The 72,089-nt window shown below is 39.7% G+C and overlaps 5 protein-coding genes across 5 annotated transcripts; 1 reads left to right on the forward strand and 4 right to left on the reverse strand.

The window, feature by feature from the left end:
- Window positions 1-4,789: 4,789 nt before the first annotated feature.
- On the forward strand, window positions 4,790-5,715 carry LOC101824139 (putative olfactory receptor 52P1). The gene is given in 2 exon segments (XM_013126146.1): window positions 4,790-5,219; window positions 5,222-5,715. Coding segments are annotated over 2 exon segments (924 nt in total).
- A 5,762-nt stretch (window positions 5,716-11,477) lies between these two features.
- LOC101828082 (olfactory receptor 52D1-like) lies at window positions 11,478-12,495 on the reverse strand. Its single transcript, XM_013126147.2, has one exon. The coding sequence runs from the start codon at window positions 12,450-12,452 to the stop codon at window positions 11,478-11,480; it is 975 nt and encodes a 324-aa protein (XP_012981601.1). The 5' UTR covers window positions 12,453-12,495.
- A 7,677-nt stretch (window positions 12,496-20,172) lies between these two features.
- Window positions 20,173-21,126, reverse strand: LOC101823881 (olfactory receptor 52D1-like). Its single transcript, XM_005087282.2, has one exon. The coding sequence runs from the start codon at window positions 21,124-21,126 to the stop codon at window positions 20,173-20,175; it is 954 nt and encodes a 317-aa protein (XP_005087339.1).
- Window positions 21,127-32,791: 11,665 nt separating this feature from the next.
- LOC101823618 (olfactory receptor 52H1-like) lies at window positions 32,792-33,745 on the reverse strand. Its single transcript, XM_005087281.2, has one exon. The coding sequence runs from the start codon at window positions 33,743-33,745 to the stop codon at window positions 32,792-32,794; it is 954 nt and encodes a 317-aa protein (XP_005087338.1).
- An 11,346-nt stretch (window positions 33,746-45,091) lies between these two features.
- LOC121135126 (olfactory receptor 52H1-like) lies at window positions 45,092-46,033 on the reverse strand. Its single transcript, XM_040733479.1, has one exon. It carries the CDS (start codon window positions 46,031-46,033, stop codon window positions 45,092-45,094), a length of 942 nt encoding a protein of 313 aa, XP_040589413.1.
- Between the last annotated feature and the right edge of the window lie 26,056 nt (window positions 46,034-72,089).

The following is a 72,089-nucleotide window of genomic DNA, read 5'->3' on the forward strand; positions in this document are numbered from 1 at the left end:
ATCTAACATATATCATTAATGACTCAGATGAAAAGAGTCCACCCCACATAGGCATTTACTGGGCAGAAAGCAGATGTATAAAATTGTACATGAGTAACTGTCTTATGACCAGTAAGATTTATTGCTGTAAGTAAAAATATCTAACTTATCATTTAGGCCAAAACTAAAATAAATGCAAAGCCCTTTGAGTTTGTGGTTTTACTATGATACTATTGAATACTGAAGTGTCTGAAACTCAATAGCTCACAGGGGACCAAATCACACCCCCAGTCGGGGGCCCACTCTGTACTTCCAGCCACTAGAACAGTAAGATAAGAAAGTTGTATTGCTTTCTTTTATAGAGAAATACCAACCTGGAACAACTAATAATTTGTTTTAGTCCTAGTACTAGTTAGGTAGACTCTAGACTAGGCTGAGCTGGACAGCTCTGTAGATATGGAACATTGTCAGAAGGTGCTCTCAGGATTTGAAATGGTTTCATATTAGCTCCAAATATGTTCACTCGGGACTGAAGAGGCAATTTGTGGAGCTTACTCTTCTTGGACTAGATGCTTAGCCTCACAAACCAATTAAAGCATGCCTTTTGTCATTTTGGCATAGATTCCAAGGCTCAAAGCAAGTCACTGTCACCCAGATCATAATCCAGGGAACATGTTTGCTTGCTATTAACATGGAATTTCTAAAAACACAAAAAAGAATATGACATAGGAAGAAGATATGTTGAGGGAGCATTTCAGAGATAGAGTATACAGCAGATATGATAAAATACTTTGTAAATATGTATGAAATTTTCAAATAATAAATTATTTTTAAAACCATGGTGTCTCTGTATGAATCCACCTAAAAATCAATTAGTATTACTTCCTTAACTTGAGTAGAAATTTAACAAAAAACAATGGTTAAAAATCTGATAGAATGTAACTTATTTTACTTACATTTTTCACACCATGCACCTTTGTCTATGTTTGGTATCCAGCTTCTTCCCCATAACTGTATTCTTTCCATGCCTGAGCATTGCAAAAAGACATGTTTTTGCTGTATATATTACATGTGTCATTTTGCTTATACATGTTTATATGTGTATTATATGGATTATACATGCAACTCTTCCTTTTAATACATTTTCCAATGCTATATTACTATTAGGATAGTGTGTATTCATGACTACTAAGTGATTGTGTATATAATTCTATAATTTGGAATACAGCAAAGCTATATTTTAGCCAGACATGGAGCAACCATTGTCCAGTAATGAAATACACAGTAATGCAAAAGAGCAAAATTCTCTCAATCTTATTTAGATTTCCAGAAAGGACTCCAACAAACTCCCTACCATCTGAAAATGAAGAACAATATCATTTAGCAAAAATCAAAAGAGGAAGAAAGTTGAATTGAAAAATCCAAATTATTAAATGAACCTTTATTTTCATAGAGTGAACTCATCACTCAAAAGTTGTTCCTAGCTTCAGAAAAGTGAGATGGAAGCTAGCAATGGTCAAGATGGTTCCCTTTCCTCTGGGGATTTATCATGACATGCTGGCCTTCTAATAAAATATGCAGTGGGATTCCTTAATGGGCTCTTCTGTGCCTTCCTCTTTCCTTGGTCTCTGAAGACCCATCACTATGCTCAGAGTTCTCTGAAGAAGAAATCATAAATTGCAACACTTCCCTTAGATAGTGAGAGAGCCTTGGCTCCCAGCAACAAGGAAATGTATATGTCATCTTACAGAAAGAAATACAGAGAGAGTGCTTTTCCTTTCCAGTAGAAAATGAAAATCACATTTATGTTATGACCCTCTAATGGGAATGCTTTGCTTGTCAGGAGCAAGGTGGTTGGTAAGAAGGTAATAGGACATTCCCAGGTAAGTTAATTTAAAAGTTTAAAAAGCCCATACATTTCTTTTGGTTAGTTTGCTTCCTCTAAATGTCTCCCAATAACTCTCATTGATTCTGTTTAACTGGCACTTACTCCCTAGTCACCAGAAAAATAAATGTGAGGAGGAAAGATGGGAGAACAAAGACTGAAAATGTAAGGATCTGATGACTAGTGAGTTCAGTGGGTACTGGGATTGGAAAGGAAAAAGAAGCAAATGTATGGGCAGCATAATGGAGATCTCATACATATGCCACTTTTACAATCTGTAGTCTATGGGCAATGAAATGCATAAAGCATCCTTCATCTGACTATGCATAATCAGTCTATGGCCTGAGCACATTGATTTACCCAGAAGAAATTTAAAGTAAAACAAAATAATATAATCTATAACTTTTCTCTCTTTTTAATGTTACCTCCCATTTCCATTTCTGTATCCATACTATTATTCCCATTCTGTGTTTGTCCTATTAGCTCCATAATCAATAAAAAATAGTCCATGTCATGTTACTTATTTTTACGCTGAATGTGTAGCCCAAACCTACTCCGAATACTCTGACTAGAGATCATTTTTAAAGATTTGAAAATCTGGCGATTTAAATTCTGTGTATTTTTTTTATTTCAACAAAGACACCGATTTTACGTGTGATAAAACAAAAAGCGTGAGAGGCAAGGGGTGATGCTGCCAAACTACTTTAGTTGTAAAAGTCAATTTAAATCAGAAACTATATGGAAAGCAAAGAGATCTTTGATAATTTTATAAAAACAACAACAGTAACTATAAAAGGAAAAATAAAACAATTATGGAGAGACTCCGGTTCTGCAATGTGAATCAAAAGACATTGTATCTATAGACTTTTGAAAGACAAAGACTATGCAGAAAACATTTACAGTAAGCTACTTAAATGTTTGTTTCTACTTCACATGGCATGCTATAAAGATCCTGACACACGTACAGTTTGCTTAAATGACAGTGTCAACACATTCACAGATTCAAAATATCTTGTCAGAAAGTCACAAAACTATCCCGTGTTTCAACAATTGACTTCTAGTATAACAATGGAGCTCAAACAGCATGACCAGATGAATCCTCCATTCTGTCTTGTGTTGTACAGGATCTACAGTTTATCCCCTGCAACCCTCTGGAATGTTCTGGCCTACATCAGAATGAATTGTTTTCAATGTCTGCTTATCAGGCAGTCAAGGACCCTTCTAAGTGCATTCCATGTCATGCTTTATCTAACATAATTGAAATATTGATGATAGTATTATTTGTTCTGCCTAGGATTTTCCTGGTTTTGATCCTCTCTTCCTTCCCTTATTACATACATTTTAGCTTCTTATTAGAAGTCCAAGGGAAGTGCAGATGCATTCTTTATGCAAACGAAATGATGCTAATCCTTGTAGAAATCATCAATCTTCCTCTTGGCTGCATCAGCTCAGAGAATTTCTGAATATCACTTCCCATCCTAATACTAAATTTCCCAACAAATATATGCATGAGCAGAGATTATAGACTCACATTGAATGCCTGCACTTTTGAAAAAAAAGTAGATGGAATGGACAAAGTGGATGATAGAAAATAGTAGGTAATATAGAGATTGTTATTCTCTTTTGTAAGGAAAGTCCACCAAAGTATAAGAAACTTACTTGAATATAATGGATCCATTTCTGTTTTTTTTTTAGTTATTGTACAAAGTAATGGGTTTCATATTTACATTTTCATATACCATGTTTTATGTTTATTCACCCACAAACACCCTTTCTTGTGCTCCCCATTTCTGGTCCTTCCCAAATAGTCCCCATTGTGCTTTCACATCATGTATATTTCATAACCCCCAAAACTGTTATTAATGAAATGCGGTCTTCATTTGATTACTATGTAGATTGTTCAAAGATCTCTGGGAAGACAATACCTGCAGATTTATGATGGGCCCTGAAGAATGAATGAGTATTTGTAGGGGACCCAGTGGGTTAATTTGAAGTAAATATTCATGATTAAATATAAAAGAATCTGCATTCTACATATTAAAGACAGTTATAGTAAAAAAGAAAGAGCGTGATACCTCGAGGAATTACCCAGAAAGTGCATATATGCACAATTAAAGACATGAGGGGAGGCAGGTGCTTCATAGTAGCCCCATATAGATCCTTGTCTTCCATATCTTATCCACCAAACAGAGGTCCCAGGGCAAGAGACGATGTAAGTACCAGAGACATCTCTGAAAGAAGGATAGTATGTAAAATTAAAAGATCTCAAATAACAGTTCAGCCTTCCTGCAACAAGGACTTAAGAAGTGTACCCACACTTCCCCCTTTCATTCTATATATACAAAGCATACAAATGAAATTATGGTGAGATTCTATCAGGTTGTCTCAACCTTCTTTCAAATACAAAAATGTTTCTCCTATTATCATTTACAATTTCAGAAACTTTAAGTTTTATTTAGTGTGTGTGTGTGTGTGTGTGTGTGTGTGTGTGTGTATGTGTGTGTAGATGTCAGGAACAACTTTGTGGAGTCACTTCTCTCTTTCCATCATTATATGGGCTCCTAGAATCTAAAAGAGGTCATCAAGTTTGCACAGCAAGTACTTTACCTGCTAAGTCATCTTACTGTCTTGCGGCTTTTTTTTAAGCATAGGACTGGTGAGCTGCTGAAGGTTAAAATAAAGACCTATACATCCTTTGTATTGAAATCCAAGCTCCATAAAAATTGCTTATGCAAACAATGGAAGGTCTTAGAGATGGGACTGAAGATGGACTGTAGGTTTCATGACTGTAAGAAGGCATTATGACATTTTTCTTAGGCTCTCAAATCAACAAACAATTGGAACCAAAACGGTAAATGCAACCAACATCCACGTCTCATTGGCAGGTATTTCAACTTTCTTAAACAACTACTACGGGTTTCTGTCATGTTAATCTTCAACCATTCCAGTTCCATGACTTTCACTCTGATGGGTGTGCCTGGCTTAGAGTCACAACACTTGTGGCTCTCTGTTCCATTTTCCTCCATGCTCTTGGCCATCCTCATTGGCAATGGTGCTATCCTCTTCCTGGTTGTCACAGAGCCTACACTTCACACACCAATGTACCTGCTTCTGGCCCTGCTGATGGTGGCTGACCTTGCCTCTACTCTAGCTCTTGTGCCCAAGGTCCTGTGTCTCTTTTGGTTTGATGATCGAGACATAGCTGTGCATGCCTGTTTCACACAGATGTTTTTCATCCATGGAGCTTCAGTGGTACGATCAGCCCTACTTGTTGCAATGGCCTTTGACCGCTTTTTGGCTGTGTGTAAGCCACTGCGCTACAACACAATTCTGAGTCATGCTCTAGTTGGACGCCTAGACTGGTGGCGCTTGCCAAGGGTGTGATCCTTATCCTGCCCATGCCTCTTCTACTTCAAAGGCTGACTTTCTGTCACACGATCATTCCTCATACTTACTGTGACCACATGGCTGTGGTAAAGATGGCCTGTAGTAACACCAGACCCAATCGAATTTATGGACTCTTTGTGATCTTGCTTGTAGTGGGATTTGATCTGCTTCTAATTGGCTTCTCATATGCCCTCATCCTGCAGGCTGTGGTACACCTCAACTCTCGGGATGCCACCTTTAAAGCCCTCAACACCTGCTCAGCCCACCTCTTTGTCATCCTCATCACTTATGTACCTGCTCTGTTTTCATCTATTACCCATCGCATTGGCCACAACATTCCACCTTATGCTCACATTATTCTCGCCAATCTCTACCTCCTTGTACCTTCAGTGTTCAACCCAATTATCTATGGTATAAAAATGAAGGAGATAAGAGACAAGGTGACAAAATGCTTGTGCCGATGAGCTTCAGAGGATGTGAATCCTAGTAATAATCCACCAACTAAACGAATGATGAAAACATCTGTCAAGACCTTTGACAACCATCCAAGTAATATCTCCAGATAAACTGTGCAAAGTGTGGAACAAATACACCACAAAGGACTTGTCTCCCTCCATTTTTTTCTATGTGTTCATTCTCAAATTCTTTTTATTTCTAATTTCTATTTTCCTTTTGGTAAAAAGGATCCTGGTGTGACTTTCATTGGATCCCACATTATGATAACTGCTTAGGAGCTATTCAGTTCATTGCGACTTTTTATTGTGATAGTGATGTGGAATTTTCCCAAGACAAATCAGATTATTATGATAAGGTGTATATATATGGCATGTACAGTCCAAATTTGTAGACTATAGAAATATATAATTTGAATTGTTTCATTGCAAAGTACAACAGGCCTAGATCCATAATTCAAAATACTCCTGTGAGAGGGAACTCTACCCTAAGAAAAATGCATGTGAGGTGGAAACTACAGGGTCCTGCGATGGCATTAGCCTCACATGAATTCACATATAATGGCTTAGCTCAAGACAAAGGTCAGCTTACATTATTATGATGAAGTATTGCTCTGCTGTTGTATTCTAAAACATTGTATGAATAAAATTTCTGGGTAAAAAGGCAATTATAAAATGTCATGAGAGATACCTTAATAGATCGAGTCATTATAGGCTTGAGGAGAGAGCTCACACTAGTAAGATCTCCAGAGATCTACAAGGATAACAACAACTGGCAAACTAAACAATACTGGAGAGACTATGCTAATAGCTCCTTCTTGATGATAGGGTTGATGACTACCCTATATGCCATCCTAGAACCTTCATCCAGGGACTGATGGAAGCAGAGACAGATACCCACAGCTAAACACTGAACCTAGTGACAGAGATGGTGATGGAACCCACAAAGACAGCTGATCAGATAAGGGGGAGATCTTGAATCCCAGACTGATGGCTGAGAGGCCAACAGGGGACTGATCCAGACTCCATGAATGTAGTGCCAGGGAGGAGGCCACAGAAATCACTGGGGCCTTGGGTAGTAGATCAGTGTTTACCATGGTTTATGAATGAGCTTTGGGAGCCCATTCCAAATAGAGGGATGCTCTCTCAGCCTAGACAAGTGAGGAAGGGCCTAGGTCCTGCCCTGGATGAAATGACAGACTTTAGAGATCCCCCCAAGGAGGGCCTCACCCTCCCTGGGAAATGATTGGTCGGGGGGCTGAGGGACTGGTGGAGGGACAAGGGAGTAGGGGTGGGAGAGGGAGCTGGGACTGCCATGTGAAACATTCACGTTTCTAATTTAAATAAAAACATATATTGAGAAAAAATAGCATGTTCTAAAACAAGGTGCACAGAATGAAAGTATGAAATGTAAGGACAACTTTTTATCATCATCTTAATATAAAATTAAACAAATGTGCTCATTGAGCTTAAATTTGGGAGAAAATGTATTACATTTTTGAACTCCAATTTTAGCATATGGTGCTTGAAATTTTTAAATGTGCAATTATGAGTGAGACATTTGTAGTCTTTATCTCTAGTTATCATCTTTAGCCTACCTATACTTCCTCTTAGAGAAGGACAGTCTATACATTCTAATAGTAATTTCAACTCTTTTAGGCTAGAGAAAGTCTTTCTTTATGAACAATCTTCCCCTGGATTTCACTTGGTCCTGCCTTGGTCCTTCCTGCCTGACTAGGAAGATGCCTAAAACAAAACATACATGTGTTTTCTACATAAGGTGATAAAGAAACCACTGATCAATCTGTTAAAGCAGAACCCAATTCACTCATAACATAAACATGTTTGGCAGGATGTTGTCATGGGAGGAAACTGTAGCATTATCATGGGTCTATGGTGGCTTCTTCAAGTCTTATTTCCTGTTGAAGTTTCAAGCATGCAAAGAAGATTTGCACCTGATGTTAACTTTCAGCCACCATAATGATCAGCATGGCAGAGTACATGCTAAGAAAATCCATGATTGATTCATGATCCATTATCCTCCAAGCATAATTCATTTATGAGGAATCATAGGATGCAATTATATTATAGGAGCAAAATCTTGAGCAAGTAGATTAATATACTTGATAGTAAGGAACTCTAAGAAAAGTCCAGGGCAACAGCTAAAACTGGAGTATTCCTCCTCATTTTATATGTTTTTACTTTCCACTTATTCCAGTAGAAGAGCCATATGTTAGAGTAGTTCTCTTAGTTACCATAGACATTTTATATATATATATATATATTTCAGTTATAAATTAAGCTGTATAATAATATGCCTTGCATATTAATTTTAAAAGGCTTGGCTTCTTTGTATACCTTTCCCCAGAGTCATAAAGACAATAAACAGTTAATTCTGCACTCAGATAATGACCCATCTGACTGTATCCTCCTATTCAGTTATTCCTGTTTGTAGAGTACTAGGATTGAAAATGAAGCAAGACTAAGTGGACTATGTAATAAGAAAGCCCTCAATGTCAAGAAACATAGCAATAATTATGTGACTATCTCATGTCCAATAACAAAATTTAATTTAAACTCTGCCTTGGTTGAAGTATAAACAGTTACAACGTATTTAGAGAAATAAATGTCTTCCTTTTTCTATTATGCTTATCCTGTATTTTGAAAGCCTTGATACACCTCCGTCCCATTTCTACTTTTCTGAAATTCATTACATGTACTCAGCGGGCCTGCTCAAGTTCAATCACCATGTAGCACAATGAACTCCTGACTTTATAACTTCATAGTTCTGACTGTAAAAACTGGCAAGTCTGGCAAAATACAGATCATTATAGAGAATTCTGAAAGGATGGCTATCTAACATCACTGAAAAAAATTATCTCAACTAGGCAGGGTGGGGCTACATGGGGTAGTTAGTTACTCAAAAGCCAAGGGCTGGGAAAGAGCAAAGGAAATTAGGATCTGAAGTTTCCATAGCTATTTTTTTCAGTGTAGAAAGCAGCAGCAGCAATAAAAACCATACATTTTCTATTGTTTTTGGACACTACTGAATTACTGTTCGCAGTTTACACAAATGGGAATTGTGTTGGGTGTTTGGGTCACACTAGTGCATGGAAGAAACAGGGTCACTCTAGGATGATTTTTAGCTTTTTCAGGGGAGTCAGCTTCTGGTGAACTGACTGACTGACTGACTGCTACTTCTCTGAAGGTTTTTTAATTGATATACAATTTACACCTTAGAAAGTCAGTTTCCGCATACCAAGACCTCTCATCTGAAGTTCCACAAAGAGACAAATGCCAAAGCAATTCCCAGTCATGGGAAATCTCAGTTTTCTGAGTCCTCCCCAATTAAGTTTTGCATAGGCTTTGAACCTTTTAGGAAACACTCAGATAAGATTTATATAATTAAAACAGAAGGTAGTGGACACAAAGGGTAACGGATCAAAGCCAGGTGCTAACGTAACACACTAGAATCAAACCAGCCGCAAAGCTCTGCAGGACCTCCTACTACAGGGAGCATATTAAGTTTGTGTTGTTTGTTTGATTACATCTCTTTGCAACTATTCCATCCCAGCACAGATATATCTAATTAGTTAGTTATCATTAGTTTTTATAGCTTTGAAATAACTAATTAGATAAAAACTAACGATAATTAACCATTAATATTATGTTTGAGGAAGTGGCAAACAATTCATATAAAACTAAATGGAGAGACTTTATACAAATTACAATCTTTTCCACTTATCTCTTGTCTAACCATTGCTTAAGCTTTATCTGATTGAATTCCAGGGTGTTTGAATAAGTCAAGTTGAGATTGTCAGGAAATTACATTGCTGTTGAGACAGACAGCTCTGTTGCATTGTAACTAATATCAATAGTCCCCAATTAATATCAAAATCTTCTATACATTGGGGAAGATTTTATTTTTTGGTTCTAAGAAATGAATAGTGTTTTACTTCTCATTCTTATTCTATGAAGTATATTATTTACTTCATTTAATTTTAAAATATTCAATGTATAGCTTTTAAATGAAGCATCACCTTATAGCTCAGGGAACTCCACCACTGAGGAAGCAGAAGGAATAAGGGAAACAGTGGAAATGGAGACTACCAGGAGAAAAATACTGAGCAAAGCACATATAAACTCACAGAGACCGATACAGTACTCACAGGGCCTAAACAGGTCGGCAGTAGGTCCTCTGTATATATACTACAGTTTACATGGTCCTCTGAATATATACTACAGTTTACATGGTCCTCTGAATATACACTACAGCTTTCAGTTTAGTATTTTTGGGGTACTCCTGAACGTGTAAACGAGTGGGTACCTTCTTGTGGGCCTCTTTTGTTTTTCTGTTAGCTTATATTTTTTGATATGATGGTTTTGTTTTATCTTGTAATATTTGATTTTGTTAAATAAAAACAAAGGGATGGATATGACCCCTCCCTCAAGAACAGAAAAGAAAAATCACATATTGTATTGGCATTTTTAAATTCTTGATCTATCAAATCAGCAAAAATTTCTTTCAATCACAAAAAACATATTTGAAGTCATCTTGACTTGCTCATATATTAAATAAAAAAGTTAGTTTTTCACAGAACTAGTATGTGTGTGTATGTGTACATATAGCTAAAATATGCTTTTATATTAAATATTCTAGCACACTTGACTGTCAAATACACATATTTCCTTGTAACAATGTAATGGGGAACAATAATAATGATGTTTTATTACCCTTTCCATGAAAACTAAAACTCAAAAAGATTAAAGATTGAGAGCTATGCCACCTGTAGCCGATCTTTCTAGAACTGTTTTGTTTATCTTATTTGTTTCCTAAAGAACAGCTTCAAAAGCAGCCTGGATGAACTAGAGCTGTGGGTTGTAAATTTTCTTCTGGAACCATAACACAGAAATAAATGCAAGCAAAACACCAATTCACATGGAATAAAAATAGGTAAATTTTTTTAAAGTTTTTTAAGAAACAAAGAATGAGAGAAAGCCTTCTCACATGCTAGATGTGGTTGTGAGAAACAAAAGCATTTGATTGCAGTAGTTTTTACTAGAATGAAATTAATTAAAACTTATAACAACTTTTTCATTCTAACAAGAGTTTCCCAATATATTCCTTCTCCTCTGAAGTTTCTTTAGAAATCTGAGTTTGTGTCCAATATACAGAACATAGGCTTAAAAAGAAACAATAAGTCCTGTCATCCGAGCATTAGTCCATGTCTGAGATGATAAAACAATAACTCTAAATTCATCTTCAAACATCCTTGACCTTTTCACTCCTCTCAAATACCTTTTCTATCTCCCAACCTCCTCTCCACTGCACAAACGCACACACAAATCCCTGCAGCCAGTTGTGCCTTGGCAAAGTATTATTATATTATATATTTTATTATTTTTATTATATTATTTGGCCACCTGTTGATAATAAGCAACTTACAGTTTACTATATGATTCTCCGTATGAAAATGTTCCACACTATTTCATAAGGATTCAGTGTTGGTGGCATCCAAAGTGCTTTTACATATGTTACCACAAGTAGTTTGCTCAACACTGTTAGATATTAAGAACATATATCATTATGTTATTCCAAAGGGGATAATTGCACTGCCTTTGAGTTACTGAAACCAAGAAATTCTCTCCTGTCTTAGCTTCTATATCTAAGAATAAATATCATGGCTGCTAACTTGACATTTTAATGTATTTCTATCATTAGTCAGTTTCTCCTAGACACTTAACTATAACTTCCTAATACAGTCTCTAGATTATCAAACAACTTTGTGACTGTGAGAAAAAACTATAGCCTCCTTCATGCTGCATAAGTATTTGGTGACTTTGTCTCGAAATTCCTTGGTTTTCACACCATAAATAATAGGATTGAGCATTGGTGGTACAAGGAAATAGAGGTTGCCAAGAATGGTGTGGACATGAGGTGGAATGCCTTTTCCAAAGCGGTGAGTTAGAAAAGAGAAAAGGCAGGGGGTGTAGGAGACTAGCATGACACAGATATGTGTGGTGCAAGTGTTGACTGCTTTGTGGTGGGCCTCCTTGGAAGAGAGATGCATGATAGCTCGTATGATTAGCACATAAGATGAGGCAATAGCTGAGATGTCTATCCCAACCACCAACAAGGCTACAACTAGACCATATATCCGGTTGACTGTGGTGTCCACACATACCATCTTTACCACAGCCATGTGTTCACAGTAGGTGGTGGGAATTATTCGATTGGCATGAAAGGGCATACGCTGGAGGAGTATAGGCATGGGGAGAATAAAGAGGATCGCTCGTACCAAGCTTACTAAGCCAATGAGTCCAATGCGACCATTGGAAAGGATGGTGGAATAATGCAAGGGCTTGCAGATAGCCACATAACGATCAAAGGCCATGGTCATCAGGACAGATGACTGCATGGCTGAGATGGAGTGGATGAAGAACAGCTGGACCAAGCAGCCTTCATAGCTTATCTCAGTCTGTCCAAACCAGAATATGCAGAGAACCTTAGGAATGGTGGTAGTAGACATCCCCAAGTCTGTGAGAGCCAATAGGAAGAGAAGCAGGAACATGGGCTTGTGCAGGGAGCGCTCTGTAGAGATGGTGAGAAGAATAGTGCAGTTCCCCATCACGGTGATGAAGTACATGGAAGAGAAGGGGATGGATATCCATCTGTGCTTGTCTTCCATTCCAGGAATGCCTTGAAGAATGAAGAAAGAAGGGTGACCAGTGCTGTTACAAGGCATCATGGTGGCACCCTGGTCAAGTACCTGAAGAGAGCAACAAAGAAACTACCTGGGCTTAAATTTTCTAAAATTCAGATTTTTAAAAAGGAAATAAATTGGAATATTAGAATACACAAAACAATCTGAAATAATAATAATATGTGTAATGTAACATGGCACTATGCTGTGATGTGCAGTAACATTGTAGTGTTAACATGATCACATCAATATCTGAGAGAATATATGCTGTGAGAAATGTTTTTATAAAGAAAAGCTATTGATGATTTGTTGTTAAAACATTAAATGTAGGTGAATATATGAAATAGATACATTGTTACTAAGAATCATGCTTAAAGCATGTCAGAAAATGAACAAAAATATAGAAACATTTACTTCCAGAAACAATCAGAAAAATGCACCAACAAGAAAAAATAAAATTTAAGAATACTTCAAAATTCTACATCTAAGAATGTCCATTTCTAGCAGGTGTGAGAGATTTTGTGTGTGAGAGAGAGAATTTGGCAGTGGGAATGACGGTGGAAGTAGGCACTAGGTGACTGGGCAGCAGAAGCTCAGTGAGCATGCTGTGTAATGCATTGTGAGTGTAAAGCCTACTCCCCACTACACCCTCTTACCTGAATGTAAGGCTGTGAGAATGTGGGCAGCTGGTCTCAGCCGTCTCCAGCAAATATTTTGAGATGCATATGTACATGTGTATGGAGGTATATTTCAAGAAGCATCCACACTCATCGCCCTGCATCTCTCCACTTTCCTCTTAGGCACTCGGGAGCCATGACATGCCTCTTTAAGCCACCTAACAAAAGGCTCCCAAAGGTCTCCTTGACAACCCCACCCTGCAACACAGAACCACAAAGCACCATAGCTATTATGGGTAAAACTAACCCTGGAGATTCACTGAAATCCCAGAAGAAAAAGCTGGTTGATCTTAGGGATTCTTGAATGCTCAGTCTTGATTAAATTAAAGAGAGAGGGATCAAAGTTAACAATGAGTCAGTGAACAAATAGTGAAAGATACTGTACAGTGGATTTGTGTCTAAACATTGCTAGTCTCAAGGAAGAAAAATTTAACTCCTTCCACAAGAGAGATGGATTTGGTAGAGACTAAACTAAATAAAATAAGACACCTATGGGAAAAATAAAACTATTTTATGATCTTACTTATATGTAGAATCTGGGAAGAAACATACAAAATTCAGACAGAAAATAAAATTATATTTACTGTGAAGCCAGGTGGAGGGAGGGAGCAGAGGAAGTTTACCACGAAGCAGATACATCAGATAGGAACTGCAAAAGCACCAGCTACCAGTGAGAGCTGGAGGTGACACAATACACTGTGTTCAAGACTTTTGCTGAATTATAGCTTTTGACCCTGGGAAGGAAAAATGAGTAAGATAATAGGATGTCTTCATTTGTTCCTTATACTATTTAACAAAATCAAAATCACAAAGTCAGGGAAACTCAACAAAAGCTAGAGTCCATTAAATTCTATTGAAGTCCTGCTTGCATAAAGATGACTATAAGACATGATTATCAGGAATATTGAAGCAAGGGGACTGCAATTGAATGCCTTATGATATCCTTAAATAGAGCAGCACTTATGTCCTTGACTATAAACACATACCCTCATCATATACCATAACAGCTATAGTTTCTCCAGAAGAAAGCCATAGTTTTCATAACATTCAGAAATCCTGATTTCCTCCATGTATCTCCTGTGTGCTACAAGGTGATTCTGATAAGTAACAGTGGCAGGTAGGTGACAATGGCTGGTAACAACCAAATGAATCCTTTCTCCTAGTTCTGTTCCCACATTTACATCCATAGACCCACATTTACATCCATAGACCCACATTTACATCCATAGACCCACCATAACCCAAAGGAGGTTCCTTAAATAAAAAATCATGTGTTATAGGCCAAGAGACTCTAGCCTCTTTAGAAACAAACCAACTTAACATAGTTCTTTGGATAATCACAACAAGGATAAAAACCCAAGCCTAATTTTTCCTCACGTCTTGTATTCCAAACATTTGTGAAATGCTTGGCTCATAATGGGCATATAATATGCATTTGATAAATCAATAATCAGATAAATTTTGAATAAGTAAACTCATTTAGAAATAAACTAAAGTGTATCCTACTTCATGAGTTCTTACTCATTTTAGCTATCTAAGCACTTAAAACACAACTAGTATGGAGGTTATTCCTTCTTTTATAAATATTTATTATTTTATACATCTACAAATATAACATACATGCCAGAAAAGTAGAGCATCAGATCTCATTATAGATGGTTGTGAACCACCATGTGGTTGCTGGGAATTGAACTCAGGACCTCTGGAAGGGTACCCAATGTTCTTAAACAATGAGCCATCTCTCCAGCCCAAGTTATTCCTTCTTAAATGATTTTATAACACTCAGTGTACAGCCAAAAGTGTCAGTGCTTGCCAACTTCCCTGCTACTTTTTTCTCCTCACGATCTGACTGTTCTCATGATTTCTAGGGTTTTAAACCCCAGGAGGAGTTCTTTAGCATAGGACTTGTACATCCTTTCTCTTGCACCCTCTCTGTTGTAAGAACAGCAAGACCACACCTCCATTTCCTCCACCAGTCCCCCAATTTCCCTGTCACATCAGAAACTAGCACAGAAGATAGCATTTGGATGTTTTTCTCATTGTAATTCCTTCCTTACTCAGGCATGTTCCTTTTGAGTAGACAGCTGAACCTCAGTATCATGTCTTAATGATCCACAACAAAAGTTATTAACTACTACAGTCTACCTATGACCTGTCCTACGTGTGCTACTTTCAAGGGCTGCAATAAATAATTGAGTCCATTGGCCATTTTCAACATGTCCTCCTACCTACAAGGACCCCATTCATCAAAGAGACATGCTACCATATATTATGTGAATGAAGGCAGCCACAGTTGCACTCCCCACCCAAGGTTGCTTCACCTTCTGATAGCTCAGCTTAAAACGTCTCGTCATCCCCCACAGGGAACATACAACTGCCATTACAGTGAGGAGAAACATCTTCCCATGCTTCATGGGGGCAGGTTATATATAACCTTAGGACTGTTCCCATGTACTCCTTTTCCCTAAATGGTTGAATCTTTGTTGAATTCTTATTACTCATTTTATAGACCACAAAGGCACTCCTGTTTGACTCAGTTTTTGGTTCTGTCAGACTCATTTTGGGCACCAATGTGTTGCATGGTATTTCCTGGTGTGACAGGTGCAAACACCTATCCATGTCATAGGGCACCAATGGGAGGTCAAAGAAACAATTGTACCCAACACTAATGTAGTAAACCAAATGGTCTGCTGGAATTATTACAGAAGCGCGTGCCTAGTGACCTGAGCTCAATTCTTGGAGCCCATATAAGAGCATAAAGAGAGAACTAACTCCACAGAGTTGTTTTCTGACCTCCCTCACATACACTATAGCATGTGTGCACATATGTCATACATTCAAATACACAAACAAAATAAAAAATTAATATAAAAATTCAGAAGCCTGTGAGGTGGCTCAGGAGGTAAAGGTGCTTGCCACCCTTCATGATCTAATTAGAGCCCTGTAACCCATATTGTAGAAGGAGAAAAACAGTCCTGAAAGTTGTTCTTTAACCTCCACACTCATGCCATGGTCCACTTGGGTCCACGCACATACACATACACGTATACACACATTGAAGAGACAGATGAAAGAAGCACACATATACACACATTAAAGAGACAGATGAAAGAAATATACATATATGCACATTAAAGAGACAGATGAAAGAAAAAGCTAAACTAAAAGTACATATTTAATAAAAAATCTTATGCTTATTGTAAAAGCTGTTATAATTCTTTGGGGTTACAAATTCAATAATAAATTCGGCAATATACACACTGTTTTAGTAATGTATTGCTATAATTGGTCATGTTTTTAAATCTAATGTTGATAGCTCTGAATTTACAGTTTGCTCATTTGTTCATTATATTCTTATACTACTGCTTTTCTAACTATGTATTTTTATTTTTATGTGTGTATATTAAAATAATTTTAGAACTTTAAGTTACTGAAGAAATTAATTTAAGAGTTCAAAAATACGGACCTTTAAATATTCTCTTAGGATTAGCCATAGTGGACAATTGTATCAAAACTCCCTCTCTTTGAAAAAAATAAAATTTTCATAAACAAATTTTTAGGACTTTGTGTTTTAATACATGATTTATAGCTATTTTTGACTTGACGTAACTATTTTACATTCTTATATAGTGTTTTGTTTATTCTTGGTTTCACTAAGACCCTAGTTTCAAAATAATAAAAACCATTAAGATGTCTTTTGCACTTAAACTTTAGGGTCTCTACATGATGACTGCATGTCATAAAAATTTGCTTCTGTGTTTAAAAAGTGTAAGAAAGATGGGTTGAATATGGTCAAAATACATCATACACATCTATGAAATTATCAAAAAATAATTTAAAAATCATATGTTTTTAAAATGATGAAGAAATAATTAGGCATTCTATTGACAAAATTCAACTAATATTTTTGTGAGATTTTCGTTCTTTATATAGTATAGGAGAAACATATTTGATGAGTATTTGCTTTTGAATTTAATGAAACATTCATTTACACTGTTACTACAAATTTAGGTTCAGAAACTATTCATAAAATACACTGTCAAATAAATGAGAGGTCTCAGTGATTTAATAAAAGTTTCAGTGTCTTTAACTAGTTTTGCTATCAGAATAATCACACACTGGTAGTATTTAAAACTGAATTGCATCTTATAAATAAATTGGATGTTCTATTTTGTACTATTTTTATAACGCTGGTTGATATGAAAAACTGATCAATGTTGTTTAAAATTGTCTCCAACAGATAAGGGCCAGCTCCCTTAATCAAATTCCTGCTAACCTTCTACCAAATAATCTTAAAAGGAGTATTGGCTATTTTAGAAAGAAAGAAATCAAAGGATTGCTCTAGACCCTCACTGGAGCTGATTTCTGGGGTGCAGACAATTATCAATCATGCTCTGAGATGTGCATTCCTGCACCCGTGCTTTCAGCTGATAACGTCATTGTCACTCTTCCAGTGTCTGTTATTACTAAATCACCAGCCAGAGGCTCCTCATAAGCAGGGACTCCTGAGAGACACAGCAAACCCACCTTTCTGCATACCAGTGACACAAAGTGCACAGCCTCTAGGTAAGACAACAGAACAATTAAGATTTGTGTCACTGTTTTTCCTTGTTTTATGACAAATATTGTTTATTATCTTAATTCAGTGTATCTTAGTGAGTGCCTGAGGGTTCTTCTATTCACTGAAACACTTTTACTATGATCACAGCTGAATTTCATTAAATATTGCTTTGCTATCTAATGCAAAATACAACTCTTGAGCATGTGTGTTGTATGTGTGTGTGTGTGAGAGAGAGACAGAGAGACAGAGAGAGAGAGAGAGAGAGAGAGAGAGAGAGAGAGAGAGAGAGAGAACTTCTCCACTTAACCCAGTGGATTATTGGATTTGTTGGCCCCATACATTCTCACTTAGCATGTGCATTAACATTTTTAATTGTCTGAGACTTTTATCACATAGGCTCTCAAACTTGTTTTCCTTCCATTGTTAAATTTGACCTTCAGTGTTTTCAAGGCTGAAACTTGACCCATAATCAATGGAACTCCTTATCTGAAATCACCACATTGCTGACTGTATAGAAGATTCCCATGCCTTTTATACTGAATCACCACAAATGGCATGCTTTGCTGAAACCACATCTTCATCTCTTCACCCACCCAGGTGGTGAGTCTCCTTAAAGTCTGGCACTTAAGCCTATTTATTTATAAATTAGACAGCATATCCAGTATACAGTTGCTCCTTGATAAATATTCTTAATGGAAACTCAATTCCAATAAATAAGCCATGCTCTCTTAAAGCTCTCACAACAGATTTATTCTCTGTGAACTTCCTTGGCAGAGTAAACTGAGGAATATATAGTTATTTCTGACTGGTTGTAGAGTTTCTACTTGTAGTGATGAAGTGTTTTACAAATAGAGTTGAAGGTCTCCCAACATTATAAGCGTAAGTCCCTAAACCGTAATGCTTAAAATGGATAAAATGGCAAAATTCATGGTATGAACAGTTTTATGATACCATAATAAAAGTTTATGTTCTGTTGATGTGACTTTTATTCACCAAACACCATACAATAAATTGAACGAACTATGGGTAGCCTGCATGTTACACCACTAAAAGGAAAGATACCAAAGTTACAAAGTAGGATGGATGCCTTAAATGATCAAGAATGTCTGGTAATGGGACTAAAGTGCTGAGTTATTAAGGGCAGTGGTTGCTGTTATAGAGGACCTGGGTTCGATCTCCAGCTCCCATGTGGCAGTTCACAATCACTTTTACTTCAGTTCCCATACTCAAAGGAAATATGCAGAAAGTCTAACTGTTTGAGGATTCTTGTCACCCTGACTTGAAGGAAATTGTCCTTGGAATCCTTGGACACCAAGAAGGCTACATTCTGAGGTAACCAAAGATCATACCAAGTCTACTGTGGCCTTTAAGATGCCTTTCTTAGCAGAGGCAGACACCCACAATTAAACACTGAACTGAACTCCTGGAACCCAGTGACAGAGAGGGAAGACTGATGAGCAAAGGTGTCAAGATTGAGCTGGTGAAACCCACAGAAACAGCTGACCTGAACAAGGGTGAGCTCTTGGACCCCAGACTGATGGCTGAGAGGTCAGGATGGGACTGTTCCAGACCCCCTGAATGTGGGTGTCAGTAAGGAGGCCTAGACAATCTATGGGCCCTTGTGTAGTAAATCAGTATTTATCCCTGGCATATAAATCGACTCTGGATATCCATCCCACAATGAGGGATGCTTTCTCAGCCTGGACACTTGGGGGAGGGCCTAGGCCCTGCCCCGAACAAAATGACAGATTCTGGAGATCCCCCAGGGACGGCCTCACCCTACCTGGGGAACAGAGTGGGGATTGAGTTGGGCTGGGTGGGAGGAGGGGAGGGAGAGGGAGCTGGGATTGACATTTGAAGCAAGCTTGTTTTTAATTTAAATTTAAAAAATTAAAAAGATGCCTTTCTTGCATATTGAACTCATCATGCTTAGAAAGCTGGGAAGCAGAGGTCAACAATCTTGAGGTGAGCATGTCCTTTACAGAGTGGCATCTTTTGAAGTAATTCCTTGAGAAAATTCTGCTCTTCCCTCCATCTGCAATCACATGCTTCCAGACATCTCACATTGACTCATCCAGATGTCATCTTCATTTGGTTCAAACCCAACCTCAAGTCTAAAGGACCTTAGTCTGTTATAACCTTCCATGGCCAAGGCTGAGATTCTCATTGGTGACACTGATTTTTAAGAAAGCACAGTTATCAGCACATGTGCATTCTAAATCCTTGAAGTGACAAATAAATAGGTCTTTAACCCCACTTTCCTTCTACTTCTAACACACAAGCTTTGCATAGAGGCACAGTAAATCTCCATGGCTCTTCCTTCAAGTGCTTTGCATTTCCTCTTCATCTTTTCCTCTCAAGACCTGAATATCCATCTATAGTTTACACCTGACTTTATAGGTATGAAAGAGTTGTTCTGAGATCTTCCTAATCTCAGATATTACATGATACTGACTTATGGAGATCAACAGAAGAGGCAATCTCAAACCTGGAGCTCATTAGTCCCTTGTCCATGTAGAGATTATTATCACGTCCTCTTTACAAAGAAGTCAAATATTCTCAGTCGAATTTGTTTGGTATTGATTCCATAGACTAAGGGGTTGAGAACAGGAGGCACAAGGAGATAAAGATTTGCAAGTATGATGTGTACCTGAGGAGGAACGTGGTGGCCAAAGCGATGGGTGAAAAATGAAAAGAATGCAGGGATATAGAAGACAAGAATTACACAAATGTGGGCTCCACATGTGCTAAATGCTCGGAACTGGGCATCCTTTGAGGGCAGTCGTAGCACTGCCTGCAGGATCAGGATGTAGGAGGTGGCAATGAGGACCACATCCATGCCAGTGACTGATAGTGCTACAGTAAGACCATAGACAGTGTTAGGTTTAATACTGGCACAGGCCAGCTTGGCTATACCCATATGTTCACAGTAGGTATGAGGGATGATGTGATGTCCACAGAAAGGTAAGCGTTCAATGAGAATGACAAAGGGGAAGACAAAGAGAAGGCCACGCATCACACATGCCAGACCAATCTTCCCAATCACCATGGCATTGAGGATAGACGTATAGTGAAGTGGTCGGCAGATAGCCACATAGCGGTCAAAAGCCATGGCTAGCAGAACAGCTGACTCTGTGGCAAAGACTGCATGAACAAAAAACATCTGGGTGAGGCAGCCATGGTAGGAAATAACATGGGATCTGAGCCAGAAGATTGCCAGCATTTTAGGCAATGTTGTTGAACAGAGGACTAGGTCAGTAACAGAAAGCAGGCATAAGAAGAGGTACATTGGCTCGTGGAGAGCCCTGTCAGTTATAATGATGTAGAGGATGGTTCCATTTCCAACAAGAGCAAGGATGTACATGGAGCAGAAGGGAATAGCAATCCACACATGCTGGTCCTGCATCCCAGGGATTCCAAGCAAAACAAACGTGGAAGGGTGGAAGGCAGTGCCATTGGGGACAGAAGCAGAGAGCATCATGATGCAGGGAACAGAATTTCTTCCTAAAAGTGGTTAGAAAATGAAAGGATATCATCCCAAATGTCATCTGTGCCTATGAAATGTCCATTCAGTTTTTTGTCCTTCATTTACACCAATCCTGCTCAAATTCATGCCTCCCTTGCTTGTAGTATACATTACTAAAATTCTTTAAGTAACAGTGTTTATTCATTTTCAGGATCTCTGTCTTCTAATAAGACTTCATCATCAAGTCCCAAACATTCTAACATGAATACAGTCAATGTCAATGCAAACTTCGCCTCTCTTAGTGTGCACATGTTGTGGAGCTATTTTGTATTCAAGTTCTCTAGTTTGCCCTCCACTATCTTGTATTGTGTTCTGGGTCCTGGGTCACTAGAGTAGACTACATGCCTCACTTTCTTACTGGTGAAAGGATTTGACCATCAAAAATAGCCTTCTTCTAGAGAAGACGGAAATGAAGGGTAGGCATTTATTTCTCCTTCTATCTTGAAGAAGTGTTGTTAACAACTTTGGCTCCCTTAACTGAACTGTCATTTTAGCTCTAGCTTACTCTGGTGACAATATCTTCCTTTTATCTTTTCGGTCCAAAGATTGTCATAGTTCCTGCTGTTGCCTACCTATGGAACTCCACAGAATCTGTGATAGCACTACACATACCCACCACTTGGAATATGGTTTCTCAATTAGGTTTTCCTAAATATAATATAAACCATTGTCTAAATAGAATAATTGATATCTTTCATTTGGGGATGCTAACATAAGACATGCAAGGCTCTTCTTATGCTTTCTCTGCCTTCCTACCTAGCATATTTCACCTCACATTTTACCACATACTTCATACCTTTATCATAGCAAGTGCTGTGAGATTTATGAGTGCTGTGAAATATTAAACCACATGCGTTTCATGTGGCATTCTTTCTACACAAAGACTGTTTCCATTTGTTACCTGACACACTTTGTCAATCAAATGGCATCTGCTCATACATAGTGGTATACACACAGAGAGAAAGAGTCGGGGAGGTAAATAAAGTAATAATTTTAATTGATTAAAAATTATGTATATGTTTCTCCACCACCACCACCACTCCACCCACCACCTCATTATACTATGAAGCTTCCAAGTCTTAATTTTTCTTGGTGTCCAGCAAGAGTGCCTTACTGACGTTAGGTCAATAAATAATGTTTAATGAACAATGAGTAAAGGCTTGAACTCAGCAGTTACACTTTCTAATAGATTTTTAAAAGTAACTATTACTGAGAAATAGGAAATTCCTCCTGGGAAGCCTTTTAAAAAACAATATAAGACCTTTCCTCCCTAGATGTGTGGTTTCTACCACATTCTTGTCACTGTAGATATATTCTAGGAAAGTCTCTTAATCATCTCTTCTTTAGTATGCTACATCATGCATAATATTAACTTTTAAGATTAATAATACATAACTTAGTTGAATTTAATCTATATAATACATCCCTGCCTGTTTCTAGATAGGGCATATGCATGGGTTTGCTCACAGACTATCCCTAGACTGTTCCGTTTTAGTGTAAAATATGTCAGAGCCACTCAATCTTGACATCACACAGATGGATGTTCTGGGAGAGCTGTCAAGTAACAAACAGAAACAGACTTGTGGCTAGGCAGAGGTGGTGCTTGCCTTTAATCCCAGCACTAAGGAGGCAGAGGCAGGCATATCTCTATGAGTTCAAAGCCAGACTGGCCTACAAAGCTAGTTATACAACAGCTAGGGCTGTTACACAGAGACATCCTGTCTTCAAAACAAAACAAAATAAAAAAATCCACCAGACTTGTGTGCGAAGCATGCCACGTGAAAGGCATGTCAGTTTGAGAAAGCCTGTCTCGGATATTTCATGGCTTGATACTACATTAGACTTGCACTTGCAATAAGAGAATATTTAAACCAGAAAGAAAGGTAAGTATAAAGATGCATTGGTGTGTACTGTGAAGCAGTGTCACATAAGCCAGTTTCTACTCACAGAAATCTTCCTGGAAGAAATGATAGCTCTTCTCCAAATCCAAATCTTCAAATTCTTCAAACATCTTTCACTCAGTTTGACTCCCAGTATTATCACCCTTTTTGTAGCTCTTGTTCTGTGTTCCAGTCTGAAACATAAGAGCTAGAACCTAGATGTAGGTAGACTGTCTTGGTTGGAAATATGCCTCTACTACAGTTGCTTGCTAATAGTACTGACTTGAGGGCCTGTTTTTTTAAAATTGCCCTCTGTCCTTATATTCTTAGTTAAATATAAATAATAGTGCTGATACATATATTACTAATTCAGAGGGCATGTGAAATCTGTGATGTAGCCTAAATAACTTACTTAATTCACATTAATTAAAATGTTCACTATCATTTCTCATTATTTGTAAATCTGATTCATTGGCTTATGTACTTAGCTCTAAAAGGAGAAAACTTCATTTGAAAAGCTCAAGCTGAAAGTTGTATCATCCTTTTAGGTGTGAGGGTCTATGATTTCACCATTCCTCAAATCAAGGTCTAATTTTGAACATATTCAAGGATGGTCCTCATTTAGCTGACCTAGGTAAATGACCACAATATATGAAATGAAACAACTCCTCAACAATCCCAATCCTATCATGTTGCCAGTGTTGTTGAACTATTCTCAATTTTCTTAGGGGGTCAAATAACTAGTACACATTTTAGGTCCTTGATATATAAGGAGCAAACATGTTTCATGTGCTATGAAGAGCAGAGTAAAGATGCAAGTCTGATTATTACTTAATAAAGAAAATTTTCTATTGGTATGTTTGTAAGTCACCAATTTTCACCAAGAAAATGTTGCAGCAAGGATATATTTCCTTGGTGGAGCTTTAAAATTTATACACATGAAATTTCAGGACTATCTACATGAGGTAAATTAAATTTAAAAGGTACATTCTGTGTTTAGATACTGTATAGACAAACTGGACTTTCTAAGGATACTATATGGGTCCTTAAGAACTCAAGAACAATACTACACATTAGTAAATATAAAAGCTGCTGTTAATACCTAGTTGGTTTGATGTGGGTGAGAGCAAGATATGATTAATATTTTCCAAGTTAGTGAACATTTTACTATCTATAATTCCTCATAACATCATATTTTATACCTTAAATATGTACAATGAATATGTTTAAAGATTAAAAAATACTGGCCTTGTTGTTTTAATGATGACTGCTCCTAGAGATCCATCCAGCCTATCTTGAGACCACAAGGAAAACAGCCAGACATTAAAACCTCAGGCTGCCACATGAAGGATTCATGAACACATGCGCACACACACACACACACACACACACACACACACACAGGTACATCCCACTTGCTTATGAAATGTTGATATGTATTATTGCTTCGTAATTACCCAGATATCTGAGGGGTTCAAGGAACTAGTTTCTGTAAAACAGGGATCAGACTGAGATGACCCATAGAGTGAAAACAAGCAAAAAGCGACAGCATTTCTGCACAACTGTCATCTCTCCTGCCCTCCCCTACCTTTCTTCTGGTCTTCACAGGATTATTCTTGCCTTCATTTGTAGCCCAATGTACTCATCAAACACTCATGCCAGTCTCAGTGGTAAATAGAAAACTCCACACAGCACAAATAACACAGTTCCTGGTGTATGAAGTCTGGTCCTATTTACTCCTAACTTCTTGGTCTAGAGAGGCTGAGGCTGACTCAAAGCACTAATGGTCCCAGATGCTAAAAATAGAGGTACATTTCCAGATATGCTCTCAGGGGATACACACACAGTAACCATGGCAAGATCTGCTTTTACAGTGTGAACTTTTTTTCCTAATGCAAGGGAAGACATTACCATAGACTTACACTAAAAGGATAACAGACTTCCAGACTTTGGACAAATAATGTAACCAAAATGTGGTGAAAGTGATTTAGGTAAAAGGAAAGAATTTCTGAGCAAAGGAAGTATCCAAAGTGATATATAATGTGTTGAATTTACAGCTTTGCTGTGTTGTCTGACCTGGTCCCTCATATTAGCTATTTAAAAGAAGATAAGTAGCTAATCTGAATTCTTCCCAGTTGATGTTGAAGTTGATGTTTCCCTTTAGCATTTTGGTGTATTTTCCCTGGAAGTTCTTTTCCATATGTTTTTTTTACAAAGTCTACAAGGTGATAAACTATTTTGTTACTGTTTATAATGGTTTAGTGCGAGTGTAGAGCAAAAAGGCCAAGGGGAAAACATCTTGCTCCTGGTTTGACCCTCGGCTCCTAGACCCGGAAATTCCTGCACCCACAACTCAGTGTTAATGGCCAAGCAATACTTTTGCTGACTGTGGTGTACTTTCCTACTAGCTCACTGCACATACTCCAAGGATCCTATAAAAGTCCATCCCTCTGCCCAACCCTCTGCTGTCACTCTTTCCAATCAAAGGCAGCTGATGTTCTGTGTTTCTCCCCCAAAAATCTTCGTGTGAGATTTGTTTCATAGTGTGATTTTGTAGTATTCCTTGACTCCCAGCTGCCAAGATGCCCTTGTGACACATTGGGGTCATGATTTGAATATGTTCTCCTAGTGCCTATGCTCCCCCTCAGGGTCTGACGTACACCAGACCCTATCTCTCAACTCCAGTCCACCCACAACAAATTCACCTTCTGACTCACTGATTGCTCAGCATCGAATTTAACAGCAGTAATTTGGTAAGTTTCTCCTTTGGTTGGTGTAAACGCTTCCCTGAGTCTGAGGAAGTTACCACTGAGCCTTTGGCAACCCTCTGGTGCTCCTGGAGGTAGAGGTACCACCACACCACAGTTTTAAGGTCACAACTGGCCCTCTTTGCTGACTCCATTCCTGCCTCCTGGAGCTGCAACCCTGAAACCTTTCCTTGCCCACCATTTCACCTATTTACACCCCCTTGGAGCTGCCTGTAACCCCACAACTCTATGCCCTCATGGCTTTTATGATACTGTGGTACCCTGTTCCATATCCCTTTCCCACAGATGAGACCTCATTCCTGAGCTTGTTTTTTAATTGCCTTCTGATAGGCTTTCAGGCTTCCTTGAAAACCCTAGTACTAGGTGCTGAGTTACCTCAGGTAGTTGGCACTGACCCCCATTGAGGGACTGATGACACAGTTGTGGCCGTATGTTTCTTGACTCAAATCCTGTCTCCAGGTTGTGTCTCTGGCTCTTCTGATGGGTCCCTCTTCCAGTGGTGTAGCCATACCTCTTTGACAGTCTGACGAGAGTCAGGCAAGACTGTCTGGAGTGCCTCTAAAGAGTTAAGAATCTTGGTTAGCGATCCTTACCAGGTGTTCTGAACTTGACTTTGAAATAATGTGGGAGGCCTTCCAAACATAATCTCAAAAGGAGCATAGGGCCCTTAAGAGGGCAAATGGCAGAGAACTTACCTGGTTATCACCTCTCTCCAGAATCAGTTTGATAAGAATGACTTCTAAGGTTTTGTTCATCCTCTCTTTCAGGTCTGACCTTTTGTTGAGGGTGACATATACAATGAAGTTTCCAATCTATCTGTAGACCCTTGGCTATAGCCTGAGTCACATGTGCCATAAAAGCTGACCTGTTGTTTGACTCTAGCTTTAAGGAAATGCCAAACCTGGGAATTCTCTCACTTATGATCTTTGTAGTCAATAGAGTTGATTCCATCCTAGTATGGAATACTTTGATCCAACCAGAGAACATGTCCACCAGAACTAATAACTGCTTAATATACTTTTTAATTCAGTGAGGTCTAATTCCTAACCTTCTCCTGGAGTGACTCCCCTTAGCTTCTTACCTTCTTTGAGTCAGTTAATTAACCTTAGCACAAATGAGACATCTCTTTAAAATGCTCTATGATGTTGTTTAAATTGGGGATATAAAAGTCTATTCTTGCCAACTCAGTAATCTTGGTGGTAACCAAGTGAGTACCATCATGTAGCTGTTGTATCCATTCTCTCCCCAAAGTTTGGGGTCAAAAAATCCAGCCATCTAGCAGGACTCTCCATCCTCCTATATCTTCTCTGGCTTTTAGGTAATTTATTAGCCTCAACTCCTCTGTGGTTGTAAGAGAGTTGAAGAGGAAGTTACTTAGGAGGAAACATTGGAAGGATCTCCATTTGGGGGCTTACCTTCTGGAGAGCTCCCTGTTTGGCTTCTTTGTCAGCCAGATAGCTTCCATTTGTCATCACATGGGTACTCTTTGTTGGCTCTCGCAGTGGATGACAGCTACTCTTAGGCAGCTAAATAGGCTACGGAACCATGAAGAGTTCTTGGTTTTTAATGGGGATCACAGACCCTGGCCGGAAACCCACTCCTCCATCAGCCTGGAAGCAGGCAGACAATGTTTACTGAAAACATGTTTACTGAAAACAATTCAGTGCCATAAGCTTCTGATAAGGGCTTGATAAGGGCTTGCTCACTGAAACACCCTAACTTTGATCTTCCCAATGGCTAGCTACTCCCTGCTGTTCCCGATTATGGTGCCAGAGATTTAACCACCAGCCATGAGAAAATAGGAGAGGTGTGTGAGAGGTCTGTTGGAGATTTGTGCATGTATGGATGGCAGAAGTTTTTCTGGAGGGAAGCGTTTTTCTTGGGAAGTTCTCCTAAGCCAATTTGGGGAGCATAAAGTTTTCTTAACGCAACCGACTGGTCTCTGTGTCATCAACCCCGACACCCTAGCCACATTCTTGGATACAGGCTGTGCAGGAGGCGCGGCAGTTTTTAATCTCCTTTCCAGCAGCAGTCAGAAGCCCTCATTCTTTGTAGATGGGTGGCCCCAGGCACATGTGCTGTGACAAAGGCATATTGACTGCCACTGTAGATACTGACAGCTTTTCATTCGCCCCATTTGAGTGCCTGTTCAAGGCTGTCAGTTCGGGCCTCTGGGCAGATGTTCCGATTGGTAATGGCTGTGACCATGTGACAGTTACATCAGCTGGTGTTTTAGCAGAGCCCTCTGTATGAAACTGCTCCAATATGTGAAGAAAGTGGCGTCCAGATATGGAATGGGCACATTTTTTAAATTATCCCATAAGCCTACTATTGCTTTGACTGTTTCCAGGCAATCAAGTATTGTCTAAGAACCCAGGTCAGGGTCAGGTAATAAAGTGTTAGGGTTTAAAGTCTCAGTCTTAGTAAAAGTGATTCTTAGGGGATCAAGTAGCAGGGCCTGGTACTGGTTGATCCTGGCATTTTCATTTCATCAGCCATTTACTGGATGATTCTCTCAATCTGCTGGATTTCTGCAGCAGGTGAGGCTCTCACTAGTAAATCTTGTCACTAGTAAATCTTGTCTCAGGGGAAGCTTCACCATTTCCTGTATTTATTAGGGTTTCTATTGCTGTGAAGTGACACAATGACCATGGCAGTTCTTATCAAGGAAAACATTTAATTGTGGTGGCTCACTTACAGTTCAGAGGTTCAGTCCATTATTGTCATGGCAGGCAACAAGGCAGTGTGCAAGCAGACACTGTGCTAGAGAAGGAGCTGAGTTCTTACATCTTGACTCACAGGCAACAGGAAGTGGCCTGTCTCACTGGGAAGCACTTGAGCAGATATGAGACCTCAAAGCCCACCTCTACAGTGACATATCCTCTAACAAGAACATGCCTACTCCAACAAGTCCTCACCTCTTAATAGTACCACTCATTTGGGGACCCATTTTCTATCAAACCATAATTTCTGTCACCAGGGTGGCAGTAGCTTCAGTGGCCCACAGGATCCTCAGTTTGTATAACAAATCTCTGCACATCGCAGTCAGGCATAGCTGGGAATGAGTATATAATGGTCCTTAGCCAGGTCTGAGATTCAGGTCTTTGTAACTGGGTACTGTTGGTTCTTTCCTGTGATACCTTGAAACGTCCTTCGTTCTTTTTGTTTTTGAGCCTAATTCTTCTTTCCCTTCCACTTATAGGGTGACCATGTTTCACTGGGATTCAGGGAAGAGTCCAGGCCTTCCTACTCACTGGTTCCTGAAGCTATCACCTATAAAATGAATTTCTACTCTCTCCTGGGGCACTCTTCCTTCCGGTGTCCCTTCTCCTTGCAGTATGCACATTTATCCCTCTCTAGTCTTTCTGTCTGTTTCTTTTTGTCATACATCCTAGGTCCTTATCTGTTGTTTTGCCCCTGGTCTAGGGCATCCAGCAAAACTTTTCCCATCTTCTTTCCCTGAACTGTAGCTGGATCATCTCTACTGTTAAATACTCTGTGCACAACTTCCATGAACTCTGAAATCACCTTACCTTGAAATTCTTCTAAACTCTGCTTTGGAATCAATTGGACTGGACAGATGATAACCTTTAGAGAGCCTTTTAAAAAATGCCACTGGGAATATGGCAGAGCCCAGAATGACTTCCTGTATTTCAGATAAATTTGTTGGCCAACATACAGCAGCAAAGATGCCTTGAATGAGCATTTGGTGAGAACCAAGCAAGTCATTACTGTAATTAGTGTTGGAGTCCCAGGCTGGGCATGTGAGAGGGAAAAATCTCATCCACCTCAGAAACATTGGCATTAGTCAATCCATCCTGCCTCAGAACATTTTTGCAAGCCTCAGCTGGGATCCATCCTGCCTCTTCTGAAGTAAAAAGGACTTGCAAAAGGTCGGGTCAATATTCTGAACCCCAGGTAATGTTGCCTCTGCCTTGCCTGCACTTCTTCTGCATAACTTCAACTGACCCCTCTTCACCATATCTACACCAACCCCTCTGGTAGAAGTCTCCCACCACATCAGAGACCAGGTCAGAATCCTGATTCTCAGATGTCAGACCAGCACCCTGAACTCCACAAACCAAGTCAACTCCTAGAAAACCAGGGAGAAGCCTCCTACTCCACCAGAAGCCAGGCCAGCATCTGAACCCCAGAGGACCCCCAGCCAGATCAGAAGGCACGCACATACATAGCCAAAACTTTAGCCCAAAACTTGGGTAGCAACACCCTGCTTAACCAGAAGCCATCAGATCATCATAAGTCCAGGCCCCGATGTGAGCAGAGACCCTCTAATCAACCACAGGTCATAGGAATCCAGAAGACCTGAGAGGAAACAGAAACTAAGGAAGAAAACACCCATCCAACAAAGACAAATCCAGAAATTAGCACCTATACCCATACTCACTCCAAATCCATATGCCTAAACATAAGTGTAAGAACACAAACAACAGCCAGGACAAAATGTCACCACCAGAGCACAGCAAGCCCTGAATATTTCAAAACAGCAGAAGCACAAGAAAATGAACAAGAAAAGATCTTCACCAACCCCAAATTCAACAGAGGGCTGATTTCCAGAATATATAAAGAAGTCAAGAAGCTACATATCAACAAATCAAATAATCTAATTTTTAAAATGGGGTGTAGATGTAACAGATAATTCTCAAAAGAAGAAACACTTAAGGAGATGTTCAACACCCATCAGGGAAATGCAAATCAAAACGACTATGAGATTCTACTTTACACCTGTCAGAATGTCTAAGATCAACACAAGTAACAGCTCATGCTGGAGAGGATATGGAGCAATGGAATGCTCTTTGCTGGTAGGAGTGCAAAATTGTACAGGCACTTTGGGAATCAATATTTCAGTTTCTCAGAAAACTGGGAATCGATCTACCTCAAGACTCAGTAATCCCACTCTTGAGCGTATACCCAAAGGACACTCCACCATACCACAAGGGCACTTGCTCAACTATATTCATAGCAGCATTATTCATAATAGTCAGAACCTGGAAACAATCTAGATGCCCCTCAACTCAGCAATGGATAAGGAAAATGTGGTACAATGACATCATGAAATTCAAAAGCAAATGGATGGAACCAGAAAAAAATCATCCTGGTTGAGGTAAACCAGACACAGAGAGACAAACATGTTATGTACTTACTTATAAGTGAATATTAGCTGTAAAGTAAACATATGTACTATTTATACATGGACATTAGCTGTAAAGTAAAGTATAACCACTCTATAATCCACAGACCCAGAGAGGCTGGGTAACAAGGAGAACCCAAGGGGGACGCTCAGATTTCTCTGGGAAGGGGAAGTAGATGGATGTAGAGGTAGGTAAGAAAGGGAACATGAGGGATCACATGGGGTGTGGTGGGGAGAGAGAGTACTGAGAGCTATCTGGGAAAAGAGGGCATTTGGGGGTCAGGAAGAAACCTGGTGTAAAGGAAACTTCCAGGAATCTATGAAAATGAACCCAGGAAAGACTCCTAGTAATTGCAGATATTTACCCTGAACTGGCCATATCCTTTGACCAGGCAAGACTTCCAGTAGAGCGATTGGGACACCAATCCAGTCACATAACCTTTGACCTACAGTCTGTACTCCCTATGGGATATACTGGGATAAGGGTAGAACAGATTGTTGGAGTGACGAACCAGTTACTTGTCCAACCTGAGGCCCATGCCAGGAGAATGAGCTCATGCTTGCCAGTGTCTGGAGCACCAGGACACAAAGGCTGGATGAACTAGAGACATAGGATAGAACCAAACACAATTGGAGGAAAAGTATGTCAATGTAATGATGCGTAATGATATTCTGCTATACTCATAGATTGGTGCTAACCTAATAGTCATCAGAGAGGCTTCACTGAGAAACTTATGAAGACAAATGCAGAGACCCACTTTCAAACATTAGGCCAAGTTCAGGCCTGCCAAGGAGAGGAAAGAAGGATTGTAGGAGTCAGAGGAGTCAATAACATCACAAGAAAAACTCACAGAATCCGCTAACCTGGACTCATAGAGGCTCACAGAGACTGAACCAACAAGTGAGCTTTCATGAGACTGACTTAAGCTGTCTGCACATATAATAGAGTTCTGTAGCTTAGTTTTCTTTTGAGAATCCTAACAGTGGGAGCAGGGGCTGTCTCTGGCTATTTTACTGACTTTGGGGACCCTATTCCTCATTCTGGGTTGCTTTGCCCAGCCTTAATAAAAGGCAAGGTGCTTGGTCTTACTGCACCTTGATATATATTTTGTCAATGCCCAGGGGAGGCCTGCACTTTCCTGAATTGAAACAGAGGACATGTGGATGGAAGGGATGCAGAGTGGAGATGGGGGTTTGGGAAAGGCAGAGGAAAGGAAACTGTAGTCAAGATATAAAATAAATAAATAAGTAATCATTACACATTGCAAAGGTTTGCTAGAATAAGAGCGAACCTGAAGTTTAAATTTGATCAAGTCTCAGTATTCACTATAATTCAGAAAACCACCATCTTAGAGTATTCATTTTCATAGACTATTGTTTTAAAGAAGTAATCATTTGCTGTCTCCAGCTTTTATCTATAAAGTACCCTGCTGAGACAGACCATGTTGTGATGTTTTTATTAATCTGTTTTAAGTTGTTTATAATTACAACCTATCTTCATCCTATGTTTTCAACATGCTGCCCCATACATCTTAGAAGCCTTATTTGATACTACCCTTGATCTCAGCCCAACTACCAAGAGGTGATTAGAAATCTTATTTACAAATGAGAGCTAAATCTCCCTCTTCTCTATCTTGTCATGCAAAGATATATTCTTCAATTCTTACTTGGTTTCATCTCCTACACTTTCTAGCATCCAGAGTAGACTTTCTACAACTTTCTATCAGTGTAAGTCACCCTTGTGGGTATTCCAGCTTTAAGAAACAAGAAGTACTCCCAGATCAATACCATTGCCTGTTTTTTCCCAAGCACTCAGCATCATGTCAGTGGTTTGTTTTGAAGAACAAAAGGTTGATTTTGTCCCAAATCTGCTTGGTCTTTACCCCATAGATGATTGGGTTGATGGCAGGAGGGATGGCTACATAGAGGTTGGCAAACAGTATGTGGAAAGAGTGAGGGATATTGTGACCGAAACGGTGGGCAAGTACAGAGAATATGGCTGGGGTGTAGAATATAAGAATGACACAAACATGGGAACCACAAGTGCTAAGGGCTTTCTGGCGGGCATCCTGGGAGGAAAGGTTAAAGACAGCACGAAGAATGACAGTGTAGGAAATACCAATCAGGATCATATCTGACATGATAGTCATTATAGGTACTGCAAAGCCATACCAGATATTGATAGAGATGTCAGCGCAGGCCAGACGAGCAATGCCTATGTGCTCACAGTATGTGTGGGGAACAATGAGCTCTCGACAGAAAGGCAATCGTTTTAACAGGAACACACATGGAAAGATGATACAAAAGCTCCTAATGAGAATTGCTACCACAATCTTAGTAATAATCTGATGAGTGAGGATGGTGGTGTATCTTAGAGGGAAGCAGATAGCAACATAGCGATCAAATGCCATAGCCAGCAAGATAGCAGAATCCATGGCAAAGCTGAAGTGGAGGAAAAACATCTGAGTAAGACATCCAGGAAACGTGATCTGCTGAGGACCCAGACAAAAGATGCTGAAGGTTTTGGGAACACATGTATTACATAGGATGAGATCTGTAGCAGCCAGCATGGAGAGGAAGAAGAACATAGGTTCGTGCAGGCTGCGCTCCACACAAATGAGGTAGAGAAGGATGCTGTTGCCTGCAAAGGCCACAAGGTAGATAATAAAGAAGGGAATCCCAATCCATATGTGAAACTGCTCGAGCCCTGGGATTCCCAGGAGGATGAAAAATTCTGGATTGAAGGTGCTGAGGTTGAATGTGACCATTGTGGACATGGGCTAAATGACTGTCATAAACTGAAAACAAAAACAGCATGAAAGTTACAGTGATCCACAGAATACATTTCCCCAACACATCTCCCTTTCAGAAATGATCACTCTATCGCTTTTCTCTTTTCTTTATTCATAAACCTTTGCCAAACTTTCAGTCATTTCGCATTCATTATTGAAATGTTTTCCCAGAGACTTAAGTCATATGACTGAATCCAATCCTGACTACTGATAGCAAACCAATGAAGTTTCTTTGGAAAATTTGTACACAAAATAATACCACACAAAGAATGCACGAGGTAGGTTGCTCAGTGGTAGAGCACTTGCCTAGCATGTGCAAGGTCCTATGTTCAATCCCCACAAGTGCTAAATAAAATTATAAAAGACAGTTAAATGTTAGTCAGAGATCCATTTAGTTATTCAGTTGCTTGTCACTTCTTCACAAAGACAGGCTCAATGTGTGAAACCTAGGCAGACCATACAGTCCCCTGTTCTTCCCTGCTTCTCCACTCAACTGTACCATACCCTCTGTGCCTGCCCTGGTTCTCATCACTGCTATAGAAAATTCAGCTGTAAAGCAGAGGCACGCTGCTAAGTTTCTTCAATCACACTTCAGGTGTTAGTAGCATATTCTGACCTTCAGGTATTCCTGGCAAGTGATTATCCCAGGTTTGTCTTAGGAGGGGACATAGAGACTACCCCTTACTCACAACAAAAGCAAATCCCAGTAAGAGACTCTCAGGCTCCCGGCAACACTACACAATGGCACTCTTGTCCCTGTCTAACTTTTTTAATGACTCATCCTTGTGTGACTTCATCAAAACAGCAAGTCTATCTTTTAAAACTTACATTTTGTGATCTGATACACAACCCTTTTGTTCCAGTCTCAGTACTACTCATTTTTAATTATTTCTATTTTTGCTCCTGTTAGTATTAGAATTCTACAGTACTCTGTTCTGATCTATTGCTTGTGCAAACTGCACCAACGTGATCTCTACTAATAATGTGACATTAGCCGAGCCCTTATTGTGAAGTTCTGAAATTTCTGATTTTATATACAGCTGTCTCTCATTGGCGTTTAAATTAAATGTTCTCTGCTTGCCTTCTTCATCCAAACTACCTTATTTTTCTTTCTATTGATCCACCCCCATTCCTATTGTGCTGTTTTCTAAGTCAAAGACTGTTCAACATAATAAGTTTTCCATCTCTTCACACTACCTTAATCATATCTCCCTTACACACAAGAACACTCCTCATCTCTAAATGATTATGACATTGCAAGCATTCACTCTGAGAATCTATGTAACCCTACACCAATTGCCCTATCCTACATAATATCCACTTCTGCCAAAACCTCTGTTGCCAAATGTAAGTACATCTGTTTTTCTTTTGCAATTAAAAGTTTGTAAAAGATGCAGAAATTACTTTCAGAAAAGGAAAAACATATTTTAAAAATATATCCCAGAGGGAAAGTGAACTGAGAGTGACGTGTAAAAAGTTAAATAAAAAAATATGTATATCCCAATTTACTCCCTGTAGTTTGCCTGTCATCAAGGCTGACTGTGAAAGTAGGGGCTTACTATTTCTGGAGAAAAGGTGTGATCTAAGGTCTACTTTTCCCAACCATAGAATAAAGAAGGCTGGAAGTCAATCACACCAAGTACGGAAGATACAATGAGGCTGGTGTCAATGTTGGTTGTTACTTATGCTGAACTCTAGCCAACATCTCCATTATCAAAAGACCCAGATGCAGAAACTTTTGATCTACAAAGGTGCATCACAAGGGTTCATATGAAATTACAAGGATTCCTGTTGGATATTCCAAGCTGTGTATTAACTGCATTCCCCACATGTCTCATATCTATCAAATGTACACCTAGATGATGCCTAGAAAAAATAGAAAACTTTAAAAACCTAGATGTGGTAGTGCATAACAATAATCCCAATACTTGGAAGACTGGGGCGGGAAGATCACCCATTTGAGGACAGCCCGGCTACACAGAGAGAAAAGAAAAGAAACGGAAAGGATCAGCTGTTATAAAGAAAAGGAGACAACAGATTTCATGACAAAGGTACAGTAAATAAAGCTGACTTCAAATGATAATATATAGTTCTACCAATATTCAAAATATTCTTACAGATTACAAAGATAAAATCCACTGATACAAAGGAAACTTGGATATAAAGGATATAAATATGATAATGGGTATGAGTAAATCACAAAAAAATGACTCTGCAAGTTGTCTTCTGATCTCCACACATGTCCTAAGGTACATGTACAAACACATACTTGTGCATGTGCGCGCACACACACACACACGGTAAACGTAATAAAATTTTTGCAAGTAAAAATTAAAGACAGAAATGGAGGAAGGATTTTTATAATGCTGATATTTTACAGAAACTCTGATGTTTTAACAATTGAAGTAAAGCTGAAGATATTCAGAAATAATATATAAATTAACAAATACTATTCATGAATACTCAGACGTGTAAATTGGCCACCTTATACAAAATAAATAGAAAGATTCTCATAAATTATCTCCTTCCAAATAGCACCTTATTCAGACAGTTTAATTAAGGCTAATTTTACTTCATTTTGTTTTCTTTTCATGTTACTAGGAACTGATCCCAGGACTTCACACATAATCTGCAAGAATTTTACCAAATTATATTCCCAAGTCTATCTTCTTATGCTTAAAGAAGAGGTAAGTCAAGGAATGAACAGGTGATTAATAGGCCTACAGAAGGTTAAAGTCTTCTGTGTTTACTTTAAAGGCTACTATGAGCGTTTTGTGAGAACCTAGGCATTCATTCATTCAGTCACCTGAATAAGAGTTCTCTGCCAACTAGGAATATAGCTGGGTAGTAGAGTGTTTGCCTAGCACACACAAGGTCCTGGCTTCAATGCCTAGGTTTTTGTTTTGTTTTGTTTTTCTTGATTATCTTGATTAATTGAGTCAATAGGTCTTTGCATTGGCTAGACCATAATTTTAATTTATAAGTAGGTTTTTAAATGTTGTAATAAGGTAGATATTGGTATACTGGGTCACTGTAAGAAGAGAGATTAATAAATAGATTTATAACATGTAAAAAGATAAACAGTAATACTTCTCAGTTCTTAGGAGAAAGACAGAATAAGTAGCATCAAGGTGTTGACAATAAAAAAGCTCATTGTCATGGACTTCAAAGCAGGTTTTCACTTATTAATATTTTTCTTGTTCATAGATTCCACTTTATATTTTAACTTTAGAAAGTAATTTTAGTAATTATTAAAAACATGATTACTTCTTTGCTATCCATTAAGGATAACAAGCACATGGTAATTTGAAGACGTATTTCTTGAGTGTATGAATTCTTCTCACATTCTTCGCTGTCTTGTGAGTGCTGCCTCTGCAATACACAGTGAAGAATTTCCGTAAATCTCTTAGTTCTCTACTTTACCAGATCCTAGGTGTGACTGATCTCATTGTAGATATGTAGTTCCTAGATGGCACTCCAAAGACTGCCAATGCTTCCCTTTGCCCAGACAAAGGACTGCATTAATTAACAATAGTCCTAGGTGAGACTCTCAGTGAGAAAAGTTCATATGGCACTTCATATTACAAATGAGATAACTAGTTTACTGTCTTCATATTATAAATGAGATAACTAGTTTACTGTCACCCCAAATGAAAAATTCTCCAACCCTGTTTGATATGATCAAATGTCACTCTTTTTTAATTATATATTTTAATGAAATACAAAAGAAGCTGGCAGTGATTTTGGAAGAAGAGAGGGAAATCATCAGGCTAATAAATTAAATTTGACTTACATTATCTGCAAGAAACCTGGTACATCAGCTGCAAATGTCACTCTTTTGATGAAAAGTTGTATTCATTCACTGTCCCCACCAAATTTTCTCTCAATGTGAAAGTTAGAAAATAGATCCAGGCATTCATGATTACCAAGTCAGAGTACTGATTACACTATCTTATTTTGTTTCCTGGGGCTTTCTTGTTTAAGAAGCTATAAACCTTAAGAAGAAAGAAATCATGGGTATTCTTAATTATATCCTTAGGAGAGTGTTTAATGTAGTCTCACTAAGTGTGTATAGTATGAATGCATGAGGAGGAGCTCTTGACACCCCACAGTAATTAATCTGATCAGTCAATAACAATCAATTATGTTCTAAGTAAAGGTTATTCTTGTTCCCAACCATGAGAGTCACCCATCTTTCCCCATCAATCTTGGATCACAACCTACCCCCATAATAGAAGAAGACAGGCATTTTACCTCTAGGAATTGCAAGATCTGGAAGGGCATAAACATTAGCTCCCCAAATTTTAAGTACTCCTGAACCGGAGGAAAAGTAGTACCAAGGAACTTACTAGAGCCACCTCACCTCACTAATGGATAATCTACAAATGACTCATCTCGATGTAGGAAATTATCACCTTCTTCAATCACTTTCCATAGTGTTCAGAGAAGGTAGATATCTTGGTGCTTTCCCCCATCACTACCAAAAAATATGTTCACAAATACAAACCTATGGTTGCTTATATGAATTGACCCATAAGTCTCCAAGCTGGTCTTTCAGACTTCAGTCTCCAGATGTCTTGCTGCAGTCTGGTATGGTCAGGCAAAAATGTATTATGAATACATATTGTCATTCATGGCCCCCATTTTCTTGGGGTTAGAACACTTTTCTTCCTCAAAAGCCTAGAAGTGGTTTGAGGAGAGCATTGGAATGTACTCAGATTTAAGCTGATAGGCACTCTTCTTTTACACCATTGTCTTATGTGAAGGTATGCTGTAGAAATATATTCAAAGTTCTAATCTTACTCCTTCTATTTCCTAGAGCCCACCTTTGCCACAGCTAATACTCTTCCACTCCACCAGCCCCATTTCTCTCCAGATCTACCAGTTTTACTTCCTCAAGGAGTTCAATCCTACTTCCCACCAGCTTATACCTTGGAGGTCTGGTTCTTTTGCAAAAGCAGAGTTAGGACCAGAGTCTGAAAAAGCACAGCAAGGAAAAAGCAGACGAAAAAACACAAAAAGCAGCCGCAAAGTCAGGAAAGAGACACAGAAGAACAAAAGTAGCATATAGGGGACCATGCACACAGCAGGGAGGAGCCAATGCAGATCCCAAGGGTGAAGTGTTGATAAACATTACTTGTCTTCTCCAGGGATCATATACCAGTAGGAATAGAGAGTCTCAAGGTCTGGGAGACTTGGATACCAATTTCCCAAGTTAGCCTGGTACTAAATTAGTGTCTTAACAAAGCCTACTTGACTCAGATTCTTGCTGAACTCTCTCTGTGTGTAGTAATAATTGTCCTCAGATAGCACATACCACACTTTCAGGATGTGGCTTTTCTGATATGCTATCAAGCAAAGTACAGCATGACCTCTCTAGGTGTTATGACTTGCTCTGGGATAGAATTCTAGTTTTTCCATGGTCTGCTTTAAGAAGTGCATCTACCACAGCTCACTTCTGGAGATAAGTAGAGGAAGGAGAATGAGACAGGGAAGAGGTCAGAAGGAACATTTCACTTCCTGAAGCCTTTTTCATTTCCTTCAGTTCCAAGTTGTCGCATACCAAAGAACTGTACTTTGGGGTAGCATGTCTGAGCACCAACAGAGACAGAGCTGAGTGCTTGATCTAGAAACTCTACAGAGTTTAAGAACTAGTAAGCCCTCTATCCCAGTACAGAATTCCTTAAACATCTTGTTTTTGTTTTTGTTATATTCTGCATCCATGGGTGTAAAGAACTTCATCATGAGTAGTCATTGAGTCCTATTGAACTGAAACAAATCTTCATAAAAACTTAGATGACAGAACTCTGGGGAAATTTCTGCCATTAGCTCCTGTCTTTGCAGCTTCAAGGCAGCCTGTATTTCCAGACTTCAGCACCCACTCTCACTTGGTAGTTTTCTCATCCTCCCTCTGGAATAAGTCTACATTAACTTTGGTTGGGCCCATTAGTAATATTATAGGGCATTAACCTATTTGAGTGGCGTAAATCTCTAGTGCAGATAAAATTCAGGTTCAAAAGCCACCAATACCCAGCCCCTGAGTTCAGTTTAACCCTTCCAGCAGGGAAATCATTCACATAAACTCTCATCAAGCTAACAAGGAAATCTACTTTTGAAGTGCAGAGCTGGAATTCAGTTCTTGCTCTGTTCTATCTTTCCTTAGTGCTTCAAGTCAATGTAATCAGTTTTCACATATGTAAAAGGATAAAGATAATTTGGAAATGTTTAAAGAAAATTTCTTGAGTCAGACATGGTGGCACGCACCTGTAACCCTAACAGAGGAGCCTGAGACAGGAAGATTGTGAGTTCAAAACTAGCCTGAGTCTTAAAAATTTCAAAGCTAGTCTGAACCACATTCCAAGACTCTGTCTCAAAGACTCAACTAAATAAATAAATATTAAAAATAAGGAGAATTTTTGCATATTATATGCAATAACAATTATTGTTCTATGGGATAATCTCTGTAGGAGTCTCCAGGTTTCCTGGCTGTGTAGACTGGCTAATAAGTCCAGGCATACTATTTTCATGAAAAATATGAATTTTGCTCACTAACTAATGGTCATTTGGGGGCACATATAAGACAAACATTTACTGAATGCTCACTGCATAGCAGATATGCTGAAGATGATGGGGTGAATTGTACAGAGAAACATGCTTAAACAACCTGTCCTCAACACATAATAGAATCCTAAAACTCAATACGCTTAGAATCATCTCACTGAAGTTGTAATAAGTCCTAAATGTGAAAACCCAGATGCCATGAGAATGCCTAAAAGACATGATGATCCAGGGCACAGGATCTAGGGCAGCAGGGATGCCTAAGTAGGAGTGTCAAGGAAGAAAAAATATGGAGAGGAGGGAAGGGAGAAATCACAAGAATTTAAGGATCTAAAACAAGGCAAGTGTGGTGAGACTTACTGTTTTTTGTTTTCTTATTTTGTTTTGGTTTTTTGGGGGGGTGTTCGTTTGGTTTTGGCTTTTGGTTTTTCAAGACAGGGTTTCCATGTGTAGCTTTGGAGCCTGTCCAACTAGCTCTTGTAGACCAGCCTGGCCTCAAACTCACAGAAATCTGCCTGCCTCTGCCTCCCAAGTGCTGGGATTAAAGGTGTGTGCCACCACCACCCAGTGAGACTTATTGTTTTAATACTATCAACCTGCCTCATGGGGCTATTTTCAGCTATTTCAAAAATAACTTAGAGCAAAAGTCTTTAAAAGTCTAGGAATATATTTAAATGGTTATGTGGGAAAGATAGGTGCATTTAGAACATAAAATACAATGGGTTAAATAATGCTCTGTTGGATGTAAGCAGGTTAGAAAAGAAGGAAAATGTTAGCCACGTATGTGTCACACATGAGCATCCAGGCCTCAGGGGACATGTCTCTTCCCACCATGTGGTTCCCAGGGATTGAAATCAGGTACTCAAGCTTAGTGTCAGGTAGCAATCAGAGAACTGCTGGACCATCTCACTGAGCCAAATTTGAAAAATTTTTAACAGTGATCTAATAAAGCAGCCACCACCAGAGTCTCTTGTAAGCTTCTAAATGACATTGGACAAAGCAAGAAAAATGACACATAGACACCAGATCTACTATCATTCCAGAATCACTCTGTACCATTGAATCTGAAGGGTCTCAATGTGTTCATCATGACTAAATATGTATGACTTTATTTCCTCTGCATATTCTCAGATGTATCCTCACACAGTTTCCTTTTTTATATTTATTTTATAGAAAATTACATATAGGTCCCCCCCATTCCCTTGCTCTCCCATCCTCCCATGCTTTCCACCGACCCCCCAACCCACACAGCACCCACTCCCCAGGGATAGTGAGACCCTCCACGGAAGATCATCAAAGTCCATCACATCATTTAGGGGAGGGCCCAGGCCCTCCTTTCCATATCTGGGCTGCAGTAGAATCCCTCCATTGAGAATAAGCTCCCCAATTCCATTTGTGGCTTGGGAATAAACCCTGGCTCCACTGTTAGAAGTTCCATAGACTGTCTTGGCCTCCCAGCTGTTACTCACATTGCTTTAGTTCAATGCTGCTTCCCCCACTTTACAACTAGGGTGTGCATGCTCTTATTAGGTCAGGTCAACTGATTCTGCAGGTATCTCCAGTTCCTTCTTGGTTCATTTGGTCATCTCTCCTCTCTCTCCATAACTGGATTCTGGGTGTATAGCTCAGTGCTCAGCTGTGGGTACCTGATTCACCTTCAATCAGCTACTGGATCAAGGCTCTAGGAATGATAACCAAGGTAGTCATCAATCTCATTATAGGGGAAGGACATCAAAGGCAGCCTCTCCACCACTGCCTAGATCCTTAGTTGGGGTTATCCCTGCAGATCCCCTATCTTTTCCTCTGAGTCAGACCTCTCTCCAAACCTATAGTAACTCCCTTTATCAAGGCATCTCCTTTCTTGCCCTCTTCTATTCCTCCCCTCCCTCAGTTCTCCTCGCCCTTTCTCCCCCTGTCTTCTTTCCATCTCCCTCCTCTCTCCCCCTCCCCCCAGCATCTCCTTCCCCCACCTCCACCCCCGTGCTCCCAATTTTCTTGGGGGTTCTTGTCCCCCTTCCCTTCTCTGGGGGAACCATGAGTTTTTCTCCCAGGGTCCTCCTTGTTTTCTAGCTCTTCTGGTGGTATATATTGTAGGCTGGTAATCCTTTTTTCACACAGTTTTTCATAAAAATGTGTTTATGCATAGCTTCCACCCAGCATGTACTAACCCATTTGAGACGTGCATGGGGTTGGTTAATTGTCATATGCTGCTTCAGCTCACTGAGAAACTGGTTCAGAAAGTGGGCTTGTCCCACCCCTACTTTTTCATAAGTATATTTGTCACAAAGTATCCTCTAAAACCACTCTAACTCCAAGATGGGAAGAAAAGACAACAGCAAAATAGCTCAAGAGAAAAACAGTGTAGCCTTCAAGGAAGGTTCTCTACACTGATATCCATCAGACTCAGAGTTGAGAGTGACAGACACAGAAGGCTTCTGTGACAACCTCTATCCCTTATCCCACATCACTCCACACCACAAAAATCAGTAGACAGGAAGCCACTGAAGAGAACTCGTAAAAAATGTGACACGGATGCTGAAGTATAGCTCTTCCCCGGTGATAGCTTCTGGTGGGAGTAAGGTTGGGGAAGGACTCAGTTTTCTCTAAGGGGCTGGCCACTGGGAGTTTGACCGTGCTCCAGTGAGTACACGGTCAACACAAATTGGACTCCATACTTTTTTCTCTTTTTTGCAAATTTAGGGGAGTCGTCTACAAGGGCAGGTGTGGGACCTAGGAAGACTAGGAAGTGAATGTGATCAGAGTGTATTATGTGAAATTTCCAAATAATCAATAAAAATAATACTTTAAATTTTTAAAAGGGGATCTAACTGTTCTTCCAGAGGTTCTGCGTTCAATTCCCAGCAACCACACGGTGGCTCACAAGCATCTGTAATGAGATCCGGTGCCCCTTCTGGCCTATAGAGACACATGCAGGCAGAACACTGTATACATAATAAATACATCTTGTGTGTGTGTGTGTGTGTGTGTGTGTGTGTGTGTGTGTGTGTGTGTGTGTGTGTGTGTCTTTGGGAACAGCTAGAAAGCATTTCCAACAGAGGTTATGGCGGTTTACCCTGTGGAATAGAAGTGCCTGTGGTGTGGAAGAGAACCAGGACCAACCAAAGGAGGCTCACCCTTAGAGAAAAAGCTCAGTCAGAACCTGCGCTAACTCCACTTCCCTAGTCAGTTTCTATAGTATGTTTGCAAGTCCCAGATTTAGTGATGTTACCTTCTACTGCTGTTTGTCCTTTCTTTGAAAGCCTTGCCTGAGAGGACACCATTATTCCCAGGACACTCTGTCTGGAACTGCAGCTGACTGGTTCAGCAGGGCTCCCTCAATGAATTTCTGCTGGATGTTCTAAGCTTCCGATTTGATGATGTTATGTTATCTGTCTGTGTGTCAACCTATCATTTGATTTTCTTTTTTTCCCTTTGGCTTCTTATATACTTAATAAATTCGCTCATTCAAAGCCCAGAGCATGAAAAGTGGAGATCATTGTCCACACTACACAGAGCACCATGTTAAGCTCTGTTTCATACAAAATGACAGGGCATGGAGTATGACAACACAGAAGCAGAACATCCCTTCTTGAGCACCTTGCTCCAAGAGTCACAGAAGTGCAGATGAATTGAAAATAAATTAAGCATGAATCCATGTCAATAAGATGCAGGACTTGGAGTTCTATGAGGAAGAACATGTGTGTATGATCCTAGGACAATGGAATCATTGACAAGTTTCAGCAAGGTGAAAAGTGACACACACATTGTGAATTGTAAAGTGCTCACTCTGCTGATTATAGATGGAGTTGACTATGGGTTGTAACTTCTTTCAAAAGGACCTTGAAATACTTATGGGGAGATAGTTAATAGGTTGGAAAATAGTCAAGACTGATGCCAGAACAAAGGTGAAAATATAACACACACATACAAATACACTCAAACACACACACACGATCACATCTCCACCACAATGACTTATGAGCACTTCAAACTCAAACATTCAGTTCAAATGTTGGACTGTTTTTGCTACATGGCAGCATAAGAAAACAGAACACACGCAATCAGTTTCTGCTTTAACATGCATGTTTTAGTGATGCCATTTACCATAAAGGAAAATGGAGGGACATACTTTTTATAAAGGAAGATTTGGAGCTTTGGTGGCTTAAAATGCACTATTTCCATAAATATAGTACTACTAAAAAAACAAACAATTGGTCACAAAAAATTGATTTTTCTTCAAGCATGCAGTTAAGAAAATTGGAACAAAAAGGAACAACTCTATTTAATCCAAAAGTCGAGAGAGAAAGGGATTAAAGCGAGATGCTTGGCTTTTTTATTCATGTTTTAAGCAATTGAAGAAAACAGGAAGAACAATGATCTGAAGAAGTATAAGCATAGAAAGAAGTAATTATAAAGACAGGATTAGAATTGGTAAGTACTGCACAAGGAAAAGTAAAGTACACTGCCCTCATTCAGAAGCTGTGAAACACAAGGGTGCTAGGAAATGCCAGTCCTTCAAACATCTATCAGTAAGAAATGCAAACCTCAGTTGTGGTGTTGCTCATTAGCACAGACATCATCAAGTTCATCTGTCAAAGTGTATTACAACTAAAGCAAAAGAAGCCTTGATTTTCCAGCGGGTTGGTAAGTCTCTTCCCTTTCCTTTTCACCTGTACTTTGTATGTGGATAGAATGATCAATCACTTTTCAAATAAACAGGGAATAAAAGTTTCACCAGATCAATGTTGCCTAACTTTAGCTTTCAGTGTACACTCATTGTGTCTTTCCCAAAGAAAGGAAAGTAAGGAATTTGTCCTGGATCTGCTTGGTCTTCACTCCATAAACTACTGGATTTAGAGCAGGGGGGATGGCCACATAGAAGTTGGCAAATAAGATGAGAATGTTACGAGGGACACTGTGCCCAAAACGATGAGCAAGGATGGAGAAGAAGGCAGGTGTGTAGAACATGAGGATGACAGAGACATGGGAACCACATGTGCTCAGGGCCTTTTGGCGGGCACCCTGGGAGGAGAGCAGAAAAACTGCCCTGAGGATGAAGATGTAGGATACAGCAATCAGGATGACATCTGAGATGACAGTCATGAGGGGGACAGAAAACCCATACCAGACGTTGATAGAGATATCTGCGGAGGAAAGCCTGGCAACACCTATGTGCTCACAATATGTGTGAGGGATAACACGGGTCTTGCAAAATGGCAACCGCTTCAGCAGGAAAACATCTGGCAGGATGACTGAGAAGCTCCTCACAACGATGCTCACCATAATCTTGACAATCACCTGCGGAGTAAGGATGGTGTTGTACCTCAAGGGCAAGCAGATAGCCACATAGCGATCAAATGCCATGGCTAACAGGATAGCCGAGTCCACTACAAAACTGAAGTGCAGAAAAAACATCTGAGTAAGACAACCAGAGAAGGTAATTTCTTGTGAGCCAAACCAGAGGTTACTGAGCAGTTTGGGTACTGTGGCAGTGGACAAGATGAGGTCTGTGCTGGCCAGCATGGACAGGAATATAAACATGGGCTCATGGAGGCTCTGCTCCACTGCAATCAGGTAGAGGAGGATGAAGTTACCTGCAATAGCCACAGCATAGATGACACAAAAGGGAATCCCGATCCAGATGTGGAATTTTTCTAAGCCAGGTATCCCAACAAGGAAGAAGGAAGTTGGGTTGTAACAGCTTAGGTTGTACATGGCCTCTGTGGCATCTGCTGGTTGTTAAGCCTGAGGACAGAGATTCTTTCAGAATCATTTATGACAGGGAACAGTTCTGCTCTACTGCAGAGTGATGGTGACAAGTCAGCATTCCTGCAGGAAGCTCTTCCTATTTCCAAGATGAAGAAATGCCTGTAGGTTGATTCTCATTGCCCAATCTATTTGCCAATGGCTTCATTTAATTTTGGTATGTATTCATATAGATTAATAAACAATATAAAAAGGTCATTCATGTAAGTCAGAAATTGAATATAATTAAGATTTCTTAAAATGGGCTAATTTTTAAAGGGCAGAAGTGTCAAGCATGAGGGGGGATAAAGGACAGGAGTGAGGAAGGAGAGGGAGAAGATAAAAATACACATATTAAATGCTACACTGGGAGTGAAGAAATGACTCAGAGGTTAAGATAGAGTATTGCTCTTCCAGAGAATCTGAATTCTGTTCTCAGCACCCTTGTCGGGCAGATCACAATCTTCTGCAACTCCAGCTTCAGGGAATCTGACTTCTTCTTTTGGTCTACACAGGCATCTGCACTCATATCTACATATCCACTTTCACTTACACTTGTAACACAGAATTTAAAATAAATCTTCAGTTTATTTTTTAATGCTGTACTGAACAAAGTTGTGCTGAGAGAAAGACAACTGACTTTCATAGGGTAAATCCTGTGTTTCAGACAATACGTTTGATAAATTAAACTGATGGCTTTGAGTGATCAAGGAGGAAAGCTAATGAAAGAAGGATGGATGAGGAGCAGGTTCTCATGCTGCGTGCTGTTGGAGCTTTGGCTTCAGTGATTGACATGTGGTTTGGTTTAGTTTATAGGCTTTTTAGGATGCAAATAAAAGAACATCTTTCAGAGGACAATGGGAAGAGGGGCACAATATACACTCAACTATAGGAGAAAGTCATGAACCCAAAAGATGCTTTTTGAAAACTCAGAAAGTTTAGACCCTCAAAGCCTATGTCCTAAACCTGATGTGACCTCTCACCTCTCCATGGTTAGCAGAGGAGACACTTCCACTGCCAGTATGGAGGAGCATCCATAACCAAAAAGCCAGACCGAGGAGTTTATCTAGGTAAAGTGCCTGCTGAATCTTATCTCCTAGAGCAAAAGTAAAGAACCATAGTTTTCCTCTCTGGTCTGCTGGTGTCTAGAAGGATCTGCAGCTTTACACTAAATAGAGCCAACACTTAGGGATGACACTGACATTGGAAATGCCCTATGAATTTTAACTCATATTCTGGGATCTATTTTTGAGGTTTTGGTTTTTTCTTTTCAGGTGAAAGAGAATGATAATTGGGTCATCGATACCAGGAAGTCTTACATTGTTGAGGACCTACTAATTCTGAGTCACAGAAAGGAAAAAGAGAGAGTTGGCACTTATCCAAAACCTAGGCAATTAACCATAATAAAGTTGCAAAACCTTTCAAAGGGCAGGGAAGTGACTTGGCAGGCAATTCATAATAGTTCTACACTAGGACCTGTGGTGGGGATCTGTAGTCTTAAGCCCAGGAAAAGCAAACCTAGGGCCTCCTAGGCTTTGTTGACATGTCTTCTAGGTCCCCAGTCAGTGTTTTACCTTAGTGAACTACTGTTTCTTAATTTGTCATTGGCCCTTGCCTTAACCAGCCAAAGTGAACACATTGCATCCACCTGAAAAATGCAGATGGCCATTGATAAACACAGCCCCTGCAAATGCATTTTCCAAGTCCCCTTGCATGACCTGCCAAAAGACAGACATTTTATGAACAATGTACATCGGTAGACACCCCATGAATTTCTCCCTAAAATGATGGCCACATGATTTCCTTTGCCTGATGAGTGAGTAAACTGCGGAAGCCCTACAATGTCAAAACATCTCAGTTTAAGTTTAGCCTGTTGGAGCACAGATTTGCTGTTACTTCCACTCTAGTCTCAAGAAAAAGCACAGGTAATAAAACAAAGAGGGAGAAAAATAACCACTCACCATTGAAACTATGAAGGGGTCAAAGCATCAGCACCAAGGGATATTGGTTTAGTCAGAACATATTCTAAACACATTTCTTTCACCACAGACCTCTACTGAAATCATGGAAGTTATTCTGGGTTCTAACTTGAAATCAGTAGCTTCCTATTAAGTGCCCCCTATCTTATCATACAGTCATTGGTGTTGGGCCAGAGATATGGGTCAGCAAATAATAGCACTTGCTGCCAAGCCTTTTGTTCTGAGTTAGATCCTAGGACCCACACAATGCAAGAAGAGAACTGACTCTCACAAGTTGTCCTTTGACCTCCAAATGTGCACTATAGCACAAATGCATGTATATGCACGTGTACACACAAACACATACCCACTTACACACACACATACACACCACATACACACACACAAATAAACAAATAAATGTGACTTTAAAAAGTTTTTAGAGAGAATCACTGGTGTCAGAAAGATCCCTTTCTCCCACAGACATGTCTTCAGAGCACAGTCCCTTAGACACTGAGTGAACTAGAAGCCTCGTGGTTGGATAAGATCTCAGATGCAGGGCTGGAATTCTTCCTCACTATCCCACTGCAGTTGTCAACTCACCAGAGTGGACTCTCTCATTAGCTCACAGGAGTGACGGAAATAATTTGGAAGGAAGTGAGCACAGTTTCAGAAGGGAAAGATGCTAGTGAGAGGAAAATGAAAACATTTATTCATGACTTAAATTCCCAGGAGTCATTTCCCCACAGGGATAGGACTAACAGTGTGTCATTTCCCTTGAGGAGGAATTCATGTTGCATGTTTTAATAGCCTTTAGACATTGTGTCGCTGGGAGATCCATCCAGAGACAAATCATACAACAGTTTGAGGCAGAGATCTTAGATGTCTAAGTGTGTTCCTGTAGCTTTAGTGTTCTTTATTCAGTTTATATAAACTTGCACCAACCCTATGTAAATAATATTAACATGTTCTGGATTCTGAATATTGAAGAGTAAACTCTACAATTCAGTCTCCACATTTTTCTTTGCCTTTTCCATCGCTTTTCACTGACAGTTTCTCAATTTTCAAATATACACAAATACAATTCAGATAATGATTGTGTAGAATCAATATACTAACATGGTAATATTGATAACTTTTTTATGTGAACAGAGCAGATTGGGCCAGAAGATAGGATATATAGACAGATTTTGGGTGGAATGACGTCAGGTGAATAGATGAGTTTGGGGTTGGTATGTGATATGTACTTCTTGGTTCAAGCCTATATGCTGTTGGCATAGGTCTGGCTGTGCAGAAAGGTATTATGTGGTGTGCGAGGATCCTGTTGATTGAGAGATAAATAGGTAGGTGACTGGCAGAATCCTAGAGGTTGTTTGTGGTGTAGGAGGGATTGCTAGAGTAGTCCAGGGCACTGGATGTGGGACTCAGTTTGATATGGTAGGTTGGGGAACTGTCTTAGATGGGGGGAGTGAGGAGGTAGGGGCAGGGGCCGGGAAACGCAATGATCTAAACTCTGGAGGAAGAGTTGGGAAGTCTGACTGTTAAAGATTTCTTATTAGAGTTTCTGTTACATCAGTTGATTCATCTTGCATTGACTCAGTCCTGGGCTAAGGAACCTACACTACTGTGTAACAAGTCTTTCATTTTAGCGGTGTAGTCAGTCTATAGTGTCTTTGGTTAAATGTAAGCGAATGTATGTTTCTTTAGTGCCAATATTGATAACTTTATGGTATAGAATGTTTATATGATATATTCTAAAATGTACTCCTTCATCAGTGTGGTTTGTTAATTTTCCCAATAATGGATTATAATCGCCATATTTACTTAAAAATGAAAATGTTCTTTATTATATGAAGACCATGTAAATATCCTATAGCTACTATTTTTAAAAAAAGACATCACAGGGATAGAGACGTGACTCAGTGTTTAAGAGCTTTGGATGTTCTTTCAGAGGACCTAAGTTCATGTCCCAGTACCCATGTGGGGACTCACAACCACATATACTCCAGTTCAAAAGGGTTCTGATGTCTTTATCTGACCTCTGCCAGCACTCCACATATATGGTCCACACACATACCTGCAGGGTACACAATGTGCATATAAAATAAAAATAATTAAATAAACCACAGAACCATGGTATAAAACAACAGAAATGCATTACATGCCTTTGCTAATAAGAAGTACAGACTTGCAGTACAAAGGGTAAAATGTTGTAAAAACTGGGTTTCCTTTGGGAAGCTGTAAAGGAGAATACTCTTGCTTTTTCAAAATGCTCCTTTCTTATCTTCAAAGTCAGAAACATTACTTCTATCCCTTCTTGACAGATAAATGTCTTAATTTTATTTATAATTTCATATGTATAGTGACATCTATATCATTCTTGTCCTTCCTTTTCCCCTTCAACACTTCCCATGTCGCCTCTCGCTTCTAAGAGCATGATCTCTTCTTTATTGTTACATATCCCTGTCCATGTTGGCTTATTAACTAGTGTCGTGATTACACCAGCCTGTATTGTTGAAGTTCATGGATGTGTTTTCTCTGTCATGTCTAGGGAACAATATGTAGTCAAAACATACTGGAACTGTGACTCTCATGAGTTTCTTCTGACTTTCTATCATAGTCAAATTGTTCTTTGACTCTTCTTTGGCCTTTCTCCCATCGTTAACAAACCTTGTGATTGCATTCTAGAAATTTGCATAAAATAAGAGAGTCGCCCCATTTTAGAGCATGTTAAATTATTTTATATCAAATTTATTTGAAGTTCAGAACATTAAAGAACTTATAGACAAATGAAAACTATAGAGAAAAAATTTATGTATCTGATGCAGATGCATGTGCAAAATGTATAAACAAAGCTCCAATTCAATAATATAAGTTAGCTAAAACAACCTAGTGAAAAACGAGAAACACCTTGAACAACATTTCATGAAATAAGTTATAAAATATCCAGTTTGTAAGCCAAAGCCCTTACTATTACAAAATCAACAATACATAAATAAAAGTCACAATTAAAAAGCCACACACCCCTCTAAACTGCAATACTGCAATGACTCAAAATTCAAATCTTGCCAAGAATGTGATAATAGGAAACACGACAGAATAGGAAGTTGAAAATATGTTAGAGCTGGAGGAAGAGGTGGAATATTGAGGAATGCTGTCATCAGAGTGTGACATAGCCATGGCACTCATGAACTCTTTGTTCTGTTCTCATTTGAACTGTTACCACCACTGGTTACCTAAACCAGACCTCAGCCTGTCAACATTCAGTTACAGTGTTGGTAGGAGTTCCTAACGCCCCACACATTTTGAGAATTTATAGGCAGTGAATTATTGGTTGCTATGAAAATGAGACATTTTCTCCACTGTTGTAGCTATTGGTGAGGCTCTGGTAAGATAACCCTAACCTGTGAAAATGGAAGAAGACTAGTTGGGAAGAGAAAGGAAATCAGGAAACAGGAAGCAATCAGCGATAAGAAAAGAAAATGGAGAAGGTGAACACAATCAAAATACATTATACACATGTGTGAAAAACATCATGATGTAATCTACAATTGTGTATAAATGACATATCCTATAACAAAGTAATTCAACCTTCAGGCAAATTCACAAGTTAGATAACAGATATCTACGAGAAGACTTATGCATATGTGTTCATAGCATATCTTTATTTGATAACATCTAAAAAGCCAAGACACTGTATATCAATAGAACCATAAATAAGATCATTGCATGTAGTCATACAAAAGGATGCTAATCAACAATAAAATGAAATAATTCAACAATGCAGATCATATTATGTAATATATGAATAAAGAACAAAAGTGCAAAATTAGTTAAGAGAAGTCTTACAAAGTGGAGTTTATATTGAAAATAGATTTTTACACAATGTATTTTAATTATGGTTTTCCCTCCAGTAACTCCTCCCAGTTCCTCTTCACCTCCCCTTCCATCTACCTCCTTTCTGTCTCTTGTTAGAAAACAAACGGGCATCTAAGAAATAATAAGATAAGGTAAGAAAAAACTAAAAGAAACCAATTAGAATAGAACAAAGAAAACAAACAGAAGGAAAAGTACCAAAGAAAAAGCACTGTAGGATCTGAAAGAGCACTGAAGAAAGACCCCAACTCAAATAGAATGTATGAGCAAAAAGCATTTATTAACACTCCATCCTATGTGGGGCCATTTACCTGTACAAGATGGCAATGACCCTGAGAGAAACACGCAGACTCCTTTTCGGAGAGATGAAACCTAAATTCAGTTGTGAGGGTGGGAGAGTTTAAACCCCCAGTACAAGAAACACACACATATATGTCAGGGCCTCTGGCCATCAGCCAGCTAGTCTGCATCACTTACTCATAGAGAAGACATGACACTAAGACCACCCTGCCGCCTCTTCTTACATAAAGCAAATTCCAAGAAACAGGCCTGTGGTTTATCTGTCAGTTAAAGATGAGCTTAATTGGAAAACTACAAGGTCCTCAGGAGATAGGCCTGAGCAATAGTAAATTGTAATAGATAGGATCGGACCCTGCTGTCAGGTTACCAAGCAACATAGAAATTCCTACCTATGACCTCTTGCCCTGTAGATTAGGTCAACAGGCAATGCAGCAGACCACCTCTCCCACTGACCTCTTGCCCTGCCAGCATCCTTGCAGCTGCAAGTACACCCTCATCCCTTCTCCTCCTCACTTCTCCTATATAAATCCCTTTGTGATGAATAAAGACATCACCTTGATCAGATACCTGTCTTTGTGTCCTTTCTCATATCTCCTGTCCCCCATCTTTCTCCTAGGTGCCCTACAGTCCCCATGTTGAATGTCCCATGGGTCAGGGCATGTATACAGAAACATACATGTTCACAAACAGAGGAATACCATAAAGACACAAAGCCTAGAACCACAGTATATACACAAAGGACCTGTAAGGTTGAAAAAAATGCCCTGATACAACAATATGAGACAAAGAACCACAAAAGTTCCATAAAGCTCATTTTGTTGTTTATCTACCGCTGAATTTACCCTACCTTTCAGAGTAATTAGTTTCAACTGTGAGACTACATTGGAGAAAACTAATTTTTTTATTTGCAAGTGATTATTAATTAAATATAGCTTCTGGGTTATGGGTGAGTCTGTTATATCCACTTCTCCTTTCAGTTCTAAAATACCATCTGATGAAGATCTATGCTGACCTGTGCATGGTGCCAGTCTATGAGTTCACATGTCCATAGGTCCTGCTGTGTTTACAAGGTTTGTTTCCTTGGTGGCCTCCATCCCCTCTGGCTCTTACACTCTTTCTACCACCACTTCTGCAGGGTTCTGAGAACTGCATGGCAGGATTTGATGGAGACATTCTATTTAGGGATGGGTGTTCCAAGGTCTCTGACTCTTTTCCTAAGGTGTGGCTCTGGATATCTTTATTTGTTGTCATCTGCTGCAGGAGGAAGCTTCTCTAATGATGGCTGAGCAAGACAATGATGTACATAACACAGTTTTTTCAATGTTTCTAATGATGAGACTCTTTTATACACTTCCTCATGCTATGGTTACCCCCAACCTTAAAATTATTTCATTGCTACTTCATAACTGTAATTTTGCTACTGTTATGAATCATAATCTAAACATCTGTGTTTTCTGATGGTCTTAGCTGAACCATGTGAAAGGATCACTCATCCCCAAAGGGGGTTGTGACCCATGGGTAGAGAACCACTGGTATAGCAGAATGTTTTTACAAGTCATTTTATTACTACACTCCTTCAGTAAAACAGAAGTATTTGTTTTTCCGCTAGGTCCCTGAACTATCTAGTTGCAGGTTCTTGTTCACCCCAGTAATGTCAGTTATGGGTTCTATCTCATGGAGTAGACCTTAAATCAAATCAGATATTGTCTGTCTACTCCCACAATCTTTGTGCCACCATTGCATTAGTGTGTGTTGCAGGAGGGACACCAGTGTAGACTCAAGACTTTGTAACTGGGTCAGTGTTTACTTTTGCCCTTTGTCAGCATGCAAAGTAAATTCTGGTACCAAGAACATTAGCACATGGGGGTGAAGACTCTATGTAGGTACCAGAGCAACTTCTCCATATTCCTTGAATTTTGTAGCTATTAATCTGCAGTAATGTGACATTGGTCTCAGTTTGTGGAAGACAAGCAATAGTTTTGGCAACAACTGTGTTTGTTGGGGTTTCTCCTGGAAACTCTTTGTCCCATGACTCAATTAGATATAACCCATTACCAGTACTTGGATTTTCATTTGGTAACAGGAGATGTGTAGATGAGGCTCTGTCTCCCCTGTTATTTGACAATTGCATTTAGATCACTTTCATATATGTATATACTTTAGGAATCTTCTACTGTAAGTTTCCACATGACCCTTAAATGTCCCTTAATTTTAGTTGTTATTCAGCATCTTCTCTTCTTTCATCTCCCTATTCCCTCCCCTTCCCTGTTTTATCCTCCCATTCCTTCCTCTCTTGTCCAACCAAAACTATATATTCTATTTTTCCTTCCTAGGGAGATAATTCCTAGATAATTTAGTTTCTACTCTGTACATAATCTCTTTGGTTCTTCACATTATAGCTTTCTTATCATTGACATAACAACTAACATCTGCTTATAAGTGAATACACACCATATTTGTTTTTCTAGGTCTGGTGTTACCTCACTTTGGATGAGCTTTTCGGATTTTGTTGATTTTGGTTTGGGAGCTTTTTTTGGTTTTGCTTTGTTTTTGTTGTCTAGTTCTATCCATTCATTTATCCAGAAATTTTAATAATTTCATTCCTTTTAAAGGCTTACATTGTGTAAATTTACCACATTTTCTTTATCTATTCATCCAATGAAGGATATCTAGGCTGATTGTAATTTCTGGCTTTTGTGTATACAGCAGCAATGAACATGACTGAACAAATATCACTGTGGTACGATGAAGCATCTTTGAGTATGTGCCAAAGAGTTGTGTAGCCAGATCTTGAGGCAGACCTATTCCCATCTTCCAGGAGAACCACCTCACTGACCTTCACAATGGCTATAAAAGTTTGCACTCCCACCACCAATAAATGACTGTTCCCCTTACTCCACATTCTCACTAGCATGAGATGTCATTTGTTTCATTGATCTTGGATATTCTAATGGGTGTAAGATGCAATCTCAAAGTTTTTATTTGCACTTCCCTGATGGATACGGATGCTGAACTGTTCAAGTGTTTCTCAGCCATTTGAGTTTCCCCTATTGAGTGCTATTTAAATCTGTTATCCATTTTAGTTAGATTATTTTCTTGGTGTTTAGCCTTTTTTTGGTTCTTTACATATTTTGGATATTAGTCATCTATCGTATGTTTAGATAGCAAGCATCTCCCATTCTATAAGCTGCCGCTTTGTCCTAATGACAATGTTGTAGGACTTTTTCCATTGTGAGATCTAAATGTTCAAAATATTGGTTGCATTTAAAACATTGATCTCCCCAGAAATGACTAGAACAGTGCAGCAAAAGGGTGTGGACATCAGTGGGATCAAATTTGTAAAGAGAGTAGAGAACAACCAAAGAAGTTAAGTTAAAAAACAAATTAAGAGGATCATACAGTGTAGCCCTGCTGGTTTTGTTTCAGAGATACCAGGTTGGTTTACCATACACAAATCAATAAATGTAATGTAGTGCATAAGTAGATTGAAAAGAGAAATAATGTGAGCCTCTATGATGTATAAAAGGCCTTTGAAAGAATTTTAACACCTTTTCTTTTGGGTGAGGGGGGGAAGCCTTTAAGAAACAAGGAATAGAAGGCTACATATGATAGCAAACACTGTGTGCAATAGCCTAAAATTGAAAGCACTTACTCTAAAAATTAGTAACTAATTTCCTGACTATAGGTCACCCAATCCAGGCTTCAGTCAGAATGAGTCTTTAAGGATGACTATTAGGAAATCCCCAGCTGAGTCACCAGGTATCCTAGTACGCATCAGTCTGTGTTACAGCTCATGTGCTAGGAAAGTGTAGAAATATTATAAATACTCAAAAGAATTAAAACTAAAAATATAACCCTCAGGCAAGTTTTAGTGCTTTATTTAGCTTACTAAAAAGTAATTAAGGGGCTAGAGAGATGGCTCAGTGGTCAAAAGTACTGGCTACTCTTCTAAAGGACCCAGAGTTTAATTCCCAGCATCTACATGGCAGCTCACAACCACCTGTATCTCTTATTATAGGGGTCTGGCATGCTCACAGTCATACATGAAGGCTAAAAATAAAAATAAATGTATAAAAAATTAAGACCCCACAGAAGAGGTAAACCAGGCCCTGTATCTGGGCCTGTGTTCCAGTGCCGGGGGATTGCCTGGGGACTGTCACAGAGCTTCCCATCATGGCAGAAGCCACATACCTCAGATCCCAGATCTTCTTTTCCACCAACGAGACCAGGGAACTAGGGGGTCCAGGTAAACAAGTCCACCACATCCAGGCCTGCCTTCCAGTGCCTGGGGACACCCACAGAGCCTTCCATCCCAGCGGGAGCCAAGCACCCCAGAACCCAGGTCTTCTCTTCCACCAACGAGACCAGGGGACCAGCAGGTTCAGGAGCCAGGCACCCCAGATCCTAGGTCTTCTCTTCCACCAACAAGACCAGGGGACCAGAGGGACCAGCAGGACCAGTGAGACAAGTGCCTGGGGAATGTCACAGAGCTTCCAATCCTGACATGAGCCACAAACCCAGATCCCAGGTCTTATCTTCCACCAAAGGGACCAGGGGACCAGGTGGGAGACTATGCACCCCAGATTCCGGAGCTTCTTCTCCACCCACGGGTCCAGGATTAGGACCAGGAAGAGAAGAACTACCAGAGTATTGGACTTGCTTTCACACACCGAAAGGGAACTCTGGTCCCCTAACCACCAAACCAGTAAGAGGCTCTTTATGCTCCCACTAAAAGAAGAAGAGATGAGAGAAAGAAAATACAAAAACATACTCAGTGACAGAAAAACAAATATGATACCACCAGATTATAGAGACACCACACCAGCAAGACTTCAACATTCCAATGGAAATAAAGCAGAAGAGAATGACCTTAAAAACAATTTCATGAAAATGATAGGGGCCCTAAAAGAGGGTATAGGAAAATCCCTCGAAGAAATGGAAGAAAAAACAAACAAATAAAGGCAATAAATGGAAAAAACAAACCAAAAAATACAAGAAATGGAAGAAAAAGCAAACCAAAAAATGCAAGAAATGGAAGAGAAAGAAAACCAAAAAATGCAAGAAATGCAACAAATGGATGAAAAGATAAACCAAAAATTGCAAGAAACAATTCAAAAAGTACAAGTGTTAAAAACTGAAAGACAGAAATAAAAGAAACACAATCTGAAGGAAGGGTGCTAATAGAAAAGCTGGACAAACGGTCAGGTACTACAGATATAAGCATTACCAACAGAATACAAGAGATGGAAGAAGAATCTCAGGTGCTGAAGATACACTAGGAAACATTGATTCATCAACCAAAGAAAATCTTAAGTCCAACAAATCCCAAACACAAAACATCCAGGAAATATGGGACACCATGAAAAGATCAAACCTAAAAATAATAGGTATAAAAGAAGGTGAAGAAAACCACCTCAAAGGGGCAGAAAACATATTCAACAAAATCATAGAAGAAAACTTTACCAACCTAAAGAAAGACATGCCAATGAAGGTGAAAGAAGCTTACAGAACACCAAATAGAGTGAACCACAAAAAAGTCCCCTCGCCACATAATAATCAACGCCCCAAATATACAGAATGAAGAAAGAATATTAAGAGCAGCTAAGGAAAATGGCCAAGTAACATATAAAGGCAAACCTATCAGAATTACACCTGACTTCTCCATGGAAACTCTGAAAGCCAGAAGGTCCTGGATAGATATTCTACCAACGCTAAGAGACCATGGATGCCAGCCCAGAATACTATACCCGGCAAAGCTCTCCATCACTATAGATGGAGAAAACAAGATATTCCATGACAAAACTAGATTCAAACAAAACATATCCACTAACCCAACCCTACAGAAAGTTCTGGAACAAAAACTCCAACCCAAGGAAGTTAACTACAACCAGAAAAACATGGGCATTAGAGAATCCCTCTCTACCAACAGCCAAAAGAACAAAGGGGTGAAATTCCACACATAATTCCACCAACAACAACCATTGCAAATCGAAGGAGGATGAACAATTAATGGTCATTAATATCTCTCAACATTAATGGCCTTAACTCACCCATAAAAAGTCACAGGCTAACAGAATGGATTCGAAGACAGAACCCATCCTTCTGCTGCATACAAGAAACACACCTCACCCTCAAAGACAGACATTACCTGAGAGTTAAAGGTTGGGAAAAGATTTTCTAATCAAACGGACCCAAGAAACAAGTGGAGGTAGCAATCCTAATATCTAACAAATTAGACTTTAAATAAAATCAATGAAAAGAGATGAAGGAGGGTATTACATACTCATCACAGGAGAAATCCACCAAGATGAAGTTTCAATTCTGAACATCTATGCCCCAAATACAAAGGCATCCATGTTCGTAAAAGAAACATTACTAAAACTCAAATCACATATAAAGTCCCACACACTTATAGTGGGAGATTTCAATATCCCACTCACACCACTAGACAGGAATACCAGACAGAAACTTAACAAAGAAGTAAAGGGTCTAATACAAGTAGTGACCCAGCTAGGATTAATAGACATCTGTAGAACATTCCATCCAAACACAAAACAATATACCTTTTTCTCAACACAACATGAAACCTTCTCAAAAATCAACCACATACTTGGCAGCATATCAAACCTCAGCAGCTACAAAAAATTGCAATGACTCCATGCATCTTATCAAACTACCATGGATTAAAATTAGAAATCAACATCAACACAAATTGCAGAAACCCTACAAACTCATGGAAATTGAATAAGGCAATACTGCACTATTCTTGGGTCAAAGAATAAATAAAAAAGAAATTAAAGACGTCCTAGAATTCAATAAGAATGAAGACATAGTCTACGGGGGAGTTCATAGCACTAAGTGCCCACATGAAGAAACTGGAGAATAATTATACTAGAAAATTAACAACATAGCTGAAAGCTCAGAAACACAAAGAAGCAAACTCTCCCAGGAGGAGTAGATGCCAGGAAATAATCAAATTAAGGGCTGAAATAAATAATGTAGAAACTAGGAAAACAATACAAAGAATCAAAGCAACAAAGAATTAGTTCTTTGAGAAAATCAACAAGATAGACAAACCTTTGCCCAAACTTACCAAACAACAGAGTGTGAACATGCAAATTAACAAAATTAGAAATGAAAAGGGGGAAAAACAAATAACAACAGATTCTGAGGAAATTCACAGAATCATCAGGTCATACTTTGAAAACCTGTACTCCACAAAATTCAAAATTTAAAGGAAATGGATGACTTCCTGGATAGCTATCACTTGCCAAAAGTAAATCAAGAACAGATAAGCAATTTAAATAGATCTATAACCCCTATGGAAATAGAAAGAGACATCAAAAGTTTCCCAACCATAAAAGCCCAGGTCCAGATGGTCTCAGTGCAGAATTCTATCAGAAATTCAAAGAGCAGCTTATACCAATTCTTCCCAAATTATTCCATGCAATAGAAGCAGAAGGGTCTTTGACAAACTCTTTCTACCAAGCTTCAATAACCTTGATCCCCAAGCCACACAAAGACACAACTAAGAAAGAGAACTTCAGACCAATATCCCTCATGAACATTGATGCAAAAATACTCAATAAAACACTGGCAAATTGGATCCAAGAACACATCAAAACAATCATTCACCACGATCAAGTAGGTTTCATCCCAGGGATGCAGGGATGGTTCAACATATGAAAATCCATCAACGTAATCCACCATATAAACAAGCTGAAAAACAAAAATCACATGATCATCTCACTAGATGCTGAAAAAGCCTTTGAAAAATCCAACACCCCTTCATGATAAAGGTCTTGGAGAGATATGGGATACCAGGGACATACTTAAACATAATAAAAGCTATATACAGCAAACCAACAGCCAACATCAAACTAAATGGACAGAAACTCAACGCAATTCCTCTAAAATCAGGAACAAGACAAGGCTGTCCACTCTTTCCATACCTTTTCAATATTGTACTTGAAGTTCTAGCCAGAGCCCTACAACAACAAAAGGAGGTCAAGGGGATGCAAATTGGAAAGAAAGAGGTCAAACTTTCACTGTTTGCAGACGATATGATAGTTTACATCAATGACCCAAAGAACTCTACCAGGGAACATTTACAGCTGATTAACACCTTCAGCAAAGTGGCAGGATACAAGATCAACTCAAGAAAATCAGTAGCCCTACTATATACAGATGATAAAAGGGCTGAAAGAGAAATCAGAGAAACATCACCCTTTACAATTGCCACAAACAACATAAAACACCTTGGGGTACCGCTAACCAAAAAAGTGAAAGACTTGTATCACAAGAACTTTGAGTCTTTAAAGAAAGAAATTAAAGAAGCCCTCAGAAAATGGAAAGATCTCCCATGCTCTTCGATAGGTAGGATCAATGTAGTAAAAATGCCAATCCTGCCAAAAGCAATCTACAGATTCAATGCAATACCTATTAAAATCCCAGCACACTTCTTCACAGACCTTGAAAGAGAAATAGTCAATTTAGTATGGAAAAACAAAAGACCCAGGATAGGCAAAGCAACCTTACTCAACAAAGCAACATCTGGAGGCATCACCATCCCTGACCTCAAGCTCTATTTTTTTTATTAATATTTTTTTTATTTTCCATTTTAAATTTAGATAAGAAACAAGGTTGCTTCACAAGTCAGTATGAGGTCCCTCTCCCTTTCCCTCCCCTCCTCCCGTGCCCTCCCCCCCATACCCCCCCGGTATCCCCTCATTCCCACAGGGAGGGTGAGGCCCTCCATGGGGGTGTCCATAGTCTGTCATTTCATATAGGGCAGGGCCTAGACCCTTCCCCAAGAGTTCAGGGTGAGAGTGCACCTCACATTGTTCTATGGGAGTCCAGAGACCGTGTGTATACTTGGGATGGGTACTGATCTGCTGTCCAAGGCTCAATAGATTACCTAGGCCTCCTCACTGACACCCAGATTCAGGGGGTCTTGATCAGTCCCATGCTGGATTCCCAGGCTGATGCCTGGGATTCAAGAGTTAACCTTTGTCTGATCAGCTGTTTCTGGGGGTTCAACCAGCCCAGTCTTAATCCCTTTGATCATCAGTCCTCCCTCTCTGATACTGGCTTTCTTGAGTTCAGCTCAGTACTTAACCAGCCAGTAAATGAAGTTTCTGTTTCCCAGACACTCTGGCAATAGGATTGTAGGCTGGCACTCCCCAGATCTATGTCTAAAATCCATATATGAGAGAGTACATGCCATGTTTCTCTTTTTGTGACTGGGTTACCTCACTCAGGATGGTTTCTTCTAGTGTCGTCCATTTGCCTGCGAATCTCATGATTCCATTATTTTTTTCTGCTGAATAGTACTCCATTGTGTAGATGTACCACATTTTCTCTATCCATTCTTCGGGTGAGGGACATCTAGGTTGCTTCCAAGTTCTGGCTATTACAAATAAAGCTGCTATGAACATAGTGGAACAGACATCTTTGTTATATGAATGGGCATCTTTTGGATATATGCCTAAGAGTGCAGTTGCTGGGTCTTGTGGTAGGTTTATTCCCATTTTTCTGAGGAATCTCCATACTGCTTTCCAAAGTGGCTGAACCAGTTGGCACTCCCACCAGCAATGGAGGAGTGTCCCCCTTTCACCACATCCTCTCCAGCATAAATTGTCATTGGTGTTTTTGATTTTAGCCATTCTGACAGGAGTGAGATGGTATCTCAGAGTTGCTTTGATTTGCATTTCCCGGATGGCTAAGGATGTTGAGCACTTTCTCAAGTACCTCTCAGCCATTTTAGACTCCTCTATTGAAAACTCTCTATTTAGTTCTGCAGCCCACTTCTTAATTGGGTCCTTTGCTGTTTTGGAGACTTGCTTCTTGAGTTCTTTGTAAATTTTGGAGATCTTCCCTCTGTCAGATGTGGGATTAGTGAATATTTTTTCCCATTCTGTGGGCTGCCTTTTTGTCTTGCTGACTGTGTCCTTTGCCTTACAGAAGCTTCTCAGTTTCAGGAGGTCCCATTTATTAATTGTTGATCTCACTGTCTGTGCTACTGGTGTTATGTTCAGGAAGCTGTCTCCTGTACCAATTCGTTCAAGGGTACCACCCACTTTCTCTTCTAAGAGGTTCAATGTGGCTGGATTTATGTTGAGGTCTTTGATCCATTTGGACTTAAGTTTTGTGCATGGCAATAAACATGGATCGATCCGCATTTTTCTACATGCCAGTCTCCAATTATGCCAGCACCATTTGTTGAAGATGCTTTCTTTATTCCATTGTATATTTTTAGCTTCTTTGTCAAAGATCAGATGTTCGTACGTGTGTGGGTTAATACCCGGATTTTCAATTCAATTCCATTGGTCTGCCTGTCTATTTTTGTGCCAATACCAAGCTGTTTTCAGGACTATAGCTCTATAATAGAGCTTGAGGTCAGGGATAGTGATGCCTCCGGACGTTGCCTTGTTGAACAGGGTTGTTTTGGCTATCCTGGGTCTTTTGTTTTTCCATACAAAATTGATTATTGTTCTTTCAAGGTCTGTGAAGAATTGTGCTGGGATTTTAATGGGGATAGCATTGAATCTGTAAATTGCTTTTGGCAGGATTGCCATTTTTACTACATTGATCCTACCTATCCAAGAGCATGGGAGATCTTTCCATTTTCTGAGGGCTTCTTTAATTTCTTTCTTTAAAGATTCAAAGTTCTTACGATACAGGTCTTTCACTTGTTTGGTTAGTGTTACCCCAAGGTATTTTATGTTGTTTGTGGCAATTGTAAAGGGTGATGTTTCTCTGATTTCTCTTTCAGCCCTTTTATCATCTGTATATAGTAGGGCTACTGACTTTCTTGAGTTGATCTTGTAACCTGCCACTTTGCTGAAGGTGTTAATCAGCTGTAAGAGTTCCCTGGTAGAGTTCTTTGGGTCATTGATGTAAACTATCATATCGTCTGCAAACAGTGAAAGTTTGACTTCTTCCTTCCCAATTTGTATCCCCTTGATCCCCCTTTGTTGTCGTATGGCTATAGCTAGAACTTCAAGTACCATGTTGAAAAGGTATGGAGAGAGTGGACAGCCTTGTCTTGTTCCTGATTTTAGAGGAATTGCGTTGAGTTTCTGTCCATTTAGTTTGATGTTGGCTGTTGTTTTACTGTATATGGCTTTTATTATGTTTAAGTATGTCCCTGTTATCCCAGATCTCTCCAAGACCTTTATCATGAAGGGGTGTTGGATTTTGTCAAAGGCTTTTTCAGCATCTAGTGAGATGATCATGTGATTTTTGTTTTTCAGCTTGTTTATATGGTGGATTACGTTGATGGATTTTCGTATGTTGAACCATCCCTGCATCCCTGGGATGAAACCTACTTGATCGTGGTGAATGATTGTTTTGATGTGTTCTTGGATCCGATTTGCCAGTATTTTATTGAGTATTTTTGCATCAATGTTCATGAGGGATATTGGTCTGAAGTTCTCTTTCTTGGTTGTATCTTTGTGTGGCTTGGGGATCAAGGTTATTGAAGCCTCATAGAAAGAGTTTGGCAAAGACCCTTCTGCTTCTATTGTGTGGAACACTTTGAGAAGAATTGTTATAAGCTGTTCTTTGAATTTGTGGTAGAATTGTGCACTGAGGCCATCTGGACCTGGACTTTTTTTGGTTGGGAGACTTTTGATGACAGCTTCTATTTCTATAGGGGTTATAGGTCTATTTAAATTGCTTATCTGTTCTTGATTTAGTTTTGGCAAATGATAGCTGTCCAGGAAGTCATCCATTTCCTTTAAATTTTGAATTTTGTGGAGTACAGGTTTTCAAAGTATGACCTAATGATTCTCTGAATTTCCTCAGAGTCTGTTGTTATGTCCCCCTTTTCATTTCTGATTTTGTTAATTTGCGTGTTCACTCTCTGCTGTTTGGTAAGTTTGGACAAAGGTTTGTCTATCTTGTTGATTTTCTCAAAGAACCAACTCTTCGTTGCATTGATTCTTTGTATTGTTTTCCTGGTTTCTACTTTGTTGATTTCCGCCCTCAATTTGATTATTTCCTGGCGTCTACTCCTCCTGGGGGAGTTTGCTTCTTTGTGTTCTAGAGCTTTTAGCTGTGATGTTAATTCTCTGGTATAACTGTTTTCCTGTTTCTTCATGAGAGCACTTAGTGCTATGAACTTCCCCCGTAGCACTGCTTTCAAAGTGTCCCATAGGTTTGGGTATGTTGTGTCTTCATTCTCATTGAATTCGAGGAAGTCTTTAATTTCTTTTTTTATTTCCTCTTTGACCCAGGGATGGTGCAGTTGAGCATTATTCAATTTCCATGAGTTTGTAGGTTTTCTGCAAATTGTGTTGTTGTTGAATTCTAATTTTAAGGCATGGTGGTCTGATAAGATGCATGGAGTTATTCCAATTTTTTTGTAGCTGCTGAGGTTTGATATGTTGCCAAGTATGTGGTCGATTTTTGAGAAGGTTCCATGTGGTGGTGAGAAGAAGGTATATTCTTTTTTATGTGGATGAAATGTTCTATAGATATCTGTTAATCCCAGTTGGGTCATTACTTCTATTAGACCCTTTGCTTCTTTGTTGAGTTTCTGTCTGGTATTCTTGTCTAGTGGTGAGAGTGGTGTGTTGAAATCTCCCACTATAACTGTGTGGGGCTTTAGATGAGATTTAAGTTCTAATAATGTTTCTTTAACGAATGTGGATGCCTTTGTATTGGGGGCATAGATGTTCAGGATAGACACTTCATCTTGGTGGGTTTCACCTGTGATGAGTATGTAATGACCTCCTTCATCTCTTTTGATTGATTTTATTTTAAAGTCCAGTTTGTTAGATATTAGGATTGCTACCCCTGCTTGTTTCTTGGGTCCATTTGATTGAAAAATTTTTTCCCAACCTTTAACTCTCAAGTAATGTCTGTCTTTGAGGGTGAGGTGTGTTTCTTGTATGCAGCAGAAGGAAGGGTTCTGTCTTCGAATCCATTCTGCTAGTCTGTGTCTTTTTATGGGTGAGTTAAGGCCGTTAATATTGAGGGATATTAATGACCATTGATTGCTCATCCTTCTTCGATTTGCGATGGTTGTTGGTGGTGGAATTATGGGTGGAATTTCACCCCTTTGTTCTTTTGGCTGTTGGTAGAGAGGATTCTCTAATGCTTATGTTTTTCTGGTTGTAGTTAGCTTCCTTGGGTTGGAGTTTTCCTTCCAAAATTTTCTGTAGGGCTGGGTTAGTGGACACATATTGGTTGAATCTAGTTTTGTCATGGAATATCTTGTTTTCTCCGTCTATAGTGATTGAGAGCTTTGCCGGGTATAGTACTCTGGGCTGGCATCCATGGTCTCTTAGGGTAGGTAGAATATCTATCCAGGACCTTCTGGCTTTCAGAGTTTCCATGGAGAAATCAGGTGTAATTCTGATAGGTCTGCCTTTATATGTTACTTGACCTTTTTCCTTAGCTGCTCTTAATATTCTTTCTTTATTCTGTATGTTTGGGGTCTTGATTATTATGTGGCGAGGGGATTTTTTTTTGTGGTCCACTCTACTTGGTGTTCTGTAGGCTTCTTGTACCTTCATTGGCATGTCTTTCTTAAGGTTGGGAAAGTTTTCTTCTATGATTTTGTTGAATATGCCTTCTGCCCCTTTGAGGTGGATTTCTTCTCCTTCTTCTATACCTATTATTCTTACGTTTGGTCTTTTCATGGTGTCCCATAATTCCTGGATGTTTTGTGTTAAGGATTTGTTGGATTTAAGGTTTTCTTTGGTTGATAAATCCATTTCTCCTAATGTATCTTCAACACTTGAGATTCTCTCTTCCATCTCTTCTATTCTGTTGGTAATGCTTGTATTGGTAGTGCCTGACTGTTTGTCCAGCTTTTCTATTTTCTGCCTTTCTTCAGATTGTGTTTTTTTTAGTGTCTCTATTTCAGTTTTCAACCCTTGCAGCGTTTGCATTGCTTCTTGCAATTTTCTGTTTATCTGTTCTTCCGTTTGTTGCCTTTTATGAATTTTTTTGGTTTGTTCTTTCTTCCATTTCTTGCATTTTTTGGTTTGCTTTTTGTTCCATTTCTTGGATTTTGTGCTTTGTTTCTTCTTCCATTTCCTGCCTTTTTTTGGTTTGTTTCTTCCTCCATTTTTTTCATTTTTTGCTTTGTTTTTTCTACCATTTCTTGCATTTTTTGCTTTGTTTCTTCTTCCATTTCCTGCCTTATTTGGTATGTTTCTTCTTCTAATTCTTGCATTTTTTGCTTTGCTTTTTCTTCCATTTCTTGCATTTTTTGCTTCATTTCTTCTTCCATTTCGTGCCTTTTTTGGTTTGTTTTTTCTTCCAATTCTTGCATTTTTTGGTTTGTTTTTTCTTCCATTTCTTTGAGGGATTTTCCAATATCCTCTTTTAGGGCCTCTATCATTTTCATGAAAGTTCTTTTAAGGTCGTTCTCTTCTGCTTCCTTCGCATTGGAATATTGGGGTCTTGCTGGTGTGGAGTCTCTAGAATCTGGCGGTGTCATATTTGTTTTTCTGTTGCTGACTGTGTTTTTGTATTTTCTCTTTCCCATCTCTTCTTCTAGTGGGTGCAGAAAGAGCCCCTTCCTGGTCTGGGGACCAGAGTTCCCTTTTGGTGGGTGCTAGTAAGTCCAGTAATCTGGTGGTTCTTCTATGCCTTGTCCAAATGCTGGTCCGTGGGTAGAGAAGAAGAACAGGAATCAGGGGCGCTTAGCCTCCTACCTGGTCCCCTGGACCCTATGCTGGGTCCTGTTGTACCTGATCCGGAACAGCTACTCCCCTGGTCTCCCTGCCTCCTGTAGTTTCCTGGTCTCTTTGGTGGGAGAGAAGATCTGGAGTCTGGGGTGCTTGGCTCCCACCGGGATTGGGAGCTCTGTGCAGTTCCCAGGCGATCTGCAGGCTCTGGAACACAGGCCGGGAAGCTGGCCTGTTTACCTGATGATGCCAGAGGGACAGCTACTTCCCTGTGCTCCCAGCCTTCTCTAGTTTCCTGGACTCGTTTGTGGGAGAGAAGATCTGGAGTCTGGGGTGCTTGGCTCCCACCGGGATTGGGAGCTCTGTGCAGTTCCCAGGCGATCTGCAGGCTCTGAAACACAGGCCGGGAAGCTGGCCTGTTTACCTGATGATGCCCTCAAGCTCTATTATAGAGCTATAGTCCTGAAAACAGTTTGGTATTGGCACAAAAATAGACAGGTAGACCAATGGAATCGAATTGAAAACCCTGATATTAACCCATACATGTATGAACATCTGATCTTTGACAAAGAAGCTAAAAATATACAATGGAAAAAAAGAAAGCATCTTTAACAAATGGTGCTGGCATAACTGGATGCTGGCATGTAGAAGAATGTGTATAGATTCATGTCTATCGCCATGCACAAAACTTGAGTTCAAATGGATCAAAGACCTCAACATAAATCCAGCTACACTGAACCTCTTAGAAGAGAAAGTGGGTGGTACCCTTGTACGAATTGGTATAGGAGTTAGCTTCCTAAACAACATCAGTAACACAGACAGTGAGGTCAACAATTAATAAATGGGACCTCCTAAAACTGAGAAGCTTCTGTAAGGTAAAGGACACAGTCAGCAAGACGAAAAGGCAGCCCACAGAATGGGAAAAGATATTCACTAACCCCACATCTTACAGAGGGCTGATCTCCAAAATTTAAAAAGAACACAAGAAGCAAGTCTCTAAAACACCAAAGGATCCAATTAAAAATTGAGCTACAGAACTAAATAGAGAATTCTCAGTAGAGGAGGCTAAAATGGCTGAGAGGCACTTGAGAAAGGGCTCAACATCCTTAGCCATCCGGGAAATGCAAATCAAAACAACTCTGAGATACCATCTCACTCCTGTCAGAATGGCTAAAATCAAAAACACCAATGACAATTTATGCTGGAGAGGATGTGGTGAAAGGGGAACACTCCTCCACTGCTGGTGGGAGTGCCAACTTGTTCAGGCACTTTGGAAATCAGTATGGAGATTCCTTAGGAAAGTGAGAATAAACTTACCACAAGACCCAGCAACTCCACTCTTAGGCATATATCCAAAAAATGCCCACTCATACAACAAGGATGTCTGTTCCACTATGTTCATAGCAGCATTATTTGTAATTTGTATTATTTGTAATAGTCAGAACTTGGAAGCAACCTAAATGCCCCTCAACTGAAGAGTGGATAGAAAAAATGTGGTACATTTACACAATAGAGTACTATTCAGCAGAAAAAAACAATGAAATCTTGAAATTTGCAGGCAAATGGATGGCACTAGAAGAAACCATTCTGAGTGAGGTAAACTAGTCACAAAAAGAGAAACATGGCATGTACTCTCTTATATATGGATTTTAGACATAGATCTGGGGAGTGCCAGCCTACAATCCCATGGCCAGAGAGTCTGGGAAACAGAACCTTCATTCAATGGCTGATGGAAGCAGAGGCAGACTCCCACAGCTAAACATTGAACTGAACTCATGAAATCCAGTGACAAAGAGGGAGGACTGATGAGCAAAGGGGTTAAGACTGCGCTGGTTTAACCCCCAGAAACATCTAACCTGACAAGGATTAGCTCTTGAATCCCAGACTGATCAAGACCCACTGAATGTGGGTGTCAATGAGGAGGCCTAGGTAATCTATTGAGCCATGGGTAGTAGATCAGTATTTATCCCGGGTATACAAATAGACTTTGGGCACACATCCAACAATGAGAGATGTACTCTCACCCTGGACTCTCGGGGGTAGGTATAGGCCCTGCCCTGGTTGAAATGACAGACTATGGACACCCCCATGGTGGGTCTCACCCTCCCTGGGGAAATGAGGGGATATTGGAAGGGTTGGGGGAGGGCGTGGGAAGAGGGGAGGGAAAGGGAGACGGGCCTGGAATTGACATGTGAAGCAAACATGTTTCCAATTTAAATTTAAAAATAAATAATAAAAAAGAATAAAAATAACAATAAAAGCTTAAAATATTTAAAAATCCCACAGAAACTGTTAGTTTGGTAAGTGGTGGCATCCTCATTACACAAAAATCTGTCTATTTTCTGTTTTTATGTACACAGATGCTTTTGCCTGCATGTGCAAGTAAGATCCTTGATCATATTCATAACAGCAATTTGAAGTCCTTGTCTTGTGCTTCAGCCATATTGCATCTCTGAGGACCTATTGCAATAAGGTTGCTGGCTTATTGTGGAGATTGATTGTGTTTCTCTGCTGGTGTCTAGGTATCTGGGTTTGGGATGTTGTAATTCTAGGTGCTGACACAGGGTCTTGTCTTTGTTGGGTGTGTGTTTTTTCTTGGTTTGTATTGTTTGCTCTTGATCTTAGGAGAGTGTGGTGGGTAGGTGGGTGGGTGTTGTCTGGTAGGGGTTCTTCTTAGTCTCTGCCAGGAGTGGCCACTGGCGGGTCCCAAATACAGCAAGTTTCTAGGTACTAGGAGCTGGTAGGAAGGGAGGGGAATGGACTAGTGGTGGGGATGGGAATGAGGGGGGACAGCTGAGCAGGTCTACTGGACGGAGGAAACCTGGTCTAGTGTCATTTAGACCCTTCTTCCGTCCCCCAGGGACTAAGGACAGAGAAGAAAGACACTATGCATGCTATAGGCCAGGGATGAGACTAGGGAACCAGAAATGGAGAGCAGGAAAAAGATTCTCAGTCTGCTTCTTCTCCAGCTGGTTCCAAGATAAGGAGTGACTTTGGGTGTTGGCAGCTGACAGGCAAATATAGGGTGAGGAAGGCTGGGTCTTGGAGGATATGGGGAAGTTCCTGAAGAAGGAAGGCAGAGAATAAGTGGTGGCCAGCAGGTGGTTAAGACTGAGGAATAGGAACTGGGGGACAGTCAGGAGAGTGGAGATGGCCTACTTTATTCCCACACTAGCATGTCCATCGGGTTTCCAGGACAAGGGAGCCTCTGTTGTAGGTGACTGAAACAAAAGGATGGGATGAGTATCAGGTCCCAAGAAATTCCTGTTCTCAAACTCTGGCATTTAAACAGAGCCTGAGTTCCCTCAGGGACTTGAAGAGAGTTCCTACTTGCTGAAATGAGTCATTCTCCTTATCTCTGGCAAACAGGACATGTGTCTCTTTCATTAATATACAACAGCTCTGCCTATCAGCATACCAAAGTGCACATTAACCTCTAAACCCTCTAACCAAGATCAACAGTCATCCTGGCTGGAATACCCGACCCCTACCCTAAACCACCTCAGACCAGGGCCTTCACTTCCCTTCCCGGAGCTCTCTTTGCTGCATAACCCTAACATTTCAGCTATGGACTCTCTTGGTCAGCTTGCCCTGTCTTCTCCTCTCTGTCTTCCTTCCTTTCAGGCTCTCCCCCAACCACCACCTCCTCCTCCTCTCATGGTCCAGTTTAGTCTGCTGGCCATGTTCAGCCCACTATTTCCCATCCCTGCTGTGGATTTTCCAGGTGCCTCGGACTATACTTTCCCTCGTACCTGGAATAAAATTCTTCTCCTCAACCATACCTTGGAGGAGTCATGTCTTCATTTTCATTCAGTGAGCACCATACTTGATTTTAAGAAGGAGAGTATCTATATTATAAAAGCATGGATTTTTAACAAATTATAAATCCAACTTTATGTTCAATAAAGAAAACAAGTAACTTCATAGGTCTCCAGTGTTCTTTTTGTTTAATATTTCTTCCATAATTGGGTTTCATGGGAAAGCCTTTCCCCTGTTTGAAATAAATGCCAGTGTGTATTGTGCACAGTTAGAATCGCACACATTTGTGGCACTGCTCAACGACAGTGTGGCAGTGCTGTGCTCACCTGGTCACCTTTCACCTTTCCCTGACATTAGAGACTGATTGCAGACCTGAAGGACAAAGTCTACCGTTTGCACTGAACTGGAGTTGAATTGTGTCTGCAGAGAAGTTCATTCTGGGCTAGATGCTTCTCCAGTATTTTATCATTTTAATTTCCAGCCCTTCCCTGACATTTCTGAGCTACTGGGAAACTTGACATTTGATCAGATACTCTGTGTGTGTGTGTGTGTGTGTGTCTGTCTGTCTGTCTGTCTGTCTGTCTCTGTCTCTGTCTCTGTCTCTGTCTCTCTCTGTCTCTCTCTCTGTCTCTCTCTCTGTCTCTCTCTCTCTCTCTCTCTCTCTCTCTTTCTCTCTCCAATACTATGGAGTTTCTCAAGTTCCTCCATAACCTACTACTAATGTGCCAGCATACTGGAGCTACAATTAAAAAAAAAAAAACTATAGTAGCAAAATACTGCAAACCAGGTCATTTAAACAATGGAAACTAATGTTTTTCTGATACCAGAGCCAGAGAGTCCAAAATCAACTTTCAGCCAATTATTTTTCTGGCTACCTTTTCTGCTGTTTTAATAAAAATCATTCATGACCTTGGTAGTAGTGGTGCATGCCTTTGATCCCAGCACTCGGGAGGCAGAGGCAGCCGGATCTCTGTGAGTTCGAGACCAGCCTGGTGTACAAGAGCTAGATCCAGTATAGTCTCCAAAGCCACAGAGAAACCCTGTCTCACAAAACCAAAAATAGAAAATAAAAATAAAAATTATTCATGAAGGATGATCACCCAGTGTCTTGAGCCCCTGACCTCTCATAAGTCCAAGACATAGATAGAGAGCCAGGTCATGAGTGAGTTCCTGAAACTCTTGACCTGGCTTTCCAGACATCCACCCATTGCTACCTTTGCCTCTGCTTGCTTCTCCAGAGAAGAGCAGCTTGATAATGAATGAAAAAAGAAAGAAAAAGAGAAAGAAAGAAACGGAAAGAAAAGGACTGTTTCTAAGACAACTTTATTAAAAATATGTGGGGGAGCAGAGCCAGAGGCAGAGACATGTGGGAGAATTCAGAGCGGAGATGGCCACAGTGAGCTGGGCCATGTGGGCAGGAGAGGAGAGGAGAGAGAACAAGGCCCAGCAGTCAAGAGGGTAAAGGTACAAAAAGGCCAGGTCCACTTT

This window comes from Mesocricetus auratus, unplaced genomic scaffold (assembly GCF_017639785.1).
Source record: "Mesocricetus auratus isolate SY011 unplaced genomic scaffold, BCM_Maur_2.0 Super-Scaffold_4256, whole genome shotgun sequence".
Classification (NCBI taxonomy): Eukaryota; Metazoa; Chordata; class Mammalia; order Rodentia; family Cricetidae; genus Mesocricetus; species Mesocricetus auratus.

Coding starts and splice junctions, on each gene's coding strand:
- LOC101828082 (XM_013126147.2), bottom strand. CDS start 12,452: ATGATGCCTTGTAACAGCACTGGTCACCCTTCTTTCTTCATTCTTCAA.
- LOC101823881 (XM_005087282.2), bottom strand. CDS start 21,126: ATGATGCTCTCTGCTTCTGTCCCCAATGGCACTGCCTTCCACCCTTCC.
- LOC101823618 (XM_005087281.2), bottom strand. CDS start 33,745: ATGTCCACAATGGTCACATTCAACCTCAGCACCTTCAATCCAGAATTT.
- LOC121135126 (XM_040733479.1), bottom strand. CDS start 46,033: ATGTACAACCTAAGCTGTTACAACCCAACTTCCTTCTTCCTTGTTGGG.